Source organism: Pinus tabuliformis, chromosome 6 (assembly GCF_031772625.1).
Source record: "Pinus tabuliformis cultivar Carrire ecotype Pingquan chromosome 6, CPIR1, whole genome shotgun sequence".
In the NCBI taxonomy this organism is placed as follows: Eukaryota; Viridiplantae; Streptophyta; class Pinopsida; order Pinales; family Pinaceae; genus Pinus; species Pinus tabuliformis.
In genome coordinates this window covers 400,990,756-401,062,844 of record NC_142292.1, presented here as the reverse complement: position 1 = coordinate 401,062,844, position 72,089 = coordinate 400,990,756, and the positions used below count along the sequence as shown (strand labels likewise).

General features: G+C 38.2%; 3 pseudogenes; all 3 read right to left on the bottom strand.

The window, feature by feature from the left end:
• Positions 1–32,772: 32,772 nt before the first annotated feature.
• Positions 32,773–34,157, bottom strand: LOC149258998 (D-amino-acid transaminase, chloroplastic pseudogene; annotated as a pseudogene).
• Positions 34,158–37,125: 2,968 nt separating this feature from the next.
• LOC149258997 (D-amino-acid transaminase, chloroplastic pseudogene) lies at positions 37,126–37,988 on the bottom strand (annotated as a pseudogene).
• Positions 37,989–41,504: 3,516 nt separating this feature from the next.
• Positions 41,505–42,740, bottom strand: LOC149258996 (D-amino-acid transaminase, chloroplastic pseudogene; annotated as a pseudogene).
• Positions 42,741–72,089: the final 29,349 nt, after the last annotated feature.

Below are 72,089 nucleotides of genomic sequence, written 5' to 3'. Positions count from 1 at the left end.
ATCTAGTGGAGAGATAGAGCATACTTGTCAAGGGGTTGTTATCTGGAAAATGATGGTCATGATGATGTAAACCATAATTAATGCTTATCAATTCAAATCCTTTCCTATATGAATATTTCAACATGAGAATATCATTTTGAGCCATTATGAATACCTCACTAGTTAAGAGGGATTGTTGAAATTGTAACTAGTTTCGTTCTTCACAATGTAATGTAAAAGAATAATTAATGTATTTATTATATTCATTATTATATTTGTTTTTGTTCAAAGCATGTTCTTCATGCTTATATAGTCAGAAAGAGTCAAAATGAATTTATTACGAGTCAAAGAAAAATGTACAGTTTGAGTCATGTCGCATTTGGACATTTGAAAGAAAAGGAATTTTATTTTTTGTTTGATTCAAAGTCCACCAAATGAGAATGTTGGCCCTCCTTTGAATAATTTGTCCCATTCCTACAAGAGCTACCTATTAGACCCTCCTAGAAAACTCTATATACAACATAGTTTGACTCTTTTGGGAGATCATCAAAGCTCACAACAAGAAGCATTTTTCTAAAGCAGAAAAGGAGAAAGGAAGCAGAGTTAAAGGGGAGAGAATATTTTACATGTGGAGGCTAAATTTTTTGAACATACCAAATTATTATGTGCTACTACATGCACGAAAATTTAGGGGATAAAATTTCAGGAAGATGACTAGTTTGACCTATGTTGAGTTTGACTTTGGATATGACTTGGAGGAGGGTTGGACTCGGTGTTTTTCGTGTGATTTTTGTCTTTTCCTTGGTAAGGGATATCTCATTTTGATATGATTTTATAAGAGAAGGATTGTTTTGTTTTTTCTCATTATGGGGTTTTTGCCTAGCTAGGAGACTAATTTCTAGCGTCTATTGTCTCTTTGTGATATCTATCTTTTGAACATTTGTATAATTGCTTAATGAAGAGTATGTATAATAAGTAATAAGAAATTAGGTAACACTCACAAGTAATTATCAAGTTAAGAGAAATAAAGTCTCAATAGGAACATGGAAGCCTTAACATATTCAGTGGAAGAACATACACAAGTATATGAAAGGTTTAAGTTGTGACTAACAAAAAATTACATTTTGAGACTATTTAGTAAAAGATAGAATAAATGGTTATTGTGAAGGATAGGGATTCTGGAAAATCATAGAATCTCAAACGAAAGTTTTATTGTTCTAAACAAATGGCATGAATATATATGTAAAAGGATATGAATATTAGTTTTTGGTTATCTATGCTTGTTACAGGTACAGAAAGAGAGACCAAGTGCTAGGAAAAAGTCCCTTTTGGACAATGGAAGTAGTAAGAAATTACCTAGAAATTTCTCTTGGAATTCTTTGAGTGGAAATAATGTAAAAGATAAATATAGGGTAAAATTATTGATTAGGAAGTTTCCTCAACAAGGATATTATTAGGTCATAAGTATAGGTATTTACACACAGACATAAAACCCAATTTGAGGTAGTGATTTTGTTCAGGTTAGTTTTGAATGACTATAGAAAAAAGCGGTTTTGTAATAAGCCCAAACAAAAATAGTCGTAATCAAAGAATAGTTAGGGCTCACAATACTGGAAGCGGTCTACAATTATAGGGGTCGGATTTCCTATAACTAGAATAAATAGTTTTTCAATGTAGCCATATTATGATAACATTCACAATTGTAATTACACAGTAAATTATAAATAATATTTTGGAAAATAGATGATAAAACTATAAAGGTCTCCTTTGGACATCAATGTAAGTAAATGACACTACAATATTAGCAACCCTCGTAGGGAGGGAGAACCTATATATGCTAAAATATAAATCTTGAGAGGGGTGAAACAAATAGTATATTAAAAATAGGTCATGCCCTTGAGAATGTTTACAACTGTACTGAACATAGAGGAAGTAGTTTATAGCCAAAATATGCCCTAGCTACAAATTAAAACACTAATATATGATACATATGAAAATTAGTAAGCTAGAGGGTCATCATGAGATCAATGACCTCACCAAATGAAAATGTTAAAATAGGAACTTGTAGCCATTGTAGCAAAAAACCAAACGAAGGAAAAGATTTCTCGAAACCTTCCAATAATTTTTATTTATAAAGAAAATTTTCTACTGAAGCACACCTATGATTAAATTAGGAAAGTCAAACATTGTTCTAGTTTTCTAAAAGAGTTGCCATGTTCTTTTCAGGAGAAAGAATAATTTATCTTCATTAACAAGCCATAAAAGGATTTATATAAAAACCATTTATAAACGATAACATCATTGTTATGGTTTGATAATCTTACTATGCTGAAAATTGGCATAATAACATCTTGGAATGGCTAGAGTCAAACTGAAAACCCTGTGAATTTTTTTTGTCATGTCCAGAGGAACCTTAACATAGAAATATGACACCTATGAACACAATGACGTAGTTGTTAAAGAATATTTGACTAGGTGGGTCCCTAATGGCCCAAAAATCAAAGTCTTTGGATCATAGTGAAACTAGGACAAAATTGAATAGATTGACACAAGTTTTCCATCAACACAGATGATAGCTTCAATTGGACTTTGTATGCAAAAGTTATGCCTAGTAAAAAATTTTGTCAAACTTGGAGGAGTAATAAACTTGGCAGTGCAGCTAAATTCAATGGACTTCAGCTAAAATTAGCTAGATCTCTAGTTAAAAGTACAATAGTACTATAATTATAAAATCCGCTAAATATAGTGTCACTATGCTAATTTTAGAGGCATGTATGTGGCCCAATAATGTGGGGCCACATAGCCTAATTAGATGGTGCCACGTGGTAGCCATTTTGTGGAAAAATTGTACCTTGGTCGACCACAATTTGGCAAACATTTTCTTATATTCGGTGATGGTTTTGGGTAAATGAAATAGTAAATTGAACTGATAGTTTCAATAATATGCTAATGGTTATGCCAACCCGACAGCTTGGTTTAATGCCACCAATGGTTATATATAGCCAATGATCACAATGGTGGTTGGGCTTAACACTTAATGATTGCCGACGTGGGATACAGCTCCCACTGACATATAAAATATATAAACAAAATCTGTGAATTACCAAAACTAAAATTAAAAAACATGTCCCTATTATATCAATGGAATGTACATATGTTATCAAATGGTTTTGTTAAATGTTTACGTCCAAACGAGTTTTAAAATTGGAAACCAATAGTTAACACAACTGGTGGTTCATTCGGTAATGATTAGTTGATCAGTGGTTCAAATAAATGTTTTATTTGTTAATACAAAATGACCCACTCAAGGTTTAAGCCTACAACCATGCAAGCCTAACAAACTACATAATAACAGACTACCATCCAATCTAGAAATGTTGGTAGGCTTTGTTATGAATTCCCACCAAAATGTACTTAAACCCAAATTTCTTTCATTTAGTCAAGTGAAGCTAAGAGCGGAACATTTCCTTAGGGGCGTGGAACTTTGACTAACAAAACCTTGATAGAAAGATCCTTGAAGTGGAACCTTGATGATGCAATTTCGGACGAGGAATATTTGAGCGGAATGTTCCCACAATATTCTTATGAAAAATATACGGATGAATCTTAAAGGTTCTGTAAGGGGTCATAACTAACATTGTCAAAATGGGGTCGATATTATACTCCTTTTAACAAAAAAAATTCAAGGATAATAATGGTGTAGTCTATTTTCGCATCTGAGCAATGGATTTTAGGGGTCATGGAAAACACATGCGTTCTACATTAATTGATAGTGACAATGTTTGAGACAACAATTCACCTTTCATAATTAGGTCATGTTTACAGTCAAGACTTTTAGGAAGACATGATGCACCTACTGGTGTTGTGATTATTTCTTTTGGAGTAGTTGAATTTTAGGCCACTCCCGGGATTGGAGGTATAATGATGTCTTTTTCGATGTACTCATTTTCATTTGGTTGAGATGAATGAATCAACCTCTCCACTATTGAGGTAGGGCCTAGATACACAGTCCACAATGGATGAAATCCATTATCAAAAATTGTGTGCACTATCTTTATGGTCTCCTTTCTTTTGCTTCTTCTTTAAATATGTTCATACATAGTTCTTAAATTCTCTTTCATGCAATTTTTCTAACATCACATGAATAAAATATATTGAATAATTCTAGCATCAGAGGCATACTTGATCAAATTTTCTCTTAGAGCGATCTTCTTGCTGATGTGAATAATAACCAGAGTTTGGACATGCAACACAAAGAAGAAAAACGAGAACGAAAAAGCATTCTCTTAGGATTTCTACAAGATAGAAAACATGGTAGATAATTGTTTGTGTATTATGACAAGAGAATACAAGAGAAGTAAAAGAAGAAGAAATCCAAAGCATAGGATGACGCTTCAGTGAATCAAGGATTTGGAGGAGACCCTCTTCAACATCCATCTCCATATTAAAGTGAATGTTCTTCTTCTCATCATTCAAATCAACATCACCAAAGCATTCAGTCAAATAATGTTGAATTGAGGAAACTATTACAAGCCACAAAAGAGGCCTTAGTAAAGTTGCAGTGTAATAAAAGCTTATTGATGCCAGCCTCACGCTCTCTAGAATTGGAAACTTATGCAAACAATGTTAGTGATACATCAACTTTCTGTTCTCATTATCATGATGATATTGGTGCATTTGAAAGAAACTACATAGCAATAATAACAAGGGATTATGAATCAATGTATGTTGAGGCTACAACACACCATTCTTGTGATCATGATTGCAATTAATCTCCAAAGTGGGGTGATAATTTTAGAGGATGAGCTAAGTCAAGATCTCCTTGCTATACTTGCACCAGAGGGAGTCATTCAGGGAAGGTTATATTGATGAGGAAGGAGACACAACATAAGGATCCCTCTCCACATCAAAGGAGAATGAGGGTCAACAAAGTTTGGAGGAGGAAGAACCATTGCAACCATTGCAACAATGTGTTGGGTTGTGTTATATTCTTTCCACATAGTTAACAGGGGGTTTTAAGGACACCCGTAACCTCACTTTATGGGGTCCATGGTAGCGCCCCAGAAAATTTTGGTTTTGGACCCTATGTTAGGTTGGGAAGACCCACCTATGGTTTTGTGCATGATTTTCGCACATGTCTTTTTGGACACAATGGTTTTCGGTCCATGGTATTGGACACGATGATTTTCGGTCCATGGTATTGGATGCGATGGCTTTCATTCCATGGTATTCGAAGTGATGGTTTTTGGTCCATGGTATTGGATGCTTCAGCATGTATAAATATGTATTGTAACATTAAAAGGAACATAATGAAAAAATCAAGTTGGTAGTCCTGGTTTTGGGATCTAGGGGAAAACCTCTGTGTGTATGTGTTTTAAGTGTTACACTCTCGCATTTTTTTTTTATTTGTTTTAGAATTCATATGCAAGTAATTTCTGTAAGGGGTTAAAACCTACATTTGGTATCAGAGCAGATTTGGCTTCAAGGGGACACCTTTGTTGCTGAGGGGTTTTTCTCGGGCCTGTGGTAGACCCTATTCAGTGGGAGATCTGCGAGATCGATTCTGGTGGTGAAAGAAGATGGCGAGCAGTGGAAAGATAGAGATCGAGAAATTTAATGGTCAGAGTTTTGAGTTGTGGAAACTCAAGATGGAGGATCTATTGGTGGATAAAGATCAATGGATCGCGGTAGATCTGGGTACTAAACCAACAGGAGTATCCGATGAAGAATGGAAGAAATTGGATCAGACAGCAAAGAGCACAATACGATTGTGTGTCTCAGATTCAGTATTGTTGAATTTATCAAGGGAAGCTACAACAGAGGCTTTTTGGGACAAGTTAGGGAATTTGTACCAATCTAAGTCTCTGGTGAATAAACTGTTCCTACGGAAAAAGCTATATAACCGGAGGATGAAAGATGGAGACTCGGTGACAAAACATCTAAACACATTTAATACTATGGTAAGTTAGTTAGCATCTGTTGATATTAAAATTTCAGATGATGTTAAGTGAATCAGTTTGTTGTGTTCTCTACCAGATTCATGGGACAGTTTGGTTATTGTAATAAGTAGCAACGTAACTACCTTGCAGTTTGATGAAATAGTCTCAGCCTTGCTAACGGAGGAGATGATACGGAAAAATAAGGAGAGCCAAAATGGTGATGCCTTGTCTATACGAGGAAGGTCCTAGAACAAAAACAAAAGTAAGTCATCGAGTGGGAGATATAAATCTAGAGGGATATCTAAATCTCCAGGAAAACCTGTAAAGGTGGTGTGTTGGAAATGCGGCAAGGAAGGCCACTTCAAAAGGGACTATAAATCTAAATCTTCTGACAAAGGAAAGGGATCTGATGAGGCTCCTTCTGTAGAGGCACAAACCACCTCAGATGAAGGTGGTGATGTGTACTTGGCTTCTTCAAGTACACATGTAGATCATGAGGCATGGTTGATTGACTCAGGTGCATCGTTTCAATTCACTCCCCATAGAGAGTGGTTCTGTGAGTATGAGAAATATGATGGTTGTGATGTCTTCTTTGGGGATGACAAGAAGGCTAGAATCATTGGTTGTGGAAAAGTAAAGTTGAAGCTACAAGGTGGAAGGGTTACAACACTTCCGGGTGTTTTACATATTCCTGCCTTAGCTAGAAATCTGATTTTTGTTAGCAAGCTGGATGATGCAGGTGTAAAAACAGTGTTCAAGAAAGATACCTACAAGATGGTTCGGGGAGAATTGTTATTGATGCGGGGAGTTCAGATTGGAACTCTATACAAGCTGCAAGGTAGCACTGTTGTTGATGGGTGCAACAGTTCTGTGGTTCTTGAAAGTGGAGCAAAAAATCTAGTGGTCTTTGGAAAAAAGACCATGCTTTGGCATCAAAGGCTTGGACATATTGGAGAGAAGGGCCTTCGAATACTTCATGGAAAAGGTATGGTAGAAGGTATGAGTAATAGGTCTCTGGATTTTGATTCTGTGAAAATTGTGTATGCGGGAAGCAGAATCGGGTGAGTTTCCCCTCTGGTGGTAAGAGGGTGAAACATATATTAGAGCTTGTGCACAATGTTGTGTTTAGACCTATGAAGGTTTCATCACTAGGTAATTTTGTGTACTATGTACCATTTATAGATGACTTCTCAAGGAATACATGGATATATTTCGTTAAGAAGAAATCTGAAGTCTTTGACAGTTTTAAAGAATTTAAGGCTCTAGTGGAAAACCAGATAGAGAAGAAGATAAAGGTGTTGGGGACAGATAATGGTGGAGAGTTTTACAGTAAGGAATTTGAAGAATTCTGCAAGAAGTGTGGTATATCACGACAAAATACTACTCCATATACACCTCAGCAAAGTGGAGTTGCAGAAAGAATGAACAAGACATTGATGGAAAGGGCAAGAAGCATGCTCAGTGGTGCCAGGTCAGGACAGAAATTCTGGGTAGAGGTAGTGGATATTGCATGTTATCTTGTCAACAGGTCACCTTCATCAGTGTTGGAGGATAAGACTCCACAAGAGGTATGGACTAGTAAGAAACCCTCTCTTTCACATCTAAGGGTATTTGGATGTGATGCATATGTACATGTTCCAAAGGAGAAATGAACCAAGTTGGATAGTAAATCTGAAAAGTGCATCTTTATTAGGTATAAGGATGGTTTAAAGGGTTATAAGCTTTGGAACCTAGTAACAAGGAAGGTTGCGTACAACCAAGATGTGGTGTTTAGAGAGGTGAAAGATGTTATTAAACATGAATTCCAACCAAAGGAACCTGAGAAGGTAATGTTTGAGCTAAAGGAGGAAGAATCAAATTCTACAACAAAGGAGGAATCAAAAGATGAAGACCCACAAACTCTGGTTGTGAGAAGATCAGTTCAAGAAAGAAGGCAACCAGAAAGTTATAAACCATCTACTTTCTATTGAAATTTTGCTTTATCTCTTAATGATGATGATCCTAGAACTGTGAAGGAAGAAGTGGATTCATAGGATGGAAAACTCTAGAAAGAGGCCATGGTTAATGAAATGGCATCTTTTCACAAAAATGAGGCTTGGGATCTGGTGGAGTTGTTGGCTGGAAGGAAACCCATTGGCAGCAAATGGGTGTTTAAAAAGAAGACAAATGCAAAAGGAAAAGTGGAGAAATATAAATCTCGGTTGGTAGCAAAAGGTTATTCCCAGGTGCCGGGAATTGATTTTGGTGATATTTTTTCTCCTGTTGCCAAGGTAGCTTCTATTAGATTATTTTATCTGTTGTCGTTGCTGTTGATTTTGAGGTAGAACAGATGGATGTGAAGACAACATTTCTTCACGGGGATTTAGAAGAAGAAATCTACATGAAGCAACCTGAAGGCTTTGCAGCGAAGGGTAAGAAAGAACTGGTATGAATGTTAAAGAAGTCTATGTATGGGTTAAAATAGTCACCAAGAATGTGGTATCAAAAATTTTATACACCTATATGGGGACTTGGCTTCACTAGAAGCAAAGCAGATCACTGTGTGTATTTTAAATTAATTGGTGACCGCATTATTTATGTGGCCTTGTATGTGGATGATATGTTGCTGGTTGGAAATGAAAAAGAAATTATCTAGGATTTGAAGACCTAATTGTCCTCCAAATTCGACATGAAAGATCTTGGTCCTGCAAAATATATTTTGGGCATGGAAATTAAAAGAGATCATGCAAAGAGGAAGCTCTCGTTAAACCAGAGGAAGTATGTCGAGGCAATACTGCAGAGGTTTAATATGCAGGATAGTAAACTGGTGAAGGTTCCTATTCCTATAGGTGTGAGGTTACCTGCTGAACAGTGTCCCAAGACATGAGAAGAGGAAGAGGACATGTCTCATGTTCCATATGAAAGTGCAGTTGGTAGCCTAATGTATGCAATGTTCTATACTAGACCAGAAATTGCACATGCAGTGGAAGTATTGAGCAATTTTAAGTCAAAACCAGGAAAGGAGCATTAGACAGCAGTGAAGTAGGTTTTCAGGTATTTGCGTCACGCTAGTGATTATGGCTTGTGCTACCAAGGAAGACCAGGATTGGACAGAGTGTTGGATATTCATTACTTTGTTGATGCCGACTGGGCTAGAGATTTGGATCAGAGAAGATCTATAAGTGGGTATGTTTTTAACCTATTTGGAGGTGTAGTCAGTTGGATGAGTAAGAAACAATCTGTAGTGGCACTATCAACTACAGAGGCAGAATAGATGGCAGCCACTCATGCAGGAAAGAAAGCAGTTTGGTTCTAGAGATTTTGTTCAGATATGGGGTTAGTACATGGAGCTATAAGGATAGAGTGTGACAGCCAAAGTGCAAATTTCTTGGCAAAGAACCCCGCATATCTTTCAAAGACAAAGCACATTGATGTTCAGTATCAGTTTGTGAGGGATATGATAGAAGAGAAAAAGGTGTTGCTGGTATAGGTGGACACTTTGAAGAATATTGCAGATGCATTGAAAAATCTGTTAGCTCTGAGAAGTTCTCTTGGTGTAGAGAGACAATGGGCATTTCAGGGCTAAAAAAATGAGTAAGCTCTCTTGTGGCCCCTTGTGGAAAGGAAAAAACAAGTGGGAGACTCTTGGGTTGTGTTATATTCTTTCCATGTAGTTAACAGGGGGTTTGAAGGGCACTCGTAACCCCACTTATGGGGTCTGGGGCAACGCCCATGAAAATTTTGGTTTTGGACCTTATGTTAGGTTGGGCGGACCCACCTAAGGCTTTATGCATGATTTTCACACATGTTTTTGATGCGATGGTTTTCGGTCCATGGTATTGGACACAATGGTTTTTGGTCCATGGTATTGGACGTGATGGTTTTCGGTCCATTGTATTGGATGCTTCGGCATGTATAAATATGTATTGTAACTTTGAAAGGAACATAATGAAAAAATCGAGCTGGTAGTCCTAGTTTTGGGATCCAGGGGAAAATCTCTGTGTATATGTGTTTTAAGTGTTATACTCTCGTATTATTTATTTTATGTGTTTTAGAATTCGTACGCAGGTAAGTTTTGTACGGGTTTAAAACTTAGACAAAGGTGGGCATAAGAGAGCCACATGTTGGAAACTCCATCTGGAGCTACACCTAAGGAAGGAGTAGAATCATGTCAAATCATCAGTGAAGGAACCACCTGATGAAGTAGTTCAACAAGGAAGACAACTACAAGAAGAAATCCCACTAGCCTCGTCAGGTAAGAGATTGGTAGTCTTTTTAAATAGTTGAGCATGGAAACCATTGTAAATCACATGTTGCAAAAATGTTTGTAAAACTTATGAAGTGTATAAATAAATTATTAATGCAACATATCGATATTTTGACCTTCAGTTGGATAGCATGGGGTATTATTTTTGTTGTAAAATTGACCATGAGTTTGTTATAAACTCTTGGAAAGTAGGTCTATTTTGCAATCTTGCAAGGTTGACGTTTATTGTGAAGTGAAAACTTCTTGATAGGCAAAGAAATATATATATATATATATATATATATATATATATATATATATATATATATATATATATATATATATATATATATACTAATGATTAATGGACCAAAGATGATTGTTTACAGTGGGGGTTCCTGGCTTATGTACCTCCATGGGAACCCTTTGGGGAAAGGGCAGGATCTTATGATCATGCCCTTTCTTCTAATTAACATAAAATTAAATAATAAACCTAAAAGTTAAAATAATAAATAATTTTTACATAAAATTTCTTTCCTCTCGAAAGAATGCTTGTTTCTGGGAAAATTAGTATTCCTAAAGAATGCTAGCCCTATAGGTTTGGCAGCTACCCTAGAAACAACAGTTTAAAGAAATTCAATGATTTCTTATATGTGTAACAGATAAGAGAAAGATAATGGAACCAACCTAAAACTTTCGCTTAATCCCTTGCTTGATCTCTCTCCCCTTTGATAGATCCTGCAACTCCTCCCCGTACTTAACACGCTTTGAGAGTACCTACACAAGTACAGCAAAAAAGAACCGTCAAAGAATTGTGATCTATTACAAGATAAACATTACAGAATCAGATATATAATGAACCAATGATAGCATTCACAAATGATAAAATTCACAATTGCACAATCATATGGAAGAAAACTTGAAGAACTTTATTAGTAGAAAGGAGAATTACAACCCAGTTTTTTGATCGAGCATCATCCTCCCAGCTTCAATCCTTCTTCACCTCATGAAATAGCAAGATCACTCGAACAATACAATGCTCTTTCCTCAATTACAAACTATCAACACTTCCTTGCAATTCACAATATTTTAGCCTCCAGATCTCTTGAATTAGAGATCCATTTATAAATGTGTGCAAGGGTGTGAGTCATCCATGGGGTTTGATTAGTGTCATTCCACTTGTTACAATGGGTTGCACAAGAGAAGGGATTAGATATTTCTTAGATCCCTTATTCATCCTTGGGCAAATTTAAAGAGGAAAGTGGCATAGGAGAAAGTTCTGGAAGATTCCATAAGCAATCAACTGGCAAATGTCTTGGACATGTGTCCATCCTCTCCCATCGCACCCTATAGAAGGCCTAAATAGTATGCATTGCACCTTGGCAGTGTACCACTCAGTATGCATCACACTCTGCTAGTGAAGCAGTCAGTATGGTTCAATTTAGGCAATTTATAGATGGTTTGTTAGATGGAACTTTTGGGGAATGATGTATTTAGATGACTATGTTCCTTTAGGGTATGAAACAACTCTTTTAGGGGTTGGTGAGACCTAATACATTGACATATAAATTTGGGGTTGATGTGCCCAAATATGTATGTAACAGTTGCCCCCTAAAGCATGAGTTCGTAAATATTCATGTTGGGTGAAATACTTTATCATGAGGATCCAAAGTTTCAAACTGGAAGGTGACCTGCATAAGTTACAATACAATACATCATCATAATATAATTTCATGATCTAGCTGAGGGAGGCATTCCCATGTTCAGCTTTATAAATTTCATTTCATGTAAATAGATCAGATAGTCATCTGCAGATTCAGATTGGTGATTCTTTAGATATAGAGTCATTTTCCATGGTTAGGATGACCATCTGTGCAGAGCCTTTGTACATTTCATGTTTTAATATCCCTGAATATATCACAACCTAGATGGATGAAACTAGATCCAGCGTCTTCAAACTCGTTCAATCTTCACTCGGTGTACAAGTCAATCCATGTGAAGAGATGTTCTGAAGTCGAACATGGAAATACATTGCCTGATTACCAGCCAATGATGTAAGTTGTTAACAGATGTGAGAGGGATCACCGATAATGATAATGATTCTCTAGGTACTACAGTACAATTCATGTGGTGTGAATATATGATCCGATGTTGAACACCAAGGCCATTCATGTCAAGCTATCGCCAGAAGTGAGAAACTTGCCATTGATGTATGCAAGCTTCAAAGTACTGAAAGGGCTGTTTCTAAGTCAGCTTCTTGGATAATGAGCTAATGTTGACAAGAAGCGACTCGTCGTAGGAGGGCCTTGATGTATCCCACATATACGACGTGAAATGAAGCAAATGATTTCGGGAGGTGAAAAATTAACTGACGACACAAGGTTCAGGAGTGGCGGTCATGAAAAAATGAAGGTCAAAGGTATTGCAGTGGATGAGACATTAACTGGATGGTGATTGTTCAACTGAATGACTTCTCTTGAACATGTCGGTGACACTGAGATGAATTGGTATTAACCCCAAAAGATGGATGGTAAGAAAGAGCAATGGTGAGATGACCAGTGAACGGAATAACCCAACCCAACTCAATAATGGTGATGAAGTGAAAGTTTCATGTTCAAGAGCGACTTGCTACCATAAATTCTTCACGTTTTTTCCCTTTTTCCCCAGTCATTGCTGACTAGTACCTCTTTATTTTTTTCAAGGTTGAGGAGGATAACATATGCTTGTTCTATAATTTTCCCTTAAGGCAAACCTGTCACTATTTGATGTTTTAACGAGTCTAGTGACAATGAAACTCGATCTCATCTAAATGGACAAGTTTGTCTCTATTGCTTTAACGAGTTTAACGAAAAGGATAACTTGGTCCTTTTCATGTTTAGAGAGATTGAAAAGGGACGAAAATAAAAATCCAAAAGTTCTTTTTTCATAAAGTAATCCCTCAAGTCCGAAAAGGGATAAAATAATATAGGAGGGATGACATTTCTAATACTTTAACGAGTAGAAAAAGGCAACCACTCGATAATCTTTTCATATTTAACAAGTTTGAAAAGGGTCTAAAGAGGACTCTATTTTGAGGAACGAGTGTTGTCTAGGGTAGCAACTAGTTCCGATTATTTTGGAACTTCTCAAAACATGTTGATTTATGTGAAGAGGCTGGCTAATAAGACCACTAATTGCAACTATTCCTCAAAAGGGTAAAACAACCAAGTGGAAGCAGATGATTAGCCAAAGGGATGGTGGTGATGGGATGTACACAACCAAGGTTGAAAAGGCTAATAGAATGGCAATCACAAGGGTTTAAAAATTGAAAATGGGTTCTTTTTTAGACAATATTGAACCATGGGGAACTATGCTTGGATTTGGTTTCATGTTTACACAAGCTTGAAACGAACAAACTATGCTTGGCTTCAGTTTCTTTCTTACACAAGCTTAAAACTGAAAAAATATGCTTGAATTGGTTTACATGCCCCCATCATGATGAAAGGGAGAGTGTCTTGTAACTAGGTGGAGGTCACTGCGATGAAGCAGGACGGTTATCCAACACCTCTTTGGCTTTGTTCAGATAGACAAAGGGGAATGATGTGATAGACCAATCGCATAACCTATAGGAAAACTTATCTTCACCATTAGGTGCATGCCCCCCAAGCTTCATTACATTCACCAGACTACTCATGGCTATCAGGTGGATGGAATGAAGGTTCAATTGAAAGAATTGACTTGGAACTTCGGAGCAGGGATGATATCGTTGATATAAATGGACTATTTATGAACGATGGTTCACTAGGAGCTATATTTGGACCGAGAAATGAAAGCTGGTCAATGCTGACAATTTTTCCTTCATACGAGAAGCAAATCACTTGAAAGAGTGTTGAAACAATAGCTCCCATATGATAAACATAGTCATGCCCAAGACGTAAATTTACGGCCCTGGGACTACCATCACTTTTAGGTGAACGTTTTTACCTCCCAAAGTAATAGGTAACTTAGGAAGGATCCTTAACAGTTGACTGGTTCCTTTGTTAAAGCCTAATAGATTCTACATAACAGGCCTAAGCGGCAATGAACCAATCACTTTCCAAGCAGTTGAGGAAAGAATACTCACTGATGCACCTTCATCTATAATAGCGCTAGACACAATCCTTTTACAAACTTGTACTATGATCTGGGAAGGCACATAAGAAGGAAGGCAGCATCATGCCAGTCAATTCCAATCAAAGGAAGTGACTAGACTACTTGGAGGGGTTACTGAAGAAATGGGATAATTAACCCCTTGAGTTACGAGAACTAGAGGGTTTTCCTAGTGTCTTGATGGAATAGGCAAATTGCCCCCAAGGTTGTTAGAATCCGAAGTAACAAAAAGAACTTGAATGACATCATTTTCACTCTCTTCAGGAAGAGTACGATTAGCTAAAGGTGAAATTGGGTCAACTATTACCTCAATTTGTTGATTTTGGTATGGTATAGACTTATAGGATTCACTTTCAGAGAGAGTGGTTTTGACCGACGGTTGATTTTGGTTAGTCGGTTCTTCAACTAGTGAAGGATTTAGGGAAAGTTTCTTGTAGCCAGATGGAAGTCGTTGCGGTGAAGCAGGATGGTTATCCAACACTCTTTTGGCTTCTTCCAAAAAGGGACAAAGGTGAAGGGAATGATTACCTTCACATAACCAACAAGGAATCTTGAGCTTTCCCTTTTGTCCATGAACTTTACTATCACTAGTTGATGGTGTGTTACCAACATTATCTCCAGAGGTTGATGACACAGGATGGTGTGAATGGGAAGACCATTCTTTCAAGATCTAAGGAAAGCAAGGATAATTTCGATGAAAATTGTCTCCCGCACAAATTATGCATGGATATTTGAGTTTGGGAGCAATGTTTGCTTGGTTTCCCCCTTGCTGAATTGGCTTCTTCTTCTTCTCCTACCCTTTCTTCTTCTTCTTAGTCACCTGGTTACTAGTATTAATGCATTCACCAAGCGAAGATGAAGAAGGGGGGGAAGAAATAAACGAGGAAGAAGGCAGAGTGTCAACTTCAGTATCAACTGGAGGTTGATTTTGTCCAGTTGAAGGTGTACTCGATTATGGAGAAATCACGACATTTTGAACCAAAGAGGTTGAAAAAATCTATACTGGTAGGCCAATTTGTTTCAGGGAAAACTAGTATTCCTAAAGAATGCTACCACTCTAGGTTTGGAAGCTACCCTAGAAACGACATTTTAAATCAATTCAATGATTTTTTCTATGTGTAACAGATAAGGAAAAGATAATGGAACCAACTTGGAACTTCCACTTAATCCCTTGCTTGATCTCTCCCCCTTTTGACAGATCCTGCAACTCCTCCCCATACTTAACACGCTTCGAGAGTACCTGCACAAGTACAACAACAAAGAACCGTTAAAGCATCATGGTCTATTACAACATAAACATTACAAAATCATATATATAATGAACAAATGTTAGCATTCACCAATGATAACATTCACAATTGCAGAACCATAAGGAAGAAAGCTCGAAGAACTTCATTAATAGAAAGGAGAATTACAACCTGGTTTTCTGATCCAACATCATCCTCCTAGCTTCAATCCTTCTTCACCTCATGAAATAGCAAGATCACTCCAGCAATACAATGCTCTTTCCTCAATTACAAACTATTAGCACTTCCTTGCAATTCACAATATTTCAACCTCCGGATCTCTTGAATGGGAGATCCATTTATATATGTGTGCAAGGGTGTGAGTCATCCATGGGGTTTGATTAGTGTCATTCCACTTGTTACAATGGGTTTCACAATAGAAGGGATTGTAGATTTCTTAGATCCCTTATTCATCATGGGTGAATTCAGAGAGGCAACTGGCATAGGAGAAAGTTCTGGAAGATTCCATGAGCAATCAACTGACAAATGTCCCAAACATTTGTCCATCCTCGCCCATCACACCCTATAGGAGGCCTAAACAGTATGTATTGCACCTTGGCAGTGTACCACTCAGTATGCATCGCACTTTGCTAGTGGAGCAGTCAGTATGGTTCAATTTAGGCAATTTCTGGATGGTTTCTCTGATGGAACTTTTGGGGAATGATGTGTTCAGATGACTATGTTCCTTTAGGGTATGAAACAACTCTTTTAGGGGTTGATGAGCCCTAATACATCGACATATAAGTTTGGGGTTGATGTGCCCAAATATGTCTGTAACAATGCTTTGTCCTCAAAGCATACATAACTACAGATGTTGTTGACAAAATGATTCATTCTCCCAAGAAGCATCTTCTTCGGGTAAGTCCTTCCATTTGATCAAATATTCCTTGATTGTACGATGTCGAAGCTTTCTTTCTCTAGTAGATAAAATACCTTCTGGTTCTTGAATGACCCTTCCTTCATCATCTTCAGATGGAACCATTGTTTGTGTTGATTTATTGTTGCCTAGTGCCCTATTAAGGGAGGATACATGGAATACGTTGTGAACACAACTTGTCTCTAGAAGGCTTAAACCATATGCAACTTGGCCAATATTTCCGTTGATCTGAAAGTGTTATCGGAAATAGTGTCTATGCAGGGCTGCTAATCCCACTAAGGCTGGTAGCTACCTTAGAAACAAACACACTAAAAACTACTTTCATTTTCCTTTATGAAAAATAGATAAGAGAAGAATAAGGAGACCAACCTCTGTTTTGCGCTTGGTTCCTTGCTCGATTCCTCTCTCCTCTGGTAGGTCTTTGCCACTGGCTTCCTTGTCTACACAGCTTCAAAGAGTACCTGTAGAATCAAAGCAGCATAACACTATCCAAGAACATAGATCTATTATCGTAAACAATATAGGATCAGATGTACATTGACCATACAAATGCATAAATAATTAATCATACAAGAATATGGAGGAAAACATGAATAGCTTTATTGATAATCAAGAAAGAGAAAAGAGAATTAAAACCGATTTTTCTGACCCAGCATCATCCTCTCAGCAAGTAAGCCCTTCTTCACCTCATGAAAAGCTTAGATCATCGAACACTATGATATTGCACCAAGAAACCAACAACACTTCCTAACAAGATATAAAATTCCAGCCTCTTGATCTCTGGGATGAGGGATCCATATATAGATGTCTGCAAGGGAGGTGAGTCAGCTTTTGAGATTTGATTAAGTTCTTCCCTTTGATAGTTCTTGATTCCACTTGGAGATTGATGATCTCTTAGTCATCCCTGGTCGAATTCAGAGAGGCAAGTGTCATAGGAGAAGTTTCTGGAAGATTCCATGCTTCTCCACCTTGCGGATTGACCCTGCCATTTGTCCCTTCTTGCCCATCGCACCCCATAGAAGGGCTTTTTGACATGCATCACACCTATTGTGTGTATTTAGGTGGGATGCAATGCACTTTGCCTATGGAGCAGGTGAAATGGTCCAGTTTTGATCAGTTCTAAGTAGTTTTTCATGGCGAACTTCTGGGAGATGCTGTAATTAGTTGACCTTGTTCTTTTAGGTGTTGGAACAACACCTTTAGGGACTTAGGAGCCCTTGGTTTATGGACATTTATGCTTGGGGTTGCAGTGCCCAAAAATTTCTATAACAGTTGCCCCTTAAAGCATGAGGTCGTTAATCTTTTGATGTCGGGTGAAATGCTTTATCATGAGGATCCGAAGTTTTTTTCAAGATGGGAGGCGACCTGTAATAAGATACAATACAATACATTATCTTCATTTTATTTTCATGATCGAGCTGAGGCGGGCATTCCCATGCAAAACTTTATAAATTCATTTTCATGTACATAGGGCAGACAATCGTCTGAGTGTAGACTGATGATTCTGGTAGCTTAGCCATCATCCCTTAGATTGGATGATTATATGTGTAGCAATGATGTACATTTGATGTCTTTATTTTCCTAAATATATATCTCAGCCCGGATGGATGAAACTAGATCCGAGTTCTTCAATCACATTCGATCTTTTCTCCAAGTACAAGTCGATCCATGTGAGAGATGTTCTAGAGTCGAACATGGAATGACATTGCCTAATTACCAGCCAATGAGGTAAGTTGTTAACAGGCGCGAGAAGAATCACTGATAATGATAATGATCCTCAAGGTACTACAGTACAATTCACGTCGTGTGAATAAGGGACTTGGCGTCGAACACCACGCAAAATCTTTCGGTAGAAGGCCATTAATGTAAACCTGTCGTCGAAAGTGAGAAACTTGCCATTGAGGCATGCAAGCTTCAAAGTACTGAAAGGGGTGTTCCTAGATCGACTTCTTGGATAATGAGCTGATGTCGACAAGAAGCGATCTATCATAGGAGGGCCTTAGTGAATCCCACATCAATGACACGGAACAGAGCAAATGATTTTAATGGAGGTGAAAACAATCTGGTGATATACGGTTCAGGGTGGAAGTCATGAAAGAATGGAGCGAAAATGTATTATAGTGGGTGAGACATAGGTGAATTCTATGAACAACTTCTCTTGAACATATCGACGACACTGACATGATGGATTGGTAGCATTAACCCCAAATGTGGATGGTGTGATGGAACCATGGTGATGTGACCAGTGAATGGAACAACCCAACCTGACTCGGATGTGGAGTGAAAGCGTCATGTTCAAGAGCGACTTGCTACCAACCAAGCTTCTTCAAGTTTTCTTCCCAATTCTTCCCCAGTCATTGCTGACCAGTACCTCTTAATTTTTGTCAAGCTTGAGGAGGATAACATATGCTTGTTCTATAATTTTCCCTTCGGGCAAACCCATCGCTATGTTTTAACGAGCCTAGCGATAGTGAAACTCATTCTTGTCTGTTATGGACAAGTTTGTCTCTATTAGGTTTTAACGAGTTTAACGACAAAGATAACTCGGTCCTTTTCAATTTTAGAGAGACTGAAAAGGAACGTAAAGGAAACTCCAAAAATCCTTTTTCTTCATCTAATCCCTTAAGTCCGAAAAAAGTATAAAATAATACGAAAGGGATGAATCTTCGTTAATTTTAATGATCCGAACAAGGCAAGCGCTCTATCGTTTTGTGTAATAATCCCTGAGGTCCAAAAAGATTAAAATATAAAGGAGGGATAGCACTTCCGGTCACTTTAACGAGTTGGAGAGGCCAATGGCTCGGAAATCCTTTCATATTTTACGAGTCAGTTGAAAAGAGCTTAAAGGAGACTCATTTTTTGAGGAACGAGTGATAGATTCGAGTAGCAGCTGATTCCAGGTAAGCTTTGGAATTTTCCAATCACGACAGTTTCACAAGGATGGCTAACAAGATCACTCTTCGCAGTTGTTCCTCAAAAGGGGTAAACAATCAAGTGGAGGTGAATGATCGGCCAATAGAGAGTGGACGTTATGATGAGAACATGACTGATGAGCCCCAAATTTTGGTAACATTTGGGCTCATTTGGCCTACTTACCTTGCTCAACCCTTCATTTTTTATCACTTATGCATCATTTCTTAGTATATTCATGTTATTTGTAGGAAGGAGGGCAGTCATTATGCCTATGTGGCTAATACATGTTTATTTCAGGTTTTTTGACATTAAATAGAGCAAAACCATGCAGATGAAGGCAAGGAGACAGCCAAGGTGGCATTGCGGTTTTGTAGGAAGGATTGTCCTCAGCATTGAATGACCTTCCTCGTGATCTCCACCCCAACTCCGAGCTCCAACAGTTAGCACCACCAAGCTAGAAGGCAGCCAACGGATTCTAAAGGAACAACATTTTACTTTTAGTTGGACAACCAAGCCCCACTAATTTAGGAGGCCAGCTTGGCCCTCATAATGTATAAATATTGAGGTTGTAGCCTTCGATGGGGACTTTTGAACCTTTGTTGCAAATTCTGAAGTACGAGTTACAGCACTGTTTTGCTCTTTGTAAGCCATTTTTGGCATGTTGTTAGACTTTTGACTATGATATTTTAATAAAAGGCAGGCAGATTTGAGTTCAATTCTGAGTTCTTAGAGGAGCTATAGCTCTCAGGTTTGGGCCCACCCTGAGAGCAATAGGCCTCCTTTCTTTGTATTGTACTTGTCTTTCCGTTCAGCATTTCATTTCTTTTCCTTGACATGCACTTGGAAAACACAGTTTGTTGATTCAAATTTCTTGATGTGATTAAGTAGGTTAGTTTTATGGATAAAGTGCTTTTAGCAGTTTAGATTAGAGTAGGAGGATTAGAATTCATCAGAGTTCCAAGAAAAGGTTGATTGTACACTCACTTCCACCTCTGTTTAGAGATTGGGAGTGTAGACTGTGCCAACCACCAAAAAAACGCAGTTTTACATGTTCATGCAAGCTTTAAAGTAATATTTCCATCTGTAGAAGTGTCCATGCATTTAGATCTTGAGCAATAACTCTTTTTTTTAGCACCATGCACGATTTCTCTCTAAACTACATTACTGTTCTTTGGTTTCTAATAAAACAGTTAGAGTAGGTTGATGACATTTCGGTTTTGTGCAAGACAGAGGTGATTTGTTCCATTTACACTGCGCAACACCACTTTATCATTTCCTTATCCTTCTCAGCCGTGCCTAAGCCATCTCCTGACCTCCCAGCTAGATCATTTGCCCATCAACTCTTCTATTATCCACGTTGTTTTATCTTTTCGGCCTTCCATTGCCTCCACCCTTCTATCGACCAACTAGCTTTACACACCCCCTCTCCATCTCATCTCTCTGTCCATAAGCCATCACAAGCTCCCCTCTCATCCTACCTATCCACCCATACAGCTCATTCACTCCTCCATCACCCAAAACTCCGATTGCAGAACATCCTGTAGAAGTTAGCAGACTTCCTGTAGAAATCCCGAGCTTCTTGTAGGATCCCCTGCAGACATCCTGTAGAAGCTTGCAAACACAGTTTCCAGGCATCTGAACGTTGTGAACTTCTGTGGAATGATGTTAGGGATCCCTTGGAACCTCTCAGAGTCCTCCTGGCCTTTTCCAAGCCTTACTCCCCTTGAACTACCCCTGCACAGTCAAGACCCAGTAAGAAGCACAGTCATAATAACTCCAACCACTTGAGAAAAAATACAAAAACGTGTTCTCTTCAGATGAAAGTAGTTTAGACTCATGCATCTCATTTCACTAGAAGTAATGGCATCATTTTTAGAAGTTGCATTCCCACCATTGCATCGTAAGGATTAAGCTGGTCAAATTAGGGTTTACTAAGGTTTCCATGTTTTGTTGGCTTTCAGTTCATTCTTGCAAAGTAGGTTAATTTCCTTTGAGATAGCTTTCGTTCATCACTTAAAAAGCTTCTTCTAAGAGCATATAGAAGTTGGCTTGAGCCCTAGCGGACTTGTGCCAGCTGACCAAGTGACAGCTGTGACAAGAGCTAGTACTTGTGCATACAGCACTGTCACTTCCAAGTTTGTTACGAACTACCGGGTTGATAAAATTAGAGAAGGAAGCCCCAGGAGTTGTAGCATTATTTCTACAATACTGGAGCCCACCAACGACCAAGGCTTCAAACGCTGAAGTAATACATTCACGATTGTTATTTACCGGAAATTGGTTCATTTTTTAATGAGCTTAAACGCTGGGGGAAACACTTGCTCATTGCTTATGTTTATTTTTTAACGAGCTTCAATTCCGCATTAAAACTGCTCGATATAATGGTCATTTCTTGACATTACCATTAATGACTTTGTTCATTCAAAGGTTGCGCTGCATGCTCAATTGCTTCATCAAACTAGTTAGAAATGAACAATACATGTTCGGAAAATGAGTTAAGACACTAATAGTTTACTTGAATTACATACAAAGTAATTTAAAAGTGCTTTTACACCTCATTTTACCATTTCATTTGAACTTTGGCTTGTTGAAGCTTTGGAGGTGCTTTCCCCATTCATTTTCACCAGCTGATTTCAGGAGATTCTGCAGACTATTTTTGGCGTCGTCTAGACCAGGTAGGAGCTAAACTTGAGCTCTTTCATTTCATCCTTTCCATTTTGCATTCTGAGCCTGATTTCTGTTTTTTCTAAGCCCCTGGGGTTTGAAAAACTCACTCTGGCTCCATTGCACCCTTTCTATATCGAAAGTTGCATTGCATGTTGGCTTACTCACTGGACAGTTGACATGCAATGCACCCAAAACACTGTTGGGGGTGCGATGGGTGCAAGGAGGGAAATTTGTGCACAGTTTTCAATGGAAATTTTTGCCTGTTTCTCACCAAATCAGGATCTAACTCTTCTCTTGTTTGTTTTCATAGATTTATTGGAGCAAAATGCCTATTACATGGTGAGAACGTGAGCATGAAGAAGAGGACATGCTTGCTTTACATGATCCGGTTACAGTAAACGTACTGCGGAACTGTGGCCTGCTGAAGTTTTTTCTCATCTCTAGCATGAGGCAACAAATCAACTTGCTGCAGTATTTGGTTGATGCTTGGGACCCTACCAGCCAGGTGTTCCAGATTAGTGGCAAATCCATCCCCTTGACTGTCGTGGACATCTATTTTTTTACCGGCTTATCGAGGCGGGATGCCCCTATCTCTTTATCAGGATCGGCCCGTGGAGGCAAATATCTGAGAGATTACGTTCACAGGTATTTCAGAGAGGGATCTCAGCCGAGTAAAGATGGAAAGATCATCATCTGATATGTCACTGACAGGTCTTTGAGGACCATTCTGTTCACCTTTGGTAGGATGGCTGGTGGTGCAGCTCTTCATGTGGCCAACCGGTCTTATATGCAGTATGCCTTAGAATGTCTCGAACCGAAGGTGTTCAATTGGTGTGATCCAGTACTCTTTGTGATGAAAGAACAGTTGACCAAGGTGAAAAAGGGAAGATTGAAGAACTTTGGATATGGTTCTCTTTTGACCGCCTTCGTCTTGGAAAAGATCCCGCTGATGCAACCGCAATATATTTCACCTGGTTTACCTCCACCGACTAAACCACGAATGTAGAGATGGGTTGACCATATGTCCAGACATGCTGGTCAGTCTCAGATTTCATTTTCTGATACCTTCTTCGGGTGGTTCGATCATTAAGAGATGGTTTTTTTGAGTATCCATATGCTGGTATGGACTTCCGGGGTGACCCGGATTTGGTACTGCTAGCTGGCGAGTAGTGGGGTGCCATTGGTAAATTCTTTGACCATTTTTATGTTTATCATTTCTCTTTATAATGTCCTTGTGCTTTATTCTATCAAGACTAATCAAAACTCATGTGCTCATGCAGACATTGGTCCCGTTCAGCCAGTAGTACGCCTGAGAGTGCCAGCCGCCGCTCCAGTAGGAGAGGCTGTGGGAAGGGTTATCCCTCGCGACCTTGATGTGGCTGAGACTCTTTCAGCATTACAGGATCAGGTCGAGGGCCTCACTCTCGGTATTCCAGATGTGAGGACTGACGAGCTGCCTCTGAGGTTGCAGCGACATACCACTGGCGTGCCAAGTCGATGGACTAGGCTTTTACGCATGATTGCACAGGCGGTGACTTGTTATCACCAACATCATTAGACTAGGGTGCCCCCTAGCGTTTTGAGTTTTGGGTCATTTGACCAATTTTGTCTTGGTTATAGAACATTGTGTGTAAACCATAAACAGTTATATATATATATATATATATATATATATATATATATATATATTTGATTTTCCGAGTTTTATTTTGGTTAAGTTACATAATCTGAATGCACATATTGATGGAATGCTTCTTTTTATAAAGGTTGCAAATGTCTATCTAACACATAATTTGCCAATGAGTCAGTTAATGTGTTTAAGCTTCTGGAAATATGCTGATATTGAATAAAATCAAATTGCCTTTCCGAAATCTTGACCCTTAGGAACATGCAATAGATAGCTGGATTTCGGACGGAGTAGATACCAATGAGTTGCAGTATGATGAGCTGTGAGTCCAGCTTGATGACAAGTTGGCGTATGCCATGTCTGTTGGCATCAGAGAGAAGTTCTATCAATGCGCTATGTTCAACGATGTTATTCGTTGATCGACCAATACATACCGCTCTGAAACTTACTAACTCGCCACTTGGATCAAAAATGGCCCAGGCCGCAGAAGATAGGTTCCGCTAACTACAGCTTTCTCCGTCAGCATATCCAACAAAAGATTCCAATAGGTTCGACATCTGCGACAAATGTAAAAGTGGATTTACTTGACCAAAACGATTACCCTTAGTGAAAACAAAAATGTAACAAAAGCATATAGGTTACCATACTGATTATGCACAGTAACGGTTAAGGTACAACCCATTACGGGGTTGCACCAGTGGAATTCCGTCATAATCCATTAACTTGTAGGCTCCTTTTGCTAATACACGTTTAACAATATAGGGGCCATCCATAAAGACTTGAATTTAACTGCTCCCAATGTATCAGATTCTTGGTCGTAAAGTAAGACTAGGTCACCTTCTGAGAAGGCACGGGGTTTGACATTCTTGTCGAACTGCTCCTTGGCTCGTTTCTTATGGGCTTCGTTAGCCAAAGCGACATCATGACGAGTTTCATCCAATTGGACTAGTTCCAAGAAACGAGCCTCCTCTTCTGAAGTTCCAGGGAGAAGGTCGATTGCGAGTTTGAGGGAGGAGATTTCACATTGAACTGGTAAGATTGCTTCTAGGCCATACACCAGTTGGAAGGGTGTAAACTCGGTTGCATTCCTTACCGATGTTCGGTATGCCCACAAGGCTGAGTACAGGATCAGGTGCCAACTCCTTTTGTGGACTCCAATCATTTTTTGATTGATTCAACTTGTCCATTGGCCTGCGGGTAGTATGGAGTAGAGCTGTCATGAGACAACCCTAATTTGGCAGCTAATTCGGCCATCATGTGATTGCGAAAATGCTATCCATAATCTGTGACTATAGCCTGTGGAATACCGAATCTGGCGACTACGTGATTGAAAAAGAAAAAGGCAACTATTTCACCAGTGTTATCTAATGTAGGCATCGCCTCGGCCCATTTGGTAAAATAGTCCACTGCGACTATGATATACCCATGAGTGAGTTGTAGTATGACGAGCTGTGAGTCTAGCCTGACGACAAGTCGGCGTATGCCATGTGTAATGGCATCAGAGAGAAGTTCTATCAACGCGCTATATTCAGCGATGTTATTCATTGATCGACCAATACATAGCCCTTTGAAACTTACTAACTCGCCGCTTGGATCAAAAATGGCCCAGGCCGCAGAAGACAGGTTCCGAGAACTACGACTTGCTCCGTTGGCATATCCAACAAAAGATTCCAATAGGTTCGACATCTGCAACAAATGTAAAAAGTGGATAATTTTACTTGACCAAAATGATTACCCTTAGCCAAAACAATTACCCTTAGCCAAAACAAAAATGTAACAAAAGCATATAGGTTACCATACTGATTACGCATAGTAACGCTTAAGGTACAACCCGTTACGGGGTTGCGCCAGTGGAATTCCATCACTCATAGGCTCCTTTTGCTAATACACGTTTAACAATATAGGGGTCCATCCATAAAGACTTGAATTTACCTTGTCCCAATTTATCGGATTCTTGGTCGTAAAGTAAGACCAGGTCACCTTCTGAGAAGACACGGGGTTTGACATTCTTGTCGAACTGCGCCTTGACTTGTTTCTTATGGGCTCCGTTAGTCAAAGTGGCATCACGACGGGTTTCATCCAGTTCGATTAGTTCCAAGAAACGAGCCTCCTCTTCTGAAGTTCCAGGGAGAAGGTCGATTGCGAGTTTGAGGGAGGAGATTTCACATTGAACTGGTAAGATTGCTTCTAGGCCATACACCAGTTGGAAGGGTGTAAACTCGGTTGCATTCCTTACCGATGTTCAGTATGCCCACAAGGCTGAGTACAGGATCAGGTGCCAACTCCTTTTGTGGACTCCAATCATCCTTTGCAGTATGCGCTTCATGACTTTTTTTATTGATTCAACTTGTCCATTGGCCTGCGGGTAGTATGGAGTAGAGCTGTCATGAGACAACCCTAATTTGGCAGCTAATTCGGCCATCATGTGATTGCGAAAATGCGATCCATGATCTGTGACTATAGCCTGTGGAATGCCGAATCTGGCGACTACGTGATTGAAAAATAAAAAGGCAACTATTTCACCAGTGTTATCTAATGTAGGCATCGCCTCGGCCCATTTGGTAAAATAGTCCACTGCGACTATGATATACCCATGCCCTCCGGTCGAGGTGGGGTTACATGTCATCGAATCGATGCCCCATTTGGTGAACGGCCCAACAGCAACTATTGGCTGCAGAGGTGCGGGTGGTCTTCTGATTTTGTTATCGAAATTTTGATAGGCATGGCAACTTCTAACTGTGGTTATGCAATCTTTGAATATTGTTGGCCAGAAGTATCATGCTCGTAAAAAAATTTGTGTCGTAGCGTAAACGGATTGATGCCCCCCACACGTGCTTGAATGGCAGTCATTCAAGACTTTTTCACCTTCCTCATGGGTGAGGCACCTCCTTAGAACTGTATCAACACCACGATGGTAAAGCATGTCACCGACGATCATTTAGTCTTTTTATTGGTATCGAATACGTTTTTGTTCAGAGCGAGAGGTGTTAGGACTATATTTTTGGGTTTGGAGATATATGATTATTTCTCCATACCATGGATTGCTTGAAGATATCAGAAACAAAGATTCATCCACGATTGTTTCTTCAAATGTTTCATCGTTGGACGACGATGGGAGATCGCATAATAATTCTGCAAAAACCAGGGCTTGCTTTGACTTAGATTTTACAAATTCCAGATCAAACTCTTGTAGAATTTCTATCCATTTTGAATATTTGCCCCCCAGCAACTGTCGCGACAATATATAAGTCATGGGGTTGCAATCTGACAAAATGGTAGTTTTTCGAAAGACAACATAGTGTCGAAATCTCTGTATCGCTTGAACAGCTGCGAGCGTGAGATTTTCAACATAGGAATATTCGCTCTCTGTATCATTTAAGTTTCTACTTAAATAATATATAGGAAGTTCAATTTCGTTGTCTTCTTGAACTAAAACCATTGCGATGGTTTTATCCGCTGCAGCCAGATACAGGTTAAAGTCTTTTTGATAATCAGGAGCGTACATTAATGATGCTTTCATTAGTGATTCTTTTAAGGCATCAAAGGAGGCTTGCGCGACCTGATCCCAGACGAAGGGCACTTTCTTTTTCAATAGATGTGTATAACCTTTAGCAATTTCGACGTAATTTGGAATGAACCTCCTCAGAAAGTTTGCTTTCACTTGGAGTTTCTAAATTTGAATCAAATTTGAAGGCGGAGGCAAATTTATGATTGCCTGAACCTTACATGGGTCGAGATGAATCCCGTCCTTTGAGACTACAAAGCCAAGTAAACGACAAAAACTGACACAGAAAACACATTTGTGTGGGTTGAGTCATATCTTGTAGTGTCAGCAACGTAGAAATATCGCTCTCAAATGCTGCGGATGATCGGTCTGCTTTCGCGAATGAGCCAGAAGGTCATCGAGATATGGTTGAATGATGCTTTTGATGTCATGGAAGGCATAATTCATTGCCCTCTGAAATGTTCCCCCTACGTTCTTTAAACCAAAGGGTAATTTGCGATATGCGAATGTGCCCCATGGACAAATAAATGCAGTCTTTGACTGGTCCTGTGGGCGGATATTTATTTGATTATACCCAGAGAATCCATCCATGAATGAAAAGATTTCGCCTCCCGCACATTCATCAATTATCTGGTCAATAAAAGGTGTAGGGTAGTTGGCTTTTTGGACAAGCTTGATTTACATCCCTATAATCGACGCACATTCTAATCATTCCTTGTTTTTTCATAACAGGAACAATGTTCGATACCCAATCGGTCAGAGGAACCGGGTAAATGAAACCAGCATGGAGAAGTTTTTCAACTTCTACCTTGATGGCAGCGGCTTTCCTGGGGTGCACCTGCCGTAGTCGTTGTCGTACTGGTTTGACATCTGGATACATCTTGATTTCGTGTTCAACTATACTGGAGTCAATGCTTGGCATTTCATCATATTTCCAAGCAAAGACATCTCTGAATTCACAAAAAAGAGCGTTATATATTTCCAGTTCTGAAGGAGAACAACATTTTCCAACATAAATATTCACTACAACATCTGTTTTGGTCGAGATATTTATGGCGATAGTCTCTTCAATGTTGGACAAGTTTCGCTCGGAATCCACCGTGTTTACAGTATTTGATAGGAAATCAAAAGCTGACGGATGATGAAGGTCATCAGGAGTATCTTCTTTACAATTCAGAAGATGGGAACAATGGTGGTAATCTTCCCATGGCACCCCTTTAATTACCATTGATTGAACAATTCCTTCGTCGGTGTAATGCACTTGTGACCAAGGATTTGAAGGGGTGCCATATTCCTTAGACCTATCTATCCAAACGCTTGATGAGCGTTGATTCTGGTCTGCCTCCCATGCTAAAAACATTGATTGCTACAATATTTCTATTGGTCTTGGAGGCAATACCTGCGTATGATCCATGCTTATATCGTTTTCTGAGATCTTTTGAATCGAAGATATCATATTGCAGGTTCTTACTGACGCTACTTCCGCTAGATTGATTGGAGGTGGAAGGGAAAAAGTCCCCATTAATATAGGGTTTTTTAGTAGGCCTACTCCGATATTTTGAGGCGTATGGGGGCTTCCATGGATCATCAGAATGCTTCCCATAACTTGGGAACTATTCGGAAGAAATGTTTATTGATCGACGATCGTAATTCCTCCTTGAAAAGGAAATGCAATCTTCCTAAAGTAGGTCGACACAACTGCAGCCATAGCATATATCCATGGTCTTCCCAGTAGGATGTTGTAATCGAGGTTTTCGTCAATTACTTCGACATCTATTTCTACTATTTTCCCTCCTAGCTCAACTTGTAATTTACTTAGAATACCATATGGGGTATACGTTCATCCATCAAATGCTTTTAATGTTGTCGAAGATCGCGACAAGGTTGGAGATCCCAAAGTTTTCCAACAACTCATCGACATAATGCATGTAGATGCTCCCTCATCAATAATTGTTCGATGAACAGTTTTGTTGAGGGCTTTCACTTGAATGAGGAAGGCTAGTTGAGCTGGTAGCTGAGGATCGTATCCTTTATGATTAAAGGACACAATATTAGAATCCTTTGGGTCTATCCCACCGATAGCTGATAATAAAGCCTGCTTTTGGGATGGGAAATTTTGCAATACCTCAAGTGTCAACATAGCGGATGGCGATTGGGCCAGATCTTCCCCTATATTATAATGATGTGCTGCTCTGGCACGAGGATTAAATGTCAACTTGTGTACTACTCCCTTTGGCGCTTTTATTTTTAGCTCAGGAATGATGGGCAGCACAACTTCCGTGGAAGTCGTTGTCGAACTACTAGGTTTATCTTTATCCTTGTTGTTTGACAACTATGGATTCCTGTAATCTTTGTTCCTTGTCGATATCAAAGCATCATTTTTTCGTTTCGAAACTGACAACATTATTACTTGGGACAGGGAAGCACATTCACTAGCAACTAAATTTGTCCCTGGATTTGGAAATCGATCGGTCAATACTGCCGAGGTTTTTGAATTCTTGATGAATCTTTTAAGCTCATCCTTCTGTGGACAATCTCTTGTCCAATGATCCTCATCACATATTACGCATGGATTTTTTGGTTTCCTATCTCTAGGAGGGTTTGCAGAAGATTTTTCAAGTGATGATTCCTCTTGTTTCTTCTTCTTCCCTTTGTTTTTCTTCTTGCCTCTCGGTTGCTTGGTTTCTTTGCCTTTATGTGTCGAGATGGCATTTACTTCCGAGGCAAGAATTTCTTCTTTTCCATTTTTACTAGAAATCTTACGGGCCTTTTTAGATTTAGCCTTTGCCAATTTCGTGTCTATCGTACCAATCACGCCATCGTCGGCATGAGAGTCATTGTTCGATTTAGGAGGAGGGGGAATAGAAAATTCCGATCTAGGAGCGTCAAGGATTTTATCGTAGAGCGTGCCAGACTGAGTATAAATCAAGTCTAAATATTGCACATGAGCAATAACTTTCTCTTCAGTGACGACTCCTCCTTTTGCCACATCTTCTGTAATGGAAGGTAATAAAGACTTAATAAACCATTCAGCTAAAAGCTGATCAGGAACATACTTTTTTACCATTCTACGATGACGTCGCCACTCATGAATATGATCGGATATGTGAGTGGTCGTTGTTTGCTTGAAGTTGGTAAGAAGTTTTGTTCCTCTTTCGTACCTTATCGGTAACTGGAAATGGGTTAAAAAGGTTGTGGCTAGGGAACTAAAGTTGTCAATGAAGCTCTGGGTAACTCAATATACCATTTTGCTGCTCGACCAGTTAACGTCCTCTGGAAAAGGCGAAGTCTAATCGAATCATCGTTTAGGGTGTTTGATGAACACCACAGATGAAACGTCATCACATGATTTGATGGGTCTTCACCTGGATTTCCATTGAATTTAGGAATATCTGATGGAAGTTTATGCGGAATCGTTGGCCACCAAGGGGCATAAGCAATTGGATCATTTGTTAACCTATTTAGATCCGGTAACTCCAAAGTTGCCACGAAGGGTAACTGTTGATTCAGGTTTGGCGAAGCATACCCAGGATATGACGGAATTGTCTGAGCAGTTGGTCTTTGCATACCAGCATAATGCATTTGATGCTAGTAACTTTGGTAAGGTTGATGGACATAACCATTGTAGAACAGTTGATTTTGACCGTTTTGAATATACGACTGCCGACTATTTGCAAATATTTGTTGCTCAGATCCTTGGTATGCTTGTTGGAATTGCGGTTGTTGGTATTGCACCAGACATGGTTGTGATGCCATGTGTTGTTGCCCAATACTAACTGTTTGACCAAGGTGAGGGGTAATTATACCCGTCTGTGCCTGTGTCATCCCACCAGTTGGCAATTGTGGTTGAGTCGTAGGGACAAGAGGTTGTTGCATTACCACCTGAGAAACCTGAGGTTGGCATACAACAGGCAACGCTTGTACTTGTGACACTGCCACAATAGTTGGCGTAGTCGGTATATATGACATAGGTAAGCATTGTTGCATCGAATATACAACTCTTGGTTGTTGAGGTAGTATTGGTACCCAACTGCTAGATGTAATTCTAGCATAACCTGAATTTTGTTGTGAACTCTCGTATGGTTGTCCTCCCGGAGGAGACAATGAAAGGGTATACTGCCCCCCATATGGCGGTAATCCAGTACTTAAAGAAATTGTTTTCCCTTGAGGACCGGACTACCCAAATTGACACCCTGAAGGATCAATTTGCTGAGACTCAACATAAGAGTTCCCGGATACTATTCCGGATGAACAAACAGGAATGGACCATATTGTCGAAATAGCCCATGAGTGGGCCTCGTCTAGCGATTGAGAGCTAGTTGGGGCAGATGGTATGCCGGCGAGCATTGTTGGAGTGACAACATGGAGTTCTGTCGTCATTGTTGTTAGTGCTTGAAATTTCACCTCAGGCTGAGAAAGGTAAACCTCAAGGCAACATCAAACCATTTAGCCTCGTAGCTAGCCCTACGGGGCAGGAGAAGGCTCTCCCCAGTCTATCTCGTAAAATCTTCAATAGATGAGATGACCAATAAGGTAATACTGATATTAGGCTAGTAAACTGATCAAAAGGATTGATTTGGAGATTTTAATAAAATGACGGGGTTTTTCTGGGCTACATGGGCAAAATCACAGCTTGAACAGAGAAATATAATGAACAACATAGATTATCAACTGAGGCAAGGTAGGCAAGAAATTTAACACCAAATCTAGATTTAACTGGGATGGCAAAACTGGTGAGGAGCTGACAAGGGCATAAAAGATGAATCCTTGTCAAACAGAAGAAAATATTCAATTGAACAAACTTAAAAGCAGAGCATGGCAGGCATGAATTACTACTTTAACAGTTCATTTGTTCAATTAGAAATGATCATGTAGTGAAATGAAACATAATAGTTTACATATGATACAGAAGAAAACCTTATGCTAACTTTCATACCACAAGAATCTCAGAATTCAGAGCTGTGTAATTTCATTAAACTCTCTGCCAAAAACTGTACATTGAAAGCTCTGTTCTCCACCAGCTCTCAGCACTCAGAACTCTCTCTTCTCTCTCTCTACAAATGAATTTTTTAATACAATAAATAAAATGCTGCTAAGGGAAAAACAAATCTACCCCAAAACAGGGGCGCTGTTTCACCTGCAACCATGAGGATAGAAAAGAATCTTTGATCTGCTCTAAAGATAGAAAAGCCTCCCATTATTCTAGCTCGAGGACTTCTAATGACCCGTGAAAACTAAAACTAATCCTAGAGCGTAGACTAGCTAAAGACAAAAATAGGCAATCGAACTTTTGAATGCCACTTTACAAAAGAAGTCCCAATATTTGATGCTAAAATTTGGGTTAAACCGCCACATGTGCTCTTCAAATGAATCGAATGTCCACATAATCAAATGCGCGCATATCGCAATGAATGCCACCTAAGAAATGACCTCTGTATCTGTTGGAGTCTGTTTGCCAACAATAATCCTTGAATAAATAAAATTGATGTATTGGAGACATCGAAGAATGAAAGGACAGGCAGTAGCAATTTGAAAATCTTGCAAATCGACTATGTACCATCTTCCGTGATTTCATGCATATCAGCGAAATCGTCAGTCGACTTATCTAGTGTAGCCACAATTCGAGTCAGTTAGCCTTTCCATATTGAATGGGAACACGCAGGGAATCAGGCCCAGCTATCATGTCCTCCCAAAGAAGCTTTGAAAGAGTAAGTGTGAGTGGTCCTTCTTTACAAGCATAATTTCTGCAGCACCTTTTCCTTCATCTAAAGTTACGTTGCCTACGCGAATGTCCTTTAGTAATCCTTGTTCCACCAAGGTTGGTGCAAGTGCAAGTAACCTTTTAGCAGTGCATCCACTAAGAATCTTATCAAATTGAGGCAGTAATAGTTCATTGCCTTTACTGATGAATGCCACGTTGACATTGGGTCCTTCAGCAATATAAGCTTCATCATTAATCCAAACAGCAGCAAAGGACCCTTTCTCCTCTGCCTCCATTTTGGAGAGAGCATTAGGTAAATAATTTACGCTCTTCATTGTTGCCATTTCTGGAGATTTCATAGGAGTTGAGGATGTTATAACAGTGACCCCATGGCTACTTGGTGTATAGTCATCTTCAATAACAATGGCATAGAATGCAGAATTCGGACATCCAGCAGGGGAAAGTAAGAAATCTCCTGGACCTGCACTTAACCAATATCGCAAAGATCCTTTCCTGCAATGTGAAGCAGCTATAGTCTACAAGAGAATGCTCCTTAAAGATAAGCGGTCAAAAGGAGGAATAATCTTTGCCACGGACGCAGATCTCAGAAACCGGTCCAGGTGTGGGTCCAATTCATAGAGATAACCATCAATTATCATAGCAGTGTCAAACACACCATGCCCTCGCTGAACCATGTGGTCATCAATAGGAATTACCATCATTGTTGGATCAGTGGTAATACCCCACCAAATTTGTGTATCCATGAAATAAACAAGAATTATTGGAGCCCATATAGAAATAACCACCCCAATGTTCTTCCTTGCTTGTGGGAAAAGCTCATGCGATACATAATTCTCAATACTCATCCGCATGATCACCTTTGTAGGCTTAACCAGGGGCCTTATCTCAATATAGTAGCTAAAAGATAACTTGCTTATAAGAAGTAGAACCCAGAATGTTGTGTACTTGACAAGAGAGAACAGACTCTCGCGCATTCCCCGTCCAACATAGAGCTGTGACTGTTGCCACCATGTCAGAATAGTAAAAATGTGCGAATTCGAATTTTCTATATATCGCCTCAGCATAGGAAACAAGAATAGAATTGCAACAAGTGTATTAGGCAACAAATATACCACCACAACTAGGATATACAAGGAAGGGAAATTCCACCCGCTAACCCATCTCTTGAAAGTTTTTATAAGACCAGTAGGATGCTCACCGGTATGCGCATAACAAACAGGAAGTATGATGACCCATACAGCAGCAACCACAACCTTCAAAATATATCTGAGAATCTGTTTGAATTTCATAGAGTGTCTTGCTTTCTAGCTAAAAATTATATCCAGAATAGCATGATTGTGTTCAAAATGAGATCCCAAACTGTTCAAGGACGAGTTTCAACCTGAAACCCGTATCAATAGAATTAACAACGATTAAAGCTTTCTTTTGAACCGATTCCAGTTTGAGAAGAACAAGAATGTAAAGTAGTTTTTCATGCACATCACATGTCATGCACATTGCATCACACTGTTGGATACAACTCCATCATACTCGTTTCCTTCCACTTCAGTTAGTGTCAGAATTGCAGGATTATGCAGCACGAGCCTTTTTATTTTCTCGACATCTTTTTGCAGACATTAAGATGCACTGACAACGATGTGGAACTAAAATCTGGCAGAAGCATGCTGCTCAGAATGAACTCTTGCCTCAAAGACATATTACTTGCAGTGTTACTACTAACAAGCACAAAATCACCTCGGATCACATTCCTTTGATAAATAAACAAAAGGGCATTCTCAGCGCTAACACAATCATTTAATTCAATAGCTGTGACAATGAAGTTTGTTCGGGATTTCCAGTGAGACTTCTCCAAATAGATTTTTGCTTCTGATTGCTGATGATGTTTTGAATTGTTCTTGTGCAGGGATAGGAGCTTGAAGTCACTGCTGCCTTTTGAAGAGCTGGAGAATAAATTACACAACACATTTAATGATTTCTTCTTCAAAACAGGGTTTTGAATAAGAATCAATCTCTGACATGAGACGGAGTCTAACATCGGCTCCACTTGGGATGGCAGCTGCCGCTCCGTGGAGGTGCCAAGAACCGCAGAACTTTGGGAGAGCAGACAGTGCCTCCACCCATTGGGCAATGGAGTCATCATCGACACAACTCTTGACTTAATTTTCAAACTGAAATTGAACTCAAACAATCTTCAAGCAAACTAAAACAAGATGTTGCCCTTATGGCTGCTTATTTATTTACAAAATCTACGCTACTCTGCTGTACAAACAATAGATCAGGTAATACTAAAATTCTAGATTAACCATTCAAGTAAACCTAAGAATGATGCCGCTCGAGAATGCTTCCGCTAGGACACAGATGCAGTTGCTTGCAGCCCTTCATGCACATAATGAGCCTGGTCACGTACAAGGCAGTCTGATCTATCAATCAAAGTGAAAAACATGTCCATATATGTTGTAATAGGATCACGGAAGCCAGACTCTGTTGGCTGCCCCAACTCTGCAACACATACTTCTAGCTGCACATTGTCAATGTATACATCTATACGCAAGTCTGTTATTTCTTGTTGCGAAGGAGGAAGGATTTCCAAGAACGTTTTAGGGTCTTGGAAATCATATGACTGGATTTGCTCAGTGAGACACTGAATCTCCTTTTCAATTCTTTCAACAACTAACTCACAAGCACCAGTTTTAGCTTCAGAAGAAAACTCTGGAGATTTCAAACATTGAAAGAAGGTACTGAAAAATTCTTCATTAATTTCAACATCCACGAACCACTCTCTAACTTCGTTTAGAGCTTCACAAAGTGCAGGGTTTACCACATACCCTACCATTGCATAAATGGTTCAACGAGCACTGGAATGTCTAGATCGCGTTGGAGTTGCCAGGTGAATGGTTCAGCCTGCATAAGTGTCTGATTGCTGTCCACCATCAGCATCAGATCTGCACCTTGATTACATGTACTGGGACAAGACAATCAACAAATTGAATGTTCTCCCCAGTACGGTCGCGAGTATGTTAGCGCTTGAAATTTCACCTCAGGCTGAGAAAGGTAAACCTCAAGGCAACATCAAACCATTTAGCCTCATAGCTAGCCCTACGGGGCAGGAGAAGCTCTCTCCGGTCTATCTCGTAAAATCTTCAATAGATGAGATGACCAATAAGGTAATACTGATATTAGGCTAGTAAACTGATCAAAAGGGTTGATTTGAAGTTTTTAATAAAATGACGGGGTTTTTCCGGGCTGCATGGGCAAAATCACAGCTTGAACAGAGAAATATAATGAACAACACATGTTATCAACTGAGGCAAGGTAGGCAAGAAATTTAACACCAAATCTAGATTTAACTGGGATGGCAAGACTGGTGAGGAGCTGACAGGTGCATAAAAGATGAATCCTTGTCAAACAGAAAAAAACATTGAATTGAACAAACTTAAAAGCAGAGCATGGCAGGCATGAATTCTTACTTTAACACTTCATTTGTTCAATTATAAATGATCATGTAGTGAAATGAAACATAACAGTTTACATATGATACAGAAGAAAACCTTATGCTAACTTTCATACCACAGGAATCTCAGAAGTCAGAGCTGTGTAATTTCATTAAACTCTCTGCCAAAAACTGTACATTGAAAGCTCTGTTCTCCACCAGCTCTCAGCACTCAGAACTCTCTCTTCTCTCTCTCTACAAATGAATTTTTTAATACAATAAATAAAATGCTGCTAAGAGAGAAACAAATCGACCCCAAAACAGGGGCGCTGTTTCACCTGTAGCCATGAGGATAGAAAACAATATTTGATCTGCTCTAAAGATAGAAAAGCCTCCCATTATTCCAGCTCGAGGACTTCTAATGACCCGTGAAAACTAAAACTAATCCTAGAGCGTAGACTAGCTAAAGACAAAAATAGGCAATCGAACTTTTGAATGCCGCTTTATAGAAGAAGTCCCAATATTTGATGCCAAAATTTGGGTTAAACCGCCACATGTGCTCTTCAAATGAATCGAATGTCCACATAATCAAATGCTCGCATATCGCAATGACTGCCACCTAAGAAATGACCTCTGTATCTGCTGGAGTCTGTTTGCCAACAATAATCCTTGAATAAATAAAATTGATGTATTGGAGACATCGAAGAATGAAAGGACAGGCAGTAGCAATTTGAAAATCTTGCAAATCGACTATGTACCCTCTTCCGTGATTTCATGCATATCAGTGAAATCGTCAGTCGACTTATCTAGTGTAGCCACAATTCGAGTCAGTTAGCCTTTCCATATTGAATGTGAACACGCAGGGAATCGGGCCCAGCTATCATGTCCTCCCAAAGAAGCTTTGAAAGAGTAAGTGTGAGTGGTCCTTCTTTACAAGCATCATTTCTGCAGCACCTTTTCCTTCATCTAAAGTTACGTTGCCTACGCGAATGTCCTTTAGTAATCCTTGTTCCACCAAGGTTTGTGCAAGTGCAAGTAACCTTTTAGCAGTGCATCCAGTAAGAATCTTATCAAATGGAGGCAGTAATAGTTCATTGCCTTTACTGATGAATGCCACGTTGACATTGGGTCCTTCAGCAATATAACCTTCATCATTAATCCAAACAGAAGCAAAGGCCCCTTTCTCCTCTGTCTCCATTTTGGAGAGAGCATTAGGTAAATAATTTACGCTCTTCATTGTTGCCATTTCTGGAGATTTCATAGGAGTTGAGGATGTTATAACAGTGACCCCCTGGCTACTTGGTGTATACTCATCTTCAATAACAATCGCATAGAATGCAGAATTCGGACATCCAGCAGGGGAAAGTAAGAAATCTCCTGGACCTGCACTTAACCAATATCGCAAAGATCCTTTCCTGCAATGTGAAGCAGCTATAGTCTACAAGAGAATGCTCCTTAAAGATAAGCGGTCAAAAGGAGGAATAATCTTTGCCACGGACGCAGATCTCAGAAACCGGTCCAGGTGTGGGTCCAATTCATAGAGATAACTATCAATTATCATAGCAGTGTCAAACACACCATGCCCTCGCTGAACCATGTGGTCATCAATAGGAATTACCATCATTGTTGGATCAGTGGTAGTACCCCCAAACATAGTTAAGAAGATGGCATACCAAATTTGTGTGTCCATGAAATAAACAAGAATTATTGGAGCCCATATAGAAATAACCACCCCAATGTTCTTCCTTGCTTGTGGGAAAATCTCATGCCATGCATAATTCTCAATACTCATCTGCATGATCACCTTTGTAGGCTTAACCAGGGGCCTTATCTCAATATAGTAGCTAAAAGCTAACTTGCTTATAAGAAGTAGAACCCAGAATGTTGTGTACTTGACAAGAGAGAACAGACTCTCACGCATTCCCCGTCCAACATAGAGCCGTGGCTGTTGCCACCATGTCAGAATAGTAAAAATGTGCCAATTCGAATTTTCTATATATCGCCTCAGCATAGGAAACAAGAATAGAATTGCAGCAAGTATATTAGGCAACAAATATACCACCACAGCTAGGATATACAAGGAAGGGAAATTCCACCCGTTAACCCAGCTCTTGAAAGTTTTTATAAGACCAGTAGGATGCTCACAGGTATGCGCATAACAAACAGGAAGTATGATGACCCATACAGCAGCAACCACAACCTTCAAAATATATCTGAGAATCTGTTTGAATTTCATAGAGTGTCTTGCTTTCCAGCTAAAAATTATATCCAGAATAGCATGATTGTGTTCAAAATGAGATCCCAAACTGTTCAAGGACGAGTTTCAACTTGAAACCCGTATCAATAGAATTAACAACGATTAAAGCTTTCTTTTGAACCGATTCCAGTTTGAGAAGAACAAGAATGTAAAGTAGTTTGTCATGCACATCACATGTCATGCACATCGCATCACACTGTTGGATACAACTCCATCATACTCGTTTCCTTCCACTTCAGTTAGTGTCAGAATTGCAGGATTATGCAGCACGAGCTTTTTAATTTTCTCGACATCTTGTTGCAGACATTAAGATGCACTGACAACGATGTGGAACTAAAATCTGGCAGAAGCATGCTGCTCAGAATGAACTCTTGCCTCAAAGACATATTACTCGCAGTGTTACTACTAACAAGCACAAAATCACATCGGATCACATTCCTTTGATAAATAAACAAAAGGGCATTCTCAGCGCTAACACAATCATTTAATTCAATAGCTGTGACAATGAAGTTTGTTTGGGATTTCCAGGGAGACTTCTCCAAATAGCTTTTTTCTTCTGATTGCTGATGATTTTTTGAATTGTTCTTGTGCAGGGATAGGAGCTTGAAGTCACTGCTTCCTTTTGAAGAGCTGGAGAATAAATTACACAACACATTTAATGATTTCTTCTTCAAAACAGGGTTTTGAAGAAGAATCAACCTCTGACATGAGACAGAATCTAACATCGGCTACACTTGGGATGGCAGCTGCCGCTCCGTGGAGGTGCCAATAACCGCAGAACTTTGGGAGAGCAGACAGTGCCTCCACCCATTGGGCAATGGAGTCATCATCGACACAACTCTTGACTTAATTTTCAAACTGAAACTGAACTCAAACAATCTTCAAGAAAACTAAAACAAGATGTTTCCCTTATGGCTTCTTATTTATTTACAAAATCTACCCTACTCTGCTGTACAAACAATAGATCAGGTAATACTAAAATTCTAGATTAACCATTCAAGTAAACCTGAGAATGATGCCGCTCGAGAATGCTTCCGCAAGGACACAGATGCAGTTGCTTGCAGCCCTTCATGCACATAATGAGCCTGGTCACGTACAAGGCAGTCTGATCTATCAATCAAAGTGAAAAACATGTCCATATATGCCGTAATAGGATCACGGAAGCCAGACTCTGTTGGCTGCCCCAACTCTGCAACACATACTTCCAGCTGCACATTGTCAATGTATACATCTATAGGCAACTCTGTTATTTCTTGTTGCGAAGGAGGAAGGATTTCCAAGAACTTTTTAAGGTCTTGGAAATCATATGACTGGATTTGCTCAGCGAGACACTGAATCTCCTTTTCAATTATTTCAACAACTAACTCACAAGCACCAGTTTTAGCTTCAGAAGAAAACTCTAGAGATTTCAAACATTGAAAGAAGGTGCTGAAAAATTCTTCATTAATTTCAACATCCACGAACCACTCTCTAACTTCGTTTAGAGCTTCACAAAGTGCAGGGTTTACCACATACCTTGCCATTGCATAAATGGTTCAACGAGCACTGGAATGTCTAGATCGCGTTGGAGTCGCCAGGTGAATGGTTCAGCCTGCATAAGTGTCTGATTGTTGTCCACCATCAGCATCAAATCTGCACCTTGATTACATGTACTGGGACAAGACAATCAACAAATTGAATGTTCTCCCCAGTACGGTCGCGAGTATGTTAGCGCTTGAAATTTCACCTCAGGCTGAGGAAGGTAAACCTCAAGGCAACATCAAACCATTTAGCCTCGTAGCTAGCCCTACGGGGTAGGAGAAGGCTCTCTCCGGTCTATCTCGTAAAATCTTCAATAGATGAGATGACCAATAAGGTAATACTGATATTAGGCTAGTAAACTGATCAAAAGGGTTGATTTGGAGTTTTTAATAAAATGACGGGGTTTTTTCCGGGCTGCATGGGCAAAATCACAGCTTGAACAGAGAAATATAATGAACAACACAGGCTATCAACTGAGGCAAGGTAGGCAAGAAATTTAACACCAAATCTAGATTTAACTGGGATGGCAAGACTGGTGAGGAGCTGACAAGGGCATAAAAGATGAATCCTTGTCAAACAGAAGAAAACATTGAATTGAACAAACTTAAAAGCAGAGCATGGCAGGCATGAATTCTTACTTTTACACTTCATTTGTTCAATTTGAAATGATCATGTAGTGAAATGAAACATAACAGTTTACATATGATACAGAAGAAAACCTTATGCTAACTTTCATACCACAGGAATCTCAGAAGTCAGAGCTGTGTAATTTCATTAAACTCTCTGCCAAAAACTGTACATTGAAAGCTCTATTCTCCACCAGCTCTCAGCACTCAGAACTCTCTCTTCTCTCTCTCTACAAATGAATTTTTTAATACAATAAATAAAATGTTGCTAAAGCAAAAACAAATCGACCCCAAAACAGGGGCGCTATTTCACCTGCAGCCATGAGGATAGAAAAGAATCTTTGATCTGCTCTAAAGATAGAAAAGCCTCCCATTATTCCAGCTCGAGGACTTCTAATGACCCGTGAAAACTAAAACTAATCCTAGAGTGTAGACTAGCTAAAGACAAAAATAGGCAGTCGAACTTTTGAATGCCGCTTTACAGAAGAAGTCCCAATATTTGATGCTAAAATTTGGGTTAAACCGCCACATGTGCTCTTCAAATGAATCGAATGTCCACATAATCAAATGCGTGCATATCGCAATGACTGCCACCCAAGAAATGACCTTTGTATCTGTTGGAGTCTGTTTGCCAACAATAATCCTTGAATAAATAAAATTGATGTATTGGAGACATCGAAGAATGAAACGACAGTCAGTAGCAATTTGAAAATCTTGCAAATCGACTATGTACCATCTTCCGTGATTTCATGCATATCAGCGAAATCTTCAGTCGACTTATCTAGTGTAGCCACAATTCGAGTCAGTTAGCCTTTCCATATTGAATGGGAACACGCAGGGAATCGGGCCCAACTATCATGTCCTCCCAAAGAAGCTTTGAAAGAGTAAGTGTGAGTGGTCCTCCTTTACAAGCATCATTTCTGCAACACCTTTTCCTTCATCTAAAGTTATGTTGCCTACGCGAATGTCCTTTAGTAATCCTTGTTCCACCAAGGTTGGTGCAAGTGCCAGTAACCTTTTAGAAGTGCATCCACTAAGAATCTTATCAAATGGAGGTATTCCACTAAGAATCTTATCAAATGGAGGCAGTAATAGTTCATTGCCTTTATTGATGAATGCCACGTTGACATTGGGTCCTTCAGCAATATAACCTTGATCATTAATCCAAACAGCAACAAAGGCCCCTTTCTCCTCTGCCTCCATTTTGGAGAGAGCATTAGGTAAATAATTTACGCTCTTCATTGTTGCCATTTCTGGAGATTTCATAGGAGTTGAGGATGTTATAACAGTGACCCCCTGGCTACTTGGTGTATATTCATCTTCAATAACAATGGCATAGAACGAAGAATTCAGACATCTAGCAGGGGAAAGTAAGAAATCTCCTGGACCTGCACTTAACCAATATCGCAAAGATCCTTTCCTGCAATGTGAAGCAGCTACAGTCTGCAAGAGAATGCTCCTTAAAGATAAGCGGTCAAAAGGAGGAATAATCTTTGCCACGGACGCAGATCTTAGAAACCGGTCCAGGTGTGGGTCCAATTCATAGAGATAACCATCAATTATCATAGCAGTGTCAAACACACCATGCCCTCGGTGAACCATGTGGTCATCAATAGGAATTACCATCATTGTTGGATCAGTGGTAATACCCCCAAACATAGTTAAGAATATGGCATACCAAATTTGTGTGTCCATGAAATAAACAAGAATTATTGGAGCCCATATAGAAATAACCACCCCAATGTTCTTCCTTGCTTGTGGGAAAAGCTCATGCCATGCATAATTCTCAATACTCATCCGCATGATCACCTTTGTAGGCTTAACCAGGGGCCTTATCTCAATATAGTAGCTAAAAGCTAACTTGCTTATAAGAAGTAGAACCCAGAATGTTGTGTACTTGACAAGAGAGAACAGACTCTCGCGCATTCCCCGTCCAACATAGAGCCGTGGCTGTTGCCACCATGTCAGAATAGTAAAAATGTGCCAATTCGAATTTTCTATATATCGCCTCAGCATAGGAAACAAGAATAGAATTGCAGCAAGTATATTAGGCAACAAATATACCACCACAGCTAGGATATACAAGGAAGGGAAATTCCACCCGCTAACCCAGCTCTTGAAAGTTTTTATAAGACTAGTAGGATGCTCACAGGTATGCGCATAACAGATAGGAAGTATGATGACCCATACAGCAGCAACCACAACCTTCAAAATATATCTGAGAATCTGTTTGAATTTCATAGAGTGGCTTGCTTTCTAGCTAAAAATTATATCCAGAATAGCATGATTGTGTTCAAAATGAGATCCCAAACTGTTCAAGGACGAGTTTCAACCCGAAACCCGTATCAATAGAATTAACAACGATTAAAGCTCTCTTTTGAACCGATTCCAGTTTGAGAAGAACAAGAATGTAAAGTAGTTTGTCATGCACATCACATGTCATGCACATTGCATCACACTGTTGGATACAACTCCATCATACTCGTTTCCTTCCACTTCAGTTAGTGTCAGAATTGCAGGATTATGCAGCACGAGCTTTTTTATTTTCTCGACATCTTGTTGCAGACATTAAGATGCACTGACAATGATGTGGAACTAAAATCTGGCAGACGCATGCTGCTCAGAATGAACTCTTGCCTCAAATAAATATTACTCGCAGTGTTACTACTAACAAGCACAAAATCACCTCAGATCACATTCCTTTGATAAATAAATAAAAGGGCATTCTCAGCGCTAACACAATCATTTAATTCAATAGCTGTGACAATGAAGTTTGTTCGGGATTTCCAGTGAGACTTCTCCAAATAGCTTTTGCTTCTGATTACTGATGATGTTTTGAATTATGCTTGTGCAGGGATAGGAGCTTGAAGTCGCTGCTGCCTTTTGAAGAGCTAGAGAATAAATTACACAACACATTTAATGATTTCTTCTTCAAAACAGGGTTTTGAAGAAGAATCAATCTCTGACATGAGACGGAGTCTAACAGCTATGTCAGATGACACAATCCTTGATGTCGACGGTCATTTAGACATTTCTAGTCTATCCAAAATATTGCCTAACGATTCTACAGGAGCTTCCGATGGCGGTAGACTAATTTCTAACGAAGAAGGATATAGAGTGATCCCGACTCCAAATCGCGATGGAGTACTCGATGGAGGATCCTCCACAATATCTTCTATAGCAATCAGACCAGGTGGAAGAGGTTGACCGTCAGGTCCGTAAAATATTTCTGGCGCCGAAGAAGGTATAGAATCTGCAGTGACAGAGGTTTGGGGAATAAAACCTTCCGAATTAGCTTTCCATGGAGCTGGCTCAATAACAGAGGTGCTTACCTTCACACTAGGATCAGTTCTACTGTCCTTTGGTGGCTATTGAACTTCTTCTGTAAGGGCAGGGATACCAGAAATGTTTGGAGTAACTGGAGTCTCCGATGGTGTTGGAACACTTGTTCTAACTTTACCAGGGGATTTGGAACCGGTTAAACGAGTTCGCTTTGTCCGTAATAGTTTCGACTCTGGAGAGAAAGACGGTTGACTCATAAGCCTCTGCGAATGACGGGGTTTCAATTGACTTTCTTCCACAGTTCCGGATTACTCAATCAACTAAAAATCAAAGGGGAAGTATGTTTCTGAATTAGATGAATTTTAGACGCTTTGACACAACTTGTTTTTTCAATTTTTAAGAGTTGAGAAAAAAACAAAAGATGACTCTAGTTGCCTTTGATTTTTAATGATCCTGAAGTGACAAGTGCTCAGATGGACCTATTTCGTTAAGTAGTCTTGAAAGGAGCAAAAGGGACTGCTCTAGAAATCTAGACAGAGGGATTACCAAACTGATCACAAAACTGCAAAATACTTTTTACGGTATGGCAGTCAATCTTCCCGAATGTTGTGTTCAGTGCATTGCGATCGATAGGGCGGCAGACATGGCTTCCTATGGATAAAGGATAAATCTTGTCATGTATCCCAAAATATACTCGACGGTACTGTTGATGCCTTGAAATTCGTTGCAACAACATCGGGGAAACCACCCGGTCCGGACCTTAGTGCAGCTCCTTTTCCGTTTGGGATAGTGGCTCCGACTGGGGATAATGGGACCAGTTTCCCAAGAATTATAAGTAAACAGGATGGATGAATGATTTACGATATAAGGTGGTAATAAGTGAACAACTAAACTATAAGAGAAATATAATAACTATAATCTAATCCCGGGACTTCTCGATTTGCAGAGTGCAGCGTTTGATAATCTGTGCTTAATGGCAGGCATATAGATGACTCTAACACTAAAGCATAGATGTTTAAACCATTTAAGATTGCTCTGCATAATTAGTTATGCAGAGCGATGATAGCGAATTACTACACTTAGTCATTTATATCATTGCTACAGGCATGAGTAAAAGAGATAACAAATCACAAAACATTCAATAGTGATATGAAATGAAGATTTGCTGTTATATTGCATACATGTATTCAACAATAGCAAAGATAATAACACAGCAATTCATATAACAGAAAAGAGCACAGATACAGATAATAGTACCATGTAAGCTGTTTGATCAATCCAGTATATTAATCACTATGTCGCGGTCCTTCCTTCAAACCAGAAAGCATTCCAAACAATTGACAGTAGTGCACAATTGCATAAAATAGCCTTCTAAGCAAAATTAAGAACCATCGGTCGAGTTTCACAAAAGGATATAGACTGAAGCACAATAGTGCAAACTTCAGCCTTTAAGTCTTTTACAAAATTTTACGACCCTTTCCAAAACAATGAAAGGGTCTATAAATACTATGCTAATCTAAATATCTAAATATCTAAAAACTGAAAAGCTACTAAATTGGCATTAACAAATATCATCTTCTTTTCTGGCGATATGGCAGTCGGCGGCGATGCTTCATTCAGAGGTCTCTTTGCCTTTACTCCTTCACTGACATATCGCCAACATTGGCTCTACTTCTGGTGGAGTGTTGAGACGCGAAGTTAGCTGGGCATCATATGTGGCATCTTGAATGTCAGAAATCAGGTATCGGAGGGCATTTGTTAAACAGTTAAGAGCCGACCTTTGAGAGTGTGGTTTAATCAGAAAGAGCCAGTATGCGTCGGCGGTTAAAGTATTTACTCCGGCGATTAACCATCCTTGTTTCTCCAGATCAGGGTAATTTCTCTGCTCCAGCATGTTTGCTGTTGTTATGCTTCCAGGTGTGCACTGGGAAATCATGTTTGCCAGATAGAGTGTGTCATTGACTAGATTGATCATGTTGCTGGCAATCATTTTACATCTTGAGGCCGCCCTTTCCGCTTTCATTACCTGAGTGTTCCATTCCATGAAGAGTATGTCCTTGTACGTTACATGGATTCGGGACAAATTTGCCGCTTTCCCTTCTGGAGTGTCTTGCCACTCAATATATTCAGATATGTCATCTTCGGCCTGATCTAGCTTATTCCTGGCCTTTTCTATTTGCTCACACACTACTGTAGATGTTTCACATAATGACTCGGCGTCAGTAAGTTGTAGGCACAAGAGTCTGATCTGAGATATTAATGTGCCATTTATTCGAGTTGCCTCTGCTCTGAAATCGTCAATACTCTGGGCATCCTTGATACCTTCGAGCTGTGCCGATAGCTGAGCTATTTGCTCATCTTTAGATTTTATCATCAGCTCATTTGATGCTTTTAACTGTGACAATGTCTCCGATAATTCTTTTGCCTTCTGAACCTCACTTTGGTCTATCCTCTGTTTTTCAATTTGCAGCTGCTGGGTTAACAAATTGTTTTCTTGCTGTTGAGCCAGCAACTGCTCTTCTACCTGTGCTGCCTTGTTTTTCGCCTCAATTACTTCTGCCTGCAATGCATATATTTCATGATCTTTAGTCTTCAACAGAAGACTTACCTCTCATGCTTTGTCAATAGTCGCTGCCGAATAAGCTCCTGCAAATTGCGACAGCTTAGTCAGATTGTCGGAGGGGTCCAATTCCCCCTTCCAGACCACATTTCCCGTGACTGTTTGCTCAGGAGAAATAGAAGGTTGATCAAGCCTTCGTCTTTTCCTAGAGCGCCTAACAACGACTCTATGCTTTGGGCTGTAGAAAATATCTAGAGGAGGAATTTCTTCCACCTGAAGATCAATTTGATCGGACGGGTCTTGAGTGATTACCTCGACATCCTGTAAAATGGGTGGGCCGCTGGTTCCTTCTAGAACCTGAGAAGAAGTAGTATCGGGAGCATTGCTTGTTTTAGAGGTGTCTGAGTCTTTGGAGGCTTCCTTACCACTGATAATGGAATCGAATTGGTTCCATTCCTTAATCAGTTCAGGATCGGTGGAGGTTTGCTCATGTTGCTCTGTGTGAGCTTTGCTCTGTTCTTTTTCTTGTTCAATCCTCTGTTGTTCCTCAAATGCCTTCCGCTGCTGCTCCTCCTGTGCTCTCCGCTGCTGCTCCTCTAATTCCCTTTTCTGCCTATCTTCCAGTTCTTTCTTTGTTTTCTCTTCTTCTTCCTTCTTCCTCTGTTCCTCTATCTCTTTCTGTTTTCTTTGCTCTTGATCCTTTTGTGCCTTTTGCTGCCTTTCTATCTGCTCCCTTTTATGCTTCTCTGCCTGCAGCTTGTTTTGCCTTTCCTCCTGTTGTTTATCATACTCTTTAATTGTAACAGGAGGTGGATGTATCTGCTGCTGACCAGGCTCGCTTGAGGAAGATGCTGGGGTTGTGGATAATAAATCTAGAGGCAAAGTTTGCAACCTTTGCTTTCTAAGTTTATTAAATTCAGTTAACTCCACATCTTTGTATCTCATTGCAGCAAGCTGTTTGGTTTGGCTTATTGAATCGGCACCTGCGAACAGGTCATCAAACTGATCTTCTTGATTGACAATCTTTGACAGTTTGGCCTGTTCCAGGGCAATGAAAGCAGTCTTGTTCGGATCATAGAGTTTGTTTGGGATAGTGGCCAGGGATATCATTTGGAGTTTTGTTGCTTCTTTTTCTGCATGCTTGTAATTCTGCAACGTATAAACTCCAATTCTTAAAGGAAAAGAGGGCCATCCTCTTTTCTTCTCATCTTTGAGAGTTTGTGTGACACCCTCGGACATAATCTGGTAGGAGATTTCCCGGGCTAACAATTTGTCTGGGATGTATAGAGGGAGAACGTGCGACCTAGCTTTGCTTCCAAAAACTCTAATATAGGTGAAATGCTCTTCCCCGAACCAATGCGCTACGGCATATGGATATTAGCGGAGTCATGTAATCCCCACAATCTACACATCATAATCCCAGCATAGCAATAGGGAGAAGCTAAAGAAGCATTGGAGTACTTACCCGAACTTTCATGCTTGTGTTTGGCTGGGTTCTGCTTCCAATCTCTGAGGGGTTCGGATGGTGATTCATTCTCGTTCGCGAACTTTTCCACGAAGGTTCTGTTATAGACTAGCTCCGGTTCAGGCAAATGATACATTCGCCTCAGGTCATCAGGCTTGAATGACCCGAAAATCCTTCCATCCCTTGTATGGAAAGTTCTATCAGTGAGGGTAATTTCTTCAATTGCCCAGCGTACCACATCAGTGTAAGGTAAGACCTACTCTCTGGCTGCTATTCTGTGCAAAAAGGAGTCGGCCAAGTCTTTGAGAGTTGCCTTAGACTTCCTTTGTTCATCCACACTAGCCTCAGTCACTATCTTTTCTGGTTGCTCGGCCTCTAACAGATTATATGTACCCTGCCAGGTAGTGATAGGAAGACTAGTGCATGTAGTATCTGAGATTAGGCCTTTCTTCGAAACTATAGCAACTTGACCTGCGACAGGTGTTACAGTAGAACCCGCAGCCTTCTTGAATTTCTTTCCCATCATGTTCAGGCTTCTCTCGACAGCTGAATTCTACACCAATGCAAGAGGAATCGTAACAAGGAAATAACAACGACAATCCATAACGGGATAGATATATTACTTGAAGCGTGGCAAGATTAATTCTAAAAGTGGCTACGGATCTAATGATTTGAGAAGGCACCGCAGATGCAATGATGGTGATTTTACAGCCTGTAGCTTCATAAATGACCATTACTTCGTTATTAAACTGAATGACCCCTTAAAGCGTGCAACAGATTTTTTAAAGGTCTAATCGTAAGTGTTCGTTAAATCGAAGGGGCAAAGTTTTAAATACGCATGGATTACCTTATCCCTGCATTTAACGGCATTTTGAAATCTGTGCTTTTGTCAATCGGATTTAAATATAACTTTAAAGCTTTGAAACAATCACCTTTTAGGAATTCTGATCATCGTTAAGCGTCATCGCATCGCATCGGGGGTGTGAGTGATACTATCATTTGGGAGAGATCTTGGCGAATGCCGATTGCGACATTGCATCGGATTAGCGCGCAAACACATTCCTAGATGTATATCAAATGATTTGCCAACTACCGATAGCGGTATCACATCGCATCGGGGAAAAGATCTGAGTGTCTTATGAAAATGTATGGGATTCCGCCGACTACCGATAGCGATATCGCATCGGGTCGGGGCTTAAAGCGTTTTTTGCAAGAGGCAGCGCCGATAGCCGATCGCCGATATCACGTGGCATCGGGGTGTAAGATATGTGCTCTTTTGTGTGTGCATTGAATACTGCCGATCGCCGATAGCGATATCGCATCGGAAAGGACCAAGGTGACATGCGATCTTGCGATTGCTTTTTCGGACTTAACCAAAAATTGCTTGATATTTATTCAAAAAGGCTTTCATTCACAAATTCATTTGATTATCATACCTTTTTCGAACAAATTCATTAATGCCGATTAAATTTTAAAAGGGACCCATTTCATATGTTAATTGTTTGTGATTAAAAATGTTATGAAATGGGGGGTTGTTGTAGGGCACAATAGGTACGTGGGAGCACAAGTCCATACTGGCACTTATCGTCTCAAAGTGGAGGAATCACCCAACCAACAATGAAAACAACAATTACCAGGCTTTATGACATCAGAATACGTCTCTAGCCTAGACTTCTAGATTTTGTGTGTTAGGTTCCAAAGCATTTTTAGATTCATTAAATTTATTTTATAGTTGATCTTGCTTAAGAAATTTGCCTTTCAGGTTCAACACGTGATGTAGATGTACAATTCCTAAAATGCAATCTAAGATGATAAATAGTCGTTTAATCTTCTTTCTACAATGAAAATCCTAGCTACTAAGGAAAGAGAGATGGCGTTCTTTCAACAAAGAGCATAGAGCATACACTATGTGCACTGTCCTAAATCAAACCAACACACAGTCTAAATGCAAATGCACATGCATGTATTTGTTTTCAGCCTTCTTAATATGTGAATGATAAAAAGAAAGCTAAGCGCAAATCTGAATTATTTTCCAAAGCGACAATTACTTACAAGTTTCTTTTCAAAACAAAATGAGGACAATAACAACACTTTGCAATTTGGAATTGAAAACTTGCTTTCGACACTAGAAGAACTACTAATTCAGATCAAATACAATAGTAATGGTGTAATCGACTATTAAGAACAATCAGATTCTCTTCTATGACTGAAAACGACACTTGCGACACTTTCAAATCAAGAAACGACAGTACAATTACGCTACTTCTTTGTAAAGAAGAACTAAAAATGACTAAAAAATACATAAAAACATTTACAGTTCTTTGCACAATGGAGGCGGAATAACAGCAAGGAAAGGGGTTTTAAACAGAGGTGTACTAACTATAGGCAGCAAAACTCCTGAATAGAGCTAAAAATAGTGAACACAAAAACCAAAATTTAGGAACAAGGCCTTGTCTGATCAATGCACCTGCAACACAGTGAAACTGAAATGCAACGCACCTACTACACTCAGGAAGTGCGCTGCATTTGATGTTCACAGAACAGACAGTGCACAGGACTAGGGACAAGACTTTGATTGGATTTTGGGTCATAGCTTGCAGTTCAGTTCAGGGATTTAGGCCAAGCAAGTGGTAATCAGTAAATCAATCACAGGGCTAGATCTAAGGAGGTTACTAGAGCCACCACGAGGGCAATTAGAAAGCTTTTAAATCAATCGTTTAATTCATAAACAAAACCTAGAGATTGACTGAGGCAGCGTTGATCTAGTTTGCACTTGCATAGCAAATGCAATTCGAAGGCTAGCTGGCTTGACTTCAGGCTCCGTCTGTAAGTTTATAAAGTAAACAAATGTAGATGAACAAACAATCTACTCGCTCCCCAGTGGAGTCACCATTTTTTTATCAGGAATAGTGTCTATGCAGAGCTGATAATCCCACTAAGGCTGGTAGCTACCTTAGAAACAAACACACTAAAAACTTGATCCAAATGGAAAATGGCATCAACCCATGGTACTCATGTAAATTGTAAATGGAATCCGCCCGTGGTATTGTAAAATCCACCCATGGTATTCATTCACCCATGGAATTGACCCATGGTATTGTAAATGGCATTCGCCCGTGGTATTTTAAAATCCATGGGTCAATGAATAATATGGGTGGATGAGTACCATGGGTTGATGCCATTTTCCATTTGGATCAAAACTACTTTTGTTTTCCTTTATGAAAAATAGATAAGAGAAGAATAAGGAGACCAACCTCTGTCTTGCACTTGGTTCCTTGCTCGATTCCTCTCTCGTCTGGTAGGTCTTTGCCACTCGCTTCCTTGTCGACCCAGCTTCAAAGAGTACCTGTAGAATCAAAGCAGCATAACACTATCCAAGAGCATAGATCTATTATCATAAACAATATAGGATCAGATGTACATTGACCATACAAATGCATAAATAATCAATCATACATGAATATGGAGGAAGACTTCAATAGCTTTACTGATAATCAAGAAAGAGCAAAGAGAATTACAACCAATTGTTCTGACCCAGCATCATCCTCTCAGCAAGTAAGCCCTTCTTCATCTCATGAAAAGCTTATATCACCCAACACTATGATATTGCACCAAGAAACCAAGAGCACTTCCTTACAAGATACAAAATTCCAGCCTCTGGATCTCTGGGATGAGGGATCCATATGTAGATGTCTGCAAGGGAGGTGAGTCAGCTTTTGAGATTTGATTAGTGTCTTCCCTCTGATAGTTCTTGATTCCACTTGGAGATTGATGATCTCTTACTCATCCCTGGTCGAATTCAGAGAGGCTAGTGTCACAGGAGAAGTTTCCGGAAGATTCCATGCTTCTCCACCTTGCAGATTGACCCTGCCATTTGTCCCTTCTCACCCATCGCACCCCATAGAAGGGCTTTGACATGCATCGCACATACTATGTGTATTTAGGTGGGATGCAACGCGCTTTGCCTATGGAGCAGGTGAAATGGTTCAATTTTGACCAGTTTTGAGTAGTTTTTCATGGAGAACTTCTGGGAGATGTTGTAATTGGTTGACCTTGTTCTTCTATGGGTTGGAACAACACCTTTAGGGACTTAGGAGCCCTTGGTTTATGGACATTTATGATTGGGTTTGCAGTGCCCAAAAATATCTATAACAATAAGGTCCATAGAACTTTGGTGCCAATTTGTTTTTTCCTTTCTGTTTTAAGGATAATTATTTGTATGGTTGGAGCTTGACAAACACCCAATCTCCAACTTCAAACTCTCTTTCGGTTTTGTTATGATCTGCTTGTCGCTTCATGTGATTCCTTGCATTATTGAAGTTTTCTTTTAATATTTGGATGATTTTGTAAGTTTCTTCTATCAGAAGTAAATCAAGCGTATGCTAGATATCTTCCACCGTGCAATGTTGTTTTTGGCAATGTGATTGTGTTTGTGCTAGAAGAAACTCTAGAATGTGTAAGATTTCTTTTACTTTGCAATGCTTTTTTGGGTAATATGCTTCTATTTATGTTATAAGGAAATTTAGCGTGTGGTGGATTTTGTTCACCTTATAATATTTTTATTGGCAATGTGCTTGTGTTTGTGCTAGAAGGAAATCTAGCATGTGCTAGATTTATTTGACCATGTAATGTTGCTTCTAGAAATATGGTTATGTTTGTAGTAGAAGTAATGATATTTATTGTAAGCTTTCATTTGAGGTGCAATGTTGTTGTTTGAAATGGGATTCTGCTTGTGATAGAAGGAAAGCTAGAACATTATATTTCCTTCATAACACAACGTTGTTATTAGAAATATGTTTGTCGTTATGCTAGAAGAAAGGTTAGAATGTGTTAAATTTCCTTCATCTTACAGTTGAAAATGTGTTTATGTTTGTGATAGAAGTAAATCTTACATGCGTTAATTCTTTTTGTTGTGATGCAAAATTATTGTTGGAAATTTGCTTGAATTTGTGTTAGAAGGAATTATAGCATGCACTAGATCTTTGTTCTTGTTCCAAAAGGAAAACTATCAACATTTCACGCTCACCAAGGTTAGTGCTCTAATATTGTTCTTGGTAGTGCATTTGTGATTATGCAAGAAGGATACCTAGTGATTACTGTGATGTAGGAAATGTTCCCTCTGCGAACAAACGCAACCCCTCTAGCCCTAGAGTGGGTCTAGTCATAGCAAGACAAAACAACAGCTAATTTCCTTAAACAAACATTGTTGAAAGAGCCTACGTCAAATCAGTCTTCGATGGCGCTTTCGTTGCGCCACTTCAGCTATCATTTCCTTCTCCTTGTTGAGCGATTCACCTAAAACAACACAAGAGAGTAATAGAACACGTGACAGAGTACAAAAATGATCTATTTACTTACAAGTTCAGTGAACCATAAGCTATTAAGTATATTTTACACAAGACATAGGAAATCACCATTAATTGTAATAAAATGAAGAAAAGCAAGCTTACAACTAAGCCTTAACGTCGCAAGCTTTCTCGGAGGGTCCAACCGGTATGTTTCTTCAAGCATTCACTCTCATGAGGGTCTCCCAAATAGATGATATCTCTCTCACTCGCCAACACTAATACAAGGCTAAGGAAATCCACAACCAATTACTACACTATCAGCAATTCACACTGCAAACTATCAAACTCACACCAAAGCTAGCTAATTTTCTCAAGCCCAAAAACTAAGAACTAGCTGATCATAGCAATGGGGAGTGCTTTTATAAGAGGAAGAGCTTCCATAAAATGAGGGAGAGGGAGATTATCTTCAAGGGAAGGTTCACAAAGGGTGGAACCACCATCCCAGAGTAGGAAAGGTGAACTCCCTTGACCCAAAAACCAGTTCTAGAATCAGCCAGAAGGCCAACTGTTTGAACTAGTTCATCATATTTGGATCGTCGTAAGTAATACACTGGGGCTCAGCGATAATGTTGTAAGGAAGAAGTGTGTTCAGAGCCACCGTCACAACGAGGTTCTTGATGACTTGCACCGAGCCCTAAAATTTGACCATCGCAGGAAACAAATGTACCCCTGTGGCGAAGTCATGGCGGTATCATTCATCATAGGGAATCATTGGAGGCAAAATTGGGTTTACTTGCAATGATGTAGAAAAATTGGTAAAAGGGTCAATCTTCAGGTTTAGAGAGAACATGTTTAGTCTTCTTGAATGATTAGGAAGATGTGGACACATTTATTTGATGTATGACATAGCGGTGATGTCACTCAGGAACTGACTTTATCCGAGATTAGGGGATATGGTCAGTGACAAATTACTATGTAACACTATTAGAACCTTCTGGAAAACTTTATATAAAACATAGTTTGACTTATCTTTTAGATCATATAAGCTCACAACAAGAAGCATTTTTCTAAACTAGAAAAGGAGAAAGGAAGTGGGATTAAAGGGGAGAGAATATTTCTCATTTGGAGGATAAATTTTGTGAACATGCCAAATTATTATGTGCTACTACACGCCCGAAAATTTAGGGGACAAAATTTCACGAAGATGACTGGTTTGACCAATGTTGACTCTGACTTTCCAGGTGACTTGGAGGAGGGTTGGACTTGGTGTTTTTGGTGGGATTTTTGTCTTTTTCTTGGTAAGGGATATCTCATTTTGATATGATTTTCTAAGAGAAGGATTGTTTTGTTTTTTCTCATTATGGGGTTTTGCCCTAGCTTGGAGTCTAATTTATTGCATCTCTTGTCTCTTTGTGATATTTATGTTTTGAACATTTGTATAATTTCTTAATGAAGAGTATGTATAATAAGTAATAAGAAAGTATATAACATTCACAAGTAATTATCAAGTTAAGAGAAATCAAGTCTAATATACTCTACACTTGGTTTCTTAATAGGAACATGGAAGCCTTTAACCTATTCCTTGGAAGAACATAGATAAGTGTATGAAAGGCTTAAATTGTGACTAATAGAAAATTACATGTTGAGAAAATTTAGGAAAAGTTAGAATAAATGTTTATTGTGAAGGAGAGGGATTCTGGAAAATCATAGAATGTTAAATGAAAGTTTTATTGTTGTTGACCAAATGTCATGAATATGTGTGTAAAATGATATGAAGATTATTTTTTGGCTATATAAGCTTTATAAAGGTACAAAAAGAGATTCCAAGTGCAAGGGAAAACCCCTCCTAGTCAACCGAAGTGGTAATAAGTTACCTAAAAAATCCTCTTGGAATTTTTTGACTGGAAATAACAAAAAAAGTTAAATACTAGGTAAAATTATTGATTAGGACGTTTCTTAAACAAGGATAGTATCGAGTCATAAGTCTATGTATTTACACACATACATAAAATCGAATGAAAGGCTTTCCAACATCAAAATATGTGCTTTAGAAAAATTAAAATAGAACAAATTGCAAATATATGTCTATATTTAATATTAAGGCAAGAGGTTGTGATTAGGTTCAAGTTACTTTTGCACGACTATAGAAAAAAGAAGTTTTGTTATAAGCCCAAACAAAAATAGTCCTAAACAAAGAAGAGTTACGGCTCATAATGCTGGAAGAGGTCCCCCATTATAGGAGTCGACTAGGTTTCCGAATTAGTATATATTTCGTTAAAATAAATTTAATAATTGCATGCCTAGAAATATCAAATAAAAGGAAGAGACAAGAACTGAGAAAAGACAGTTAAGTAAATTGAGTTATTGTATTTCTGGAAGAAATTTGTATAGATTGGTAACAGAGAGAGAGAGAGAGAGAGAGAGAGAGAGAGAGAGAGAGAGAGAGAGAGAGAGAGAGAGAGAGAGAGAGAGAGAACCATTTTACAACTATTCAATATAGAATTTTTTTCCAAAATTATTCCAATAGGCCTGAGCCCCATTTCTTATAACTACAATAAACAATTTTTCAATGTAGCCATATTATGATAACATTCACAATTTTTACAACTATTCAATATAGATTTTTTTCCAAAATTATTCCAATAGGCCTGAGCCCCATTTCTTATAACTACAATAAACAGTTTTTCAATGTAGCCATATTATGATAACATTCACAATTATAATTATAGAGTAAATTATAAATATTATTTTGGAAAACAAATGATACAACTATAAAGGTCTTCTTTGGACAAGAAGGTAAGTAAATGACACTGCAATATTAACAACCCTTGTAGGGAGGGAGAACCTTTACATGTTCAAAAATAAAGACCGAGAGGGGTGAAACCAATACTGTATCAAAAATGGGTCATGCCCTTCAGAATGTTTACAACTTTACTGAACATTGAGGAAGTAGCCTATAGAAAAAATATGCCCTAGCTACAAACTAAAACACTAATATATGATATAGATGAAAAATAGTAAGCCAGAGGGTCATGACGTGATCAAACACCTCACAAAATTAAAATGTTAAATACGAACTTGTAGTCATTGTAGGAAAAAACAAAACGAATGAAAATATTTCTCGAAACCTTCTAATAATTTTCATTTATAAAAAACTACTTGTTTCTACTGAAGTGCACATGTGATTAAATTAGCACGGTCAAACATTGTTCTAGTTTTCTAAAATAATTCATCAGAAGGAAAGAGAATTTAAGAACCAAGGGTTCAAGTTATATACCTGTGTATGCAGAGAAGACTCACCATGTTATTGCCAGAAGAAAGAGTAAATTATCTTCATTAACAAGCCATACAAGGAATTAAATAAAACCCTTTGGAAATAACAAAATCAGAGTTAGGGTTTCATAATCTTACAATGAAAAAACTTGCCATAATAACCTCATGGAATGGCTAGAGTCGAATCGAAAACCTTGTGAATTTTTTTTGTCATGTCCAGAGGAACCTTAACATAGAAATATGACACCTATGAACACGATGAAGTAGTTGTTAAAGAATAATTGATTAGGTGGGTCCCTAAGGGCCCAAAAATCAAAGTCCTTGGATCGTAGTGAAACTAGGGCCAAATTGAAGATCTTGTCCCAAGCTTTCCATCAACACAGATGAAAGCCTCAATTGGACTTTCTTTGCAAAATTTGTGCCTAGTAAAAAAAAATTCAAACTTGGAGCAGCGCTAAAGTTGGTTGTCCAACTAAATTCGAAAGACTTCAGCTAAAATTAAGTAGACGTCTAATTCAAAGTAGAATACTACTATAATTATAAAAAAAACTAAATACAGTGGCACTCCGCTAATTTTAGAGGCAGATATGTGGCCGAATAATGTGGGGCCACATAGCCTAATCAAATGGTGCCACGTGGTACCCAGTTGGTGGAAAATTTGTCCCTTTGTTGACCAAAATTTGGCAGACAGTTTGTTATATTTGGCAATGGTTTTGGGTAAATGAAACTGTCAATTGAACCAATAGTTTTAAATAATATGCTAATGGTTATGACAACCCAACAGCTTGGTTTAATGTCACCAATGGTTATATATAGCCAATGATCACAATGGAATTTGGGCTTAGCACTTAATGATTGGGGATGTGGGATACAATTCCCGCTAACATATAAAATATATAAACAAAATCTGTGAATTACCAAAAATAAAATTACAAAACATGTCCCTATTGTATCGACAGAATGCTCATATTTTATCAAATGATTTTGTTAAATGTTTATGGCCAAACAAGTTTTAAAATTGGCAACCAACAATTAACAAATTCAATGGTTCATGCAACAACAATTAGTTGATCGTGGTTCAAAGAAATGTATTATTTGTTAATACAAAATTTCCCACTCAGGGTTTAAGCCTGCAACCATCTAGGCCTAACAAACTACATAATAACATATTACCATCCAATCCACAAATGATGGCGAGCTTTGTTATTAATTCAGTCAAGCAAAACCGAGAGTGGAACATTTCCTTAGGGGTGTCGAACCTTGAATAACAAAACCCTGAGAGATAGATCCTTGAAGTGGACCCTTGATAGTGCAATTCTAGACCAGGAATATTTAAGCGAAATATTCCCACAATATTCCTATGAAAAATCTGAGGAATATTAAAGATTCCATTAGGGGTCATAATTGATAGTGTCAAAATGGGGTTGATATTATACTCCTTTTAACTAGAAAATTTCAAGGATCATAACAGTGTAGTCTATTTTTGCATCTAAGAAATGGATTTTAGGGGTCATCCCAAAAGCATGACTTCTACATTAATTGATAGTGACAATGCTTTAGACAATAATGCACCTTTCATAAGTAGGTCATGTTTACATTCAAGACTTTTAGGAAGACAAGATGGACCAACTAGTGTTGTGATTATTTTGTTTTGAGTAGTTGAAGGATTGGAGGTATAATGATGTCTTTTTCTATGTACTCCTTTTCATTTGGTTGATATGAATGAAGCAACCTCCCAACTATTGAAGTAGGGGCTAGATACATAGTCCACATTGGATGAAATCCATTGTCAAACATTGTGTGCACTGACTTTATGGTCTCCTTTCTTTTGCTTCTTCTTTTAGTATGTTCATACATAGTCTTTAAGTTCTCTCTCATGTATTTTTTCTAACATCACATGAATAAAATATATTGGATAATGCTGGTATCAGAGGCATACTTGATCAAGTTTTCTATTAGAGAAATCTTCTTGCTTCTATGAATAATAACCATAGACTGGACATGCAACACAAAGAAGAAAATGTAGAATGAAAAATCTTTTTGTTAAGATTTATACAAGATGGAAAACATGGTAGATAATTGTTTGTGAATTATGAGAAGAGAATAGAAGAGAAGTAAAAGAAGAAGAAATCCAAAGCATGGGATGAGGCTTTAGTGAACCAACGATTTGGAGGAGACCCTCTTGAACCTCCATCTCCATATTAAAGTAAATGTTCTTCTTCTTCATATTTTTCTCATCACTCAAATCAACATCACTAAAGAATTCATTCAAATAATGTTGAATTGAGAAAACTATTACAAGCCACAAAAGAGGCATTGGCAAAGTTGGAGTGTAATGAAAGCGTAGTGATGCCAGCCTCACCCACTCTCGAATCGGAAACTTATGTAAATAATGTTAGTGATACTTCAATCTTATGTTCTCATTATGATGATGATATTGGTGCATTTGAAAGAAACTACATAGCTATAATAGCAAGGGACTATGAATCAATGCAGGTTGAGGGTACAACACACCATTCTTGTGATCATGATTGTAGGTAATCTTCAAAGTGGGGTGATAATTTTAGAGGATGAGCTAAGTCAATATCTCCTCGCTATACTTGCACCAGAGAGAGTCATTCAGGGAAGTTTATATCAATGAGGAAGGAGATACAACATAAGGATCCCTCTCCACATCAAAGGAGAATGAAGGTCAACAATTTTTGGAGGTGGAAGAGGCATTGCAACCATTGCAACAATGGTGGGCATAATAGAGCCACATGTTGGAAGCTCCAGACAGAGCTACACCTAAGGAAGGACCAGAATCATGTCAAATCATCAGTGAAGGAACCACCTGATGAAGCAGTTCAATAAGGAAGACAACTACAGGAAGAAATCTCAGGTAAGATATTGGTAGTCTTTTTAAATAGTTGAGCACGAAAACCATTGTAAATCACTTGTTGCAAAAATGTTTGTAAAAATTATGAAGTGTATAAATAACTTATTAATGCAACATAGTGATATTTTGACCTTCAGTTAGATAGCATGGGGTATGGTTTTTTCGTAAAATTGACCATGAGTTTGTTATAAACTCTTGAAAAGTAGGTCTATTTTGGAATCTTGCAAGGTTGGCATGTATCGGAAGTTACTGAATTGTATATGGATGCAGGTGGTGGATTCATCATTCCTAGTTCTCAACTAGAAGGGGAAGGAGAGGAAAGGTGGCATGCCAAGGAAATTTGTTATGAAAATCATGGTTGCGGTATTGTTTATACATTTGGAGGAAAAAAACCCTTATGTGGGGAGGAATGATCTAGGTGGATTCCTAATAACCCAAAAATCAAAGTTCTTGGATTGCAACAAAACTAGAACTTGATCGAAGAGTTCATCAAAAGCTTTCCAATGGTGTAGAAGGTGCCCCAATCCAGCTTCATATGCACCAGTTTTTCCCAGTCAATATTTTGGTTAAAATTTGACCAAGGGATAAATTTAGCATATAACTAGGGAAATTTGGAGCAAAGCCAATGCTGGAAGTCCAGCTAAATTTGGAAGGCTTCTGTTAAACTTAGTGAGACCTCTAGTTAAAAGCAGTGGATCCTACAATTGACAGGACCACTAAACATAGCAGTAGCTCACTAAGTTTAGGGGTACATATGTATCCCAATAATGTGGGGCTACATGGCCCAATCGGATAGTGCCATGTGGCACATTTAACAATAGTTTTAGGTGGACGAAATTATCAATTGAATCTGTTGTTTAAATAATATGCTAACGGTTATGACATCCTAGTGTCTTCAATTAATATCACCAATGTTTGTATATAGCCAACAGTTTCAATGACATTCAGTTTTAACACTTAGGATTTGGCAGTCTGGGATACAATTCACACGAGCATATAAAACTTATAAACATAACTAGGAAACTCCAAAAGCTATTAAAAAAATCACTGACTGTATCAGCGGAATACTTATGTGCTACCAAATGGTTTTATTAAACCTTTACGGTCAAACAAGTTTTCAGATTAACAACCAATGGTTAACACCATCGATGGTTATGGGCAGTAATGGTTAGTTGATCGAAAGTTCAAATAAATTTTTTGTTTGTTGATAAAAAATGGCCCACTCAGGGTTTAAGCACGTGGTGAACAAGGCCTAAAAAACGACATAATATTAGACTACTAGCCAATGCACCAAGGGTGGCGGGCTCTATTTTTGATACCCACTAAATATACCTAAACCCAAAGTTCTCCCATTTAGTCGAGTAGAGTGGAGAGCAGAACATCGTCACAGGGGCAAGGAACACGAACCAATAGATCCTTGAAGTGGTACCTTAATGATGTGGTTTCAGAGGAGGAATATTCTCATAATATTCTTAAGCAAAATTTTTGGAGGAAGATAAACCTCTCTTATGTGGCAGCTATTGTGAATGGTAAAAGTTGTAGGTTTAATTTTATATCATACATATCATATATGGATCAAGTATGGAATCATATGCAAAATTTAATAGTCTCAGGCCATTCTAATAATGTAAGTGGTGAATATGAGGATTAAGGCTACGTTATTGATATGAAGTTTACATATATATATATAATTTTAGTATTACAACCCTTTAATTTATAGTATAATAATTAAATCATCAATATTAAAAATGTCTATTACACTTAAAAAAATATATGAAATTTTATGTAAGTTGAAAAGTCAACTATTACAATAATAAATTGTTAATTACAATCAATTGCATATTTAGAACTTTCTCCAATAAATCTATCAATGACCAGTAAACGGAACATAAATGTGTGAAATGTATGATTTAAGTTTCAAGCAGTAGAGTTAGAGTTTCTAAAATTAAGCACATTTCTTATTTTATAAATAGAAAAGCAAAAACACTTTAAAAGACCAATTTAGTATGTATTTTGATGATAATTTTGAAATGAAATTATTATTATATTGTGTAAAAAAAATATACTCAAATAATTGAAATTTGCTTTAATTTTTATCAAATTAAAATTAAATTATTTCTATTATATGATATTAATGGTATAATTTAATAAATTCTAAAATTAAATTATTATTATATTATATAAAAAATTATAAGTAAATATTTAAAATTAAAATTAAAACTAAATCATCATTATTATCCTATTATAATTCTATTAGAATATTGTACAGAACTTATAACCGCAACGAGAATTAAGTTGCAGTGGAAGAGAATGGTCGATCTTCACAATATGTCCAGCCAAACACGTTGAGTTTATCGAAGTTTAATGAATGCCAATTATGAAATTCACGGGAAGACATGCCTTGAGAAAAGAAGAGAGCTTAATTCGTAATACCAATTATGAAATTAATTCTGAAATTTTCTAAAGGCAATGTTGCATGAATGTCTTGCAACATGAAAATATTAATATCTTATGCTATCGAATCTATTTGCCCTAGTAAAACTGGTAGCTCCGTGGCCTCTAGCTGACCCATGTATTCCCGTTAACGTAACCCAGGATCAAATATGATGCAATCTGGGAACGATCAGTGACTTTACTAACCCATGAAACTCGTCCCTGTTGTCTTGCACCAGGGAACTCGCTATATTTCACAGTGCTGCACATTCACAGAACGAATGATCGCGATGATATTAGATGGAGATATGGAATTATAGTTGTCAGCGCAATGCAGCTTTTATGAATTTATTTCAATTGTAAATTTAGGTTAAATTTTGGAATGTCAGGGTTCAATTATTGTTTGATATGGTATGCTTTTTTAGGATCCCGAATTTTCTTTAGAATCCGCAATCAATATACAGATACTAAAAAATAGCATAATGTAAGAAATACATACTTTCTTCTTTCGGGGTTCCCTGGCCAGTCTATCCATCCTTCTGGGAAGATAATGTCATCCATGACCGTGTTAGCAACCACTACCATGGAGTAAGGTCCCATGGCCTGCCAAGATGCAAAAAGACGAAGCCTTAGTATTCCGACGCACACATTCTCTTCTGAGCCGTAAATATGCCATAAAATTTAGGAATTCCATAAAGACAAGTGCTCCACAATCTTTTCATATTTTGGGAGTTATAAAACAGCTGAAAGAGGACTCTTCCTAGAGAAACAAGTGGTATAAAGGATGGAAATTGGTTCTTTTCATGATGGAACTACTCAAAGCATGCATAGGTCAAGAGTATGGCTAATAAGACCACTTATCATAGTGATTCCTTGGGAAAGGGTAAAAATAACCTAAGTGAAAGGATATGATCAACAAATTAGATGGTGATAATAGAATGAAAAAAAAGGTTGTTCTAGAAAAAATAGGTTCATAAAAATGACAATCATGAGGAATAAAATGGGAATGGTTTCATTTTTAAAGAAGCTTGAAACATGGGATAGAAATTTGTTTCATTTTTACACAAGCTTGAAATAGAGAAAAAATATGGTTTAAATAAGTTTGCATGCCCCCAACATAATGACTTAATGTGAGGTACATTCCCCGCAAACTTCATTTCTTTGAACTAAGTAGACTACTGGGTACTAATAGGTGGATGGAATAAAAGTTCATTTGTGAGATCAAGTGAAAGAATCGAATGGGAATTTATAAGATCTAAACAAAGACTCTAATTGAAAGGGGATTTGTTTCATTTTTTTAACAATATTGACATAGGAAAAGAACTATGGTCATACAAACCTATTTCATTTTTAACAAGGTTGACATAGTAAAAGAACTATCCTCATCAGATCTTGTTTCATTTTTTAACGAGCTTGACAGAAGAAAAGGAACTCCACTATGGGAACCTTGTTTAAGTTTTCAAAGTGCTTGACACAAGAAAATGAAATCCACTCAAAAATCATATCATGGCCTCTAAGAGACCACAAATTCCAAAATGTTCTAATCAGATGGGAGAACAATGCTCTAGAAGGGATCAAAGGATCCAACAGACAAATCAGACTCTAATTACCCCAATAAATGATGCACTATATCACCTACAAGATCATCAGTAAATGTGGACATGGAACAAGTTTACACATAATTAATATGCAGTGGGGGAGATTCAAATTTCATACAAGGACCATTTAGGGAAGCTGGTTGATAGGGAGTCAAATTAGGACCAATGAATGGAAGTTGCTCAATGGTCACAATTCTTCCTCTATGCGGGAAACACATCAGACAAAAAAAAGAGTTGAAAAGAGCTCCCATGACATAAACATAGTCACTTCCAAGGAGTAAATTAAAATCCAAAGGTCCTTAAACAACCATCACATCAATATAGATAATCTTTCTGCCGAAATTAATAGGAAATTTAGGAAGGATCCCTAACGGTTGATTGGTTCCTCCATGAAAAGCCAACAGATTCTGGATAACGAGCAAAATATGTGGGCTACTGAAAGCTTTCCAAGTATTTGAGTACAAAATACTAACAGATGCACTGTCATCTATGAGTGTGTTAGATATGACCACATTATAAGCCTATACAATGATCTCGAAGGGCACATGAGGAGGAAGAAGATATCCTTTCAGTTGACTCCAATGAAAGGAAGTGACTAGACTACTTTGATGGGGTGTCACAGGAACAAGAGGATGCCCCCTTCTGCCATTGGAATGGGAGGACTACCACTGAGTTCATTGGAATCTAAGGAAATGAGAAGAACTTGAGTGGTATGAATTTCACTCTATATGAGAAAGGCATGATAAACTGAAGGTGGAATCGAGTTAACCATTTTCTAAACCAGTGGTTGGTTGGGACGAACTCATGGGATTCATGCGTAGAGAGAGGTATTGATTGGATTCAAATTCTGATCAGTCACTTCATCAACTATTGGAGGATTAGGAGAAAACTTCCAGTTACTCGCTAGAAGTCATGGCTGAGAAGTTGTAAGGTTTTCCAACACTTTTGAGGCTTCCTCCATATAAGTAAAAGGTTGAATAGGATGATTCCCATCACATAACTTAGAAGGAAATTTGACTTTACCCTTTATCCCATGGACCTTACTATCACTAGTTAAAGGTTTGTCACCAGCATGATCTCCAGAAGCTTATGAAAAAAAAATTTGTGAGACAAAGTGGACCACACTTCTAATACCTTAGGAATACCAATACAATCTCTAAGAAGGTGTTCACCCTTACATAGCATTCAAGGGAAATAATTTTATGGGGTTAATTGGAAGATTTCTCCATACTAGTTATGTCTGTAGCAATGGTTGTTTGGTTGCTTCCTTACTTATTTTTCTTGTTCTTCTTCATCCTTTCCTTCTTCTTCTTAGTTTCTTGGTTACCAGAATCAAGACTTTCCCTCGGTGAAGAGGAAGAAATGGACAATGAAACAATTGGTGAAGAACGCAAAGGGTCAACTTTAGGATCATCACAAGTTTGATGTTATTCAGGTGGAGGAGAACCTGTTTGATAAGAAGTTTGGAAATTCATAACCATAGGGGTCAAAAACAACCAAACTGGAAAGCCAATGGTAAATCTGGGAACAGACAATGTTTCCATATAATGAGCACCAATATTTTAAAAAGAAGCAAATGGATGAGGATTCCCATCAGAGGGGCTTCCTTGATTAGTAGACTTAGGAACTGTTGCCATTAGTCTCAACCTAAGATCTACTAAGGAGTTGTTCCACGAGGGTGATGTTGTTCCATGGTCAATTAATTGATTTTATATATTAAAGACACAAACAAAACAAAGCGGTAACTAGACATAAAGGTTTACTAAGCAAATGTGAACTATAATATACAACTTGGAAAACCAAGGAATTAACATACGTACAAGAAATCTCCCTAAATGTTCTGTTTGGTGTATCACGGTATACAAGGCGGCTGACTTGGTTAGTTATGGATGGATAGAAACCTATTGGGGACTCCCAAAATATACGTGATGGTATGTGGGAGTGAAGTCCATAGTAGTGTTTTCTAATGCATAACCATTCTATGAAAGAATTCCCATATACTTTACATGTGTGTAGCACCACCAATATACTCGAAGGTATGTGGAATATGATCCTATACATTGACATATGTGGAACACGATTTGACCCTTGGGATGCAACACTAGCAAACAATGATAGCTCCTATGTTTAATGACACCAGAGCATGTCTCTAGCCTAGACCTCTAAAAGTTTGCATTAATGTTACAAATGTTCCTTAGATGATTCAATAAATTTTACTATTTATCATTGATTATGTTTTAGTTTTGGGGCTCACCATGAATGTCACATGAATATCCTAAAATGAAAATATAACATGAGAAAATAGAAATCCTTCATCTTTCAATGAAAATCTAGCTAAGGAAGGGAAGAAGCAATCAAGATGCAACAAAGAAGATGCAAGATGCAATTTCATTTCCAATGCAACTATTCTTATGCTAATGCACATGAAAAACTCTAACTGTCGATGAATTTTTTTTCTTTTCACCACACTTAATTTTTGAAATGAAGAAAACTAATATGCAAATGTTCAATTTTTTATTTAGTTAAACGTTTTAGAAAGAGGACTAGAACAATAGTTCATCCAAGTGTTCAGCAATCAAAGAAAATCAGTTTGCAAGCAACGAAATGATAAGAACAAAGACAACTCGAAACCAATTCTTACCAAAGGAAAAAAACACAAATGAGAACCAAAAGACGCTTTAGAAATACCACGAGACACTAAAGACTTAGGGAAGTTCAGTTGGAAGTAGGCTAGCTGAAGAAATGCTCAAGAACCAAGGAAAAGTTATTGAAAAAACAAGGGCCAATGCTAGTACAAAAGAGGCACTAGTGCATTTTAATGCAAGTTCAGAGTGGGCCAGGGTGAGGTGCAATGGTTTGTCAAAGACACAGGAGGTAATCAAACATAAGGGATAAGGAAACCACCAAGGGAATAGTTCATTCCCAAGTATGGTACCCATTGCTTTATACTGGATTTATGATCGTGGACAAAAGTATCTACCCTATGTGGGTGGCTAAACTAGAACAATAGAGAAACAAGGAACATAATGATTTTCCTTAAAGTAAATCAATGGCAGAGTGATGCCTACATGGAATAATCTACACACTTCACTCCTTTAGGTTGGAAGCTCTAATTCCAGCTCTAAGTGCCAAAATTAGTACCTACATAGTTAGAGAACACAAGCCAAGAAACTATGAGGAAATCAATGAATTATTTACATTAATATAAATGGAAGGAGATTAAAACCATAAGTAGTAGTTGATCTTGTAGAAGATCTCCTCCAAGTTTTTGACTTGTCCTTTCCTTGTCACAATACAAACCTCCAATCACCCTACATGAATGAGATGACGACCACTTAATACACCAACATAAGGGCATAGTCACTCTCCAAAGTCCAACCCCTAACCACATAGAAGGTTGGGATTATATAGAGAAGTAGGGGAAGTTGGGAGCTTTTATCTAATTACCAATCTAGGGTTTGATATCCACCTTTGATGGAGGCATAGGATAAAAGGATAAGTGGTGAAAACTCCAAAATAGGGAAGGATAGGATTACAATAGTTTATCCAAGTTAGGTAGTTGAAACATCTTATGGAAACCCTTATAAGGGGAAGCTTCGAGAATCCCGATCATTCTCCCAAATTTCTAGAACCAACACAAGTGCAAAGGGGAGAAAAATGTGGGTGACCAACATAGGCCACAGTGGAGCAACCTATAGGTGATCGTACCCCAGTAGGCATACATGAAGCATTGGTCCTAAAACAGGCTCAGGTGTTGCAGTTTAGGAATGGAATTCTGTGGTGATGAAGGGAACATGCTGAGGGATTTTTTGCAATATGGTAACAAGGGGAAATAGGATGTTGATTGATCCCATTAGGAGGCTCACTAATAGAATGTTACAAAATGGCTTATAACAATTCAAACTGGAAGGAGAATTCTAGGTCAAGCCACTATAAATTTTCGACCGAAAGGAAATTTTTCTTTCGAATTGCCATCATGTAGGTTAAAGTGCAATAGAAATACTTTGAGACTAAGGAGGCCACCTAGGAAATGCAGTATTAGATGAATGAAATATTTTCTATGTTGTTCCAAGGATGATGGAAGTATGAAAAACATTGAGGATCATGTCTCTTTTAAGGGGAGGAGAGATGTAATACCCAAGGAAATTTACTTTGTGACTTGAAATTTACATTATGACTCTTTTACATTGAAAATATGATTAAAGTTATAAGAGGGATAAATGAATAAAAATACTAGTGTAAATATTTATTTTTAAACTAAAATACACAATTATTTTGGTATGTTAAAACTCATGGAAATATGTTAAAAGGATGACATGTGAGATCAACTCGCAACTGTCAGGAAATGGTTAAAATGATTTATTCGAATAGGGGAAAAGAACATAGTTGGCATAGACAAACTGACAATAAATTTCATGATTGAAGATCAATTTCAGGAGGTAGAGAAATTGTAACAAAAGAACATTGGGAGGTAAATAATTTTTTTTTGAAAAGAAAAACAGTGCGGGAGAAATACTAGTTTTGGAGCCAGATCATTTGTAGGATGCTTCTAAGGGTTTAGGAGGAAATTTTAATAAGGATTTATGCATAGTTCCCTGATAGATATGAGTGGAGCTCGGGGGAATTAACAAAAAATTTGGTTCAAGTTCGGGAGGAACTGTTGAAATTGTAACTAGTGTCGGTCTCCATACTATATTGTAAAACAATCCTTGCTGTATTTATTATGTTCATTATTATATATATATTTTAGTCAAAACATGTTCTTCATTTTTATGGAGTCAAAAAGCCTCAAAAGGAATTTATTACGAGTAAAAGAAAAATGTATTTGATTCATGTCCCATTTGGAAATTTGAATGAAAAGGGAATTTAAATTATTGCTTGATTCAAAGTCCACCAAATGAGCAATTTGGCTCTCCTTGGAACAAGTAATCCCAATCCTCAAAGAGATACCTATTTCTCCCTCGTGGAAAAGTATATATAAGAGGTGGTTTGACTCAGTTAGGAGATCATCCAATAACATAATAAAAAGCATTTTTCTTAACCAAAAAAGGATAAAGGAAGTTGAATTAAAGGAGAGAGAATTTCACACATGTGGAGGATCAATTTTGTAAACAGAACGAACTATTTTGTGCTACTATAGGCTTGAAATTTTAGCGACTGAAGTTTTAGGAAGATGACCGGGTTGACCTATGTTGACTTTGATTTGAAGCTAACTTAGAGAAGGGATATAATTGGTGTTTTTGGTGGAAGTTTTGTCTTGGTTTTGGTCTTGGATATCCAATTTTTATTTGATTATATAAGAGAAGGATTGTTTGTTTTTCACCCTTGTGGGGATTTTCCCTAGCTTGGAGCCTAATTTCTGGTATCTCTTGTCTCTTTATGATCTTTATGTTTTGAACATTTTTATAATCGATTGATGAAGAGAAGATAACAAGTAATAAGAAAGATTATAGCATTCACCATTAATTTGTAGGTTAAGAGAAATAAAGCTTGATCTACTCTACACTTGGTTTCACAAAGTGGTATGAGAGCTATGCTGAAGACATGAGCAATTTTTAAGAAGTCCTAAGTAAAGATAAGACTAGAAGTAATTAGAAAAAAGGTCTATTATGAGAAGGAGGTCATGTTCAAAAAGGTGTTGAGATCGAGAAATAATTATACTGACCATGGAAATCATCAATGATGTTCTTATAAGACCAATATTCCTCACGTATGAAGACTAAAGAATATTTGTGGAATGAAGGTAACAAATTAAATTTTCTATATATCTATGTGATTGATCCAAGGTAGGCATTCAAACTACTGTAGAAAATACAATCCTAATCGTTCTTGTAGGTTGAAGATAGAAGACTAAAGTACATGTTCCTTAAAGAAGACAAGGCTACAAGGATATGAAGGAAGAAAAATACAAAGAATTATTATATCTCTTTCATATATATATATATATATATATATATATATGAAATATGAAATTTCTGAGAATCTATACTTCTAAGGTCAAATGATTTTTTTTTCTGTGGTTATTTACTTTTAGAAATGTGAGGCACAAGAAAACTTGTCAATATATGAAGATGTGAGCTACAGGTAAGGGTATGGCCTATGTGAAATGCGAGCTGCATAAGAAAAAATAAACCTATGAAAGACAAAATTTATGAGGCGTGTACAAATATATTTGAGTTTGTGGTCTCTACATCCAATATTGAGACAGTGGTCTGAGATCTGTAGCATATTTCTAGTAGATATAAAACCTTTATATCAAGTCCAAAACCTATTCCTTGGTTGAAATATGAATTTAATGCTACTCCAAGAGTTTTGTGAGAATTTTTACTAGATCTAATCCACGAGGAGTCTAGGCCAAGACTTAGAAGAGAAATGTTTGTTTTGAGTTCAGAACTGAAAATGAAATTGCTTCTCTTGAAATGTATCTAAATCTTAATTATGAAGTTTTGAAAAATTCAAACATTATTTGGTGGCATCTGAAGTTTCTATCACACTTGGTTTACATACTTCTAAGAGTTAAGGCAGTTTTGATGAAATCAGGGAAGACATATGAAATTGTTTTAGTTAACACCATAATTTCAAATGATGAACTTATTTATGGAGGAATGTGAATTCTACGGAACTCTATGTGTTTATAAGGCACTATGATCATATGTGAGGTCTTGAGGTACATTGTTTTGTGGTTATATAAGGATTTGAGGGACATTTCTTTGTAACTTATGAGAAAGACATATTTTCGATAGAGTTTATATGAAAGATAGAAGTTTGTACAAAAATAACCTTATTGTGGTATACAATTTATGGACGAGACCAAAACAATGTAAATAATCTCTGTAGTTAAAGTTCAAGACTTTCGGAACTCTGTGGAAGAACTATTACAAGATATATGAAGGTATAAAAGCTTATGAAGTATTGATGCTACTAAGAAGAAGGATCAATTACATTATTGAAGTATATTTGTCATGAAACCTGAAAGGAATGATTTAAAGAGTCTGAATTTTATGTAAATATGGAATCTCCTTTTTGTATCCCCACTGGAGGAAGATGATACATGTCAATTGTAGAAAAGTCAAGGAACGGATCTCCATAAGGTTGGATAGGTAAGGTTAAAATAGGTACATATAAATTTTGTTCACTTGCATCAAACGACCTATGTTAATTATATTGCACATGATACCAAGTCTTCTAGGTCATGGTGACCTGACATCTAGGAATTAACATAAAGTGTAGGCTAATGGTATTTTGAGAGAGAGTGATGTACTATAAAAGGGTCTACATAGATGCATTAGAGATCATGACCTAATTGATATATGAAGACTAGGATTTTCTGATCAATGAATGAAATGATCCCCATCACATAGAAAGCTTGACAATAACATATATAAGGGTTTGCAACTAACTCGTTAATATTCTTGTAAAATTTGTAATTCTTAAATGGAAAATGTTGAAGAGTTTGAAGAATCTAGAGTTTGTAAAGCTTAGCAAAGTTTTGAATTATAAAACACTAGGAAAAAAATACTAAGTAATCGTTTCCATTGTAAAAAGAAAACCTAGTTCTTAAGAGTGACAGGAATGATGTCATGCTAATGTGAGGACAAGGTTGATGGAAAAGGTCCAAGTTTAAGATGGAGTTGACCTTCCTCATAAGGATAAGTATTCCACATCTCATTTCTTTAATTACTACTATTGTTGTTTTGTTTACGAATTTTTCGTTTTGCTCTTTGAGTCTTCTAGCAATGTTTGTGATCAACAACTATCTAAGCATTATTAGAAAATGAAAGAATTGGAAGATCATAGAAAAGCACAAAGATTTATCCAAATCTTAATAGATATAATTGAAGAATGAGAGAGAAGTTTGAAGTATGCATCAAATAAGTCAATTAGATGGTAGCATGAAAGAAACACTTAATGAAACAGAATACGTTGAAGTACCTCAAATGGAAAGAGGGAGCTACAAGATCTTGGATGGATATGTCATTACTTGAGATGATTGGAAATTTCTTTATTTATTCAAGGACACATTAATTGAGTTGGAATCACTAACGATGAATAAAGATAATAATGGTGGTTTAGAATTAGTATGATTTCTTGGAAAAACATGAAGAAAAATTATATAACAATGTTAAGGAAGAATATGTGTAGGCTTGTACAATCAAATATAAAGAAGTTTGGCTCCATAAGGTGTTTGATGAACTACTTGATGACATGTTGGATTTGATGGATCAATTCTGCATGAATATTGTTAGAGAAACAAGAAGGATGATGTGCTTTATGGTTCAACAATACGATGTAGATTGGAGCCAAGAATTTGCAACAAAGATCTCCATAGGTGAGAAGGTAATAGATGTAAGGGATGTGTGTCTATTTTCAACATAAGCTTTGGCTTCTGGTTATCTCCTCCTAGTTTGAGAGGGAGTGAGGATCTCCTCACTAGTTGAGAAGTAGTCACCGTGGAAATCATGTTATCCATGTGGCACATATTATGGCCAGGACTAATAGTCATAAGTCTAGTGCATGAACACTAGTAGGGAGAATGGTGGATTGGATAAGCATCAGGGACGTATATTCGTGAGTCATGTATTGTAGATGACCAGGATTAGCATTCTAAGT